The sequence below is a fragment of the Corvus kubaryi genome, unplaced genomic scaffold (assembly GCF_017639235.1).
Source record: "Corvus kubaryi isolate FWS band 111438036 unplaced genomic scaffold, C.kubaryi_AGA036_p1.0 68, whole genome shotgun sequence".
NCBI lineage: Eukaryota > Metazoa > Chordata > Aves > Passeriformes > Corvidae > Corvus > Corvus kubaryi.
In genome coordinates, this window is record NW_024582056.1 from 15,842,733 (window position 1) to 15,914,821 (window position 72,089).

Here is a 72,089-nt window from a genome sequence, read left to right on the forward strand (position 1 = left end):
CCCCCCCCACCCCCCGAGCAGGGCTGTGGGCAGCGAGAGCAGCTCGGCTCCCCCCTCCCCTCCACTGCGGCCAAGATTTCAGCGAAAGGGGCACTGCTGTCCGGCAGAGGTCAGGTGACCAACAGTGATAAACCACATTCCAGCTGCAAGGCCTGGGTGAGATTAACCCTTTTATTGCTGTGAAGAGCTGAAAACTTGAGGGAAGAGAAAGAGGAGATGCTTCAAGCTGAAATTCTGTTCTGAAGCTATGATGTATCAGAGTATCCCGCTGTAATTTCATGAAGGCATGGGGGGTGGAATGTTCAGTTCAACTTATGAAGCAAAAGCACCTGTGCTGAGATAGGCAGATGCTGACGCAGCTGTAATTTCATGAGAAGTTTGGACAGGGAGAGATGAACCAGATGAGGACTTTTGCTCCAAATGGGAAAGGAGAAAACCTCAGTTCTAGAGATGCTCCCAGAGATAGTCCTAAAGATGAAGATGAGGAAGACCCTTTGCTCCCAGGGAAGGAGAAGGTCCTCTGTTCTTAGAGATGAAATGCTCCCAGAAATGGGTGAAGAGAACTTCTGTTTCTGAACGGCTCAACCTTAAAATTATACCCCAAAAACCTTCAAGAGTGGACCCTCAAGAGCAGTTGCAGGAAAAGCTGCAAGTCGAGGGAAGGGACTCACATGGGAGCAGAGAGACTCCTCTTCCTAAATGGACTGAACAAAGTTATTTGGAAGTGGGCGGCTGTCTCCTTGTGATAATATTCTCATAGCATGGGCAAGAGAGACTCCTCTTCCTAAATGGACTGAACAAGGTTATTATGGAAGTGGTAAACAGACTGAACATCTCAAGGGTTGTCTTTTTACATTGTCAGTGGGAGAAGGGAGAAAGGGGGGGGAGGAGAAGAGTTCTGAAGGTGGTATAATTTTTTTTTTCTTCTTTTAGGTCTGTTAATAAACTTCTTTATATTCTTTCAAGATTGGTGCCTGCTTTGCGTTTCTCCTAATTCTTATCTCACAGAAGATAAACAGTAATGAGTATTTTAGACCAAACCACTACACTAAATTGGTGTTTCTGCCCAGTTACAAACCCAACCCGCTACAGTGGTTTATCTAGCACTTGAAGTGCTAGTTAGCATTTAGGGAAAAAAACCAAGTGAGATTGACAAACAACCACCAAAGTCAAGATGTCATCAAGCAGATGTCACATCTTGGCTGAATTCTGCATCTTCACCATTTGAGTTTTTTTCTTGCATTGAGAATTAATAGTGAGCAAAGTAAATAACATCCACAAATTGCCCACTAACAGTTAGAGACACTGCTGGCATTATTGACTTACTCAAATTTGTATCCCAGTTGCAATAAAAATACCACAGGCTTAATGTACAGGCAAATGCAAAATTACTAGAGAATTAAGAGTGTTATAGCACCAAAAGACTTGTTGTAACAAGCAGAGATGCGTGAGCTAATCCCTCTGAGCAATTTATTCAGTGCCTTCAACCCCTGTTCTGTTAATGAATTCAATGGGACATATTTATTTCTGTGAATTTATTCCTTAGAATTACTAATAAATTAATTATATAACCATGCTCAGTCTCCAGATTGCTTGCAAACTAATAGCCAACCCACCAAGATTTTATGTTCCTAAATCAGATTACTTATTCAGCTAATCCACATACTTTTCAGTCTACAAACCCACAGCATTTTCAAGGTGGTTACTACATTAAAGATTATGCAAATGAGTATCATGACATTTTTATCTTTCTCAGCTGAGCATTTCGGAAATCAAGAACTTGTTCACATGAATAACTGCAGAAAACATTCATCAGGCTCTGAATGCAAACTAAATAGGGAAATTCTTAACCCATTTTCACTTTCAAAGAGATAAGATTAAATTTAATATGATAAACTAATTCATAAATCTTCTGAGACAGTACCTAAATATGCTAAATATTGCATAATAATTAATTATCTGGGATATACAGAATACAGGATTCCATTAACTTGCACAATGGTCGGCTTCTTCCTTTCATACTGTATGCAACCAGAACAATGTTTAAAATCAAAGTCAAATATTACATGTACCTTTTTTTTTTTGCCAGCATAAAACTTTATTTTACCATAGCGAAATCTGTATTTAACAAAACCTTTTGGGTTGGATTTCCCTTGCCTACACAGTATTTTGGCAAAACCTGCCAGGCACAGCATGAATAAAATTTTTGGTCAGTAGTCCACACTTCAAGTAATAACACTGATAAGTGGCCAGTGTGCTACCAACATAACTTTACTTGACTTAGTAGCAAAACTTCAATTAAAGTACAACTAAACTGTAAACCGAACAGCACTTTGACTCTTATTGCTCATTTCTGATGTGTCAAATTTCTCACATTTTAAAATAAATTTTGAGAAGGAGAGGCTACTAGGAAAGTGACAAAAGGCATTTCTAAAGACCCTGCTTTTCTTTCTGTGTTACTAAGAATATAGAAATGACTTCAGGCAGATTGCATTGAATGTTAGATATTTGATGTGCACAGTAAAAAGGCCTTTAATATTACCAAAGTAGTCTCCTTAATCCACAGTTCAAATACCTATTTTAAAGGCATTTGGCATTATATTTAAACAAAGCTAGTGCAATGCCTGCAGCTGCAAATTGCAGGGAACAAATGCAAATCACAAGAGTTCACACTGCAGGCTCTGAAAAGTCATCAAAGCCTCCAAGTACTTTTAAAGAATAAGGTACAAAACACCACCAAGACCCCACAAGCTACCCTGCAGAAATCCACTGCCTTCTACCTGATACAGTACTGAATATAAGAACTTCAATCCTTCCCTTTTCCAGAGCCTCTATGAAAATTCAAATGACACCCAGTAGACATATACACAACCAAAAGGGGAAAAAACAGTTGTTGTTTTTGTTTTTAATACAACTTGAGTCTTTTTGAAGAGTTAAAACCTTACAAATTATAGCACAAATTGCACCTGTGCAACGCTGCTAAAAATGGCTAAATTAACAGAAAACTTGCCTGAGCGTGTTGGATACTGTTGCCACGAAATTGTAATGGTACAAATCACTATGTAACCATCACTAGGAGCTATTTCCTAACTGGCACAGCTTCCTAACTTCATTTCAACCTACTGTCCAGTAAAAGGTTATCCCCACTTTGTACATACAAAAAAACAACCAACCAACAACAACAACAACAACAAAAAAAGTAGACTAGGAGAAGGTTATGTAAGAATTCTAAACCCTTCATTTCAATTCAGTGATATAGAGAGGGATTATACATATTCTCTTGCACCATTTTAGCTACCTGATAATCTTACAAACTGCAATACAGCCAATGAGTAAAGCCATAGACAATTTCATTTTTAATCCACCTGTTTTTTTGCAGTACAGAAGTAAGAATAGTAGGAATACTGAAAGCTAAACAGCCAGGCAGGATGTAAGTTGGGTACTGAGAGAGATTTAAGTTCAAAGCTTGAAATAGAATAAATACACAGTTACAGATACTAGCCTTTTCCTTTTGATGGAGCAGAAGAATACCCATGCATTTGGACTGAAAGCATCCAACACATTTGCTCCCAGGCAACCTGAATGTGTCAGTCAGAAGGCCTCCCACCACAAGCAGCAACTCCACTGGGCCAGCTCATCGGTAGGAAGAGAGCTGGCACAGCTTTCTACTTGCTGGGGAGCTGCGCTTGGGGCTGGGGCAGGGAGCAGCTCTGACTCACACAGCTCCTGGGGACCTTGCTCTCTCCACTCTGTTTATCCTAACTCATGCTAAAGATATTTCTGCTGGCTTTCCAAACATTTTTTTTCTCCCAGCACTTTCTTCCTTCATGAAAAAGAATTAAATCTTAAGTCGTGAGGCACCCGCCACCCTTCACACATCTCAAAAAGCTTCCCTGTATTTGGGAAGCTACACTTGGTCCCCTCTGCATGATGAGAAAACTATCATGGTCAAATTTCATCCAACCAAAGGGTAAAAAACCCAAAACCCCAAACCAACAAAAAATCCAAGACCCCACCTCACAAACCTGGGATAAGAGCCTGAGATGTTCTTCCTTAATTCAGAAGATTCCTGCATTTTGCCCCAAATATTACTAAAAAACGTACCAGGGGCCTTTCCAGCTCCCTGAGACTATTATGAACAGGCATGTTGGTGACTATTCACATCAAAGAGCATGCAGAGTTGTTGCTGAGCTGTATTTAATTTTCTAATTAGCAAGGTAGCATATAAAAATATACCGGTAAGGGAAAGGCATTCAACTCAAGTCAGGTTCAAAATTAACAGCAGGAACAGCCTTATTGCACCAAGCCAGGTTAGCAATTGCAATTTGCAGTTCTTCAAATGAGCCCTCATCTGTATCACAAAGCGACTGCTTATTTAAGTGTGTAACAGGAACCCAGCAAGATACGTATGGCACTTATTCAGCAGGAAAACACCTCTTCACTTTCAGCAGGGGTGGTTGCAGACAGCCACTCAAGGAGCAAGGAGAAGGCACCATGCAACTCCACAGCCCTTCTCTCATTCCTAATTCTATTACTCATCCCCACAGGCACTGTCAGTGTTTACACTGTCATTGTCCCTATTTCTGTATGAGTTATGGGTCTTCCAGGATTGTAAGTGAGGTGGATTGAGAACTGGCTGAACAGCAGATCCCAGAGGGTCACAATCAGTGGCACAGGGTCCAACTGGTCATTAGTGGTGTCCCACAAGGTTCAATACTGGGCCCAACACTGTTTAACTTATTCATCAATGACTTGGATGAAGGGGCAGAGGCCTCCTCAACAAGTTCACTGACGACAGAAAGCTGTGAGGAGTGGCCAATACCCCAGAGGGCCGTGCAGCCCTTCAGAAGGACCTCGACAGGTTGCAGAGATGGGCAGAGAAGAACCTTCTGAAATTCAACAAAGGCAACTGCAGGGTCCTGCACCCGGGGAGGAATAACCCCAGGCACCAGTACAGGCTGGGGGCTGACCTACTGGAAAACAGCTCTGTGGAGAAGGACCTAGGGGTCCTGGTGGACAAGCTGACCATGAGCAAGTTCTCCATAAGCCATGACCAAGAAGGCCAGTAAGGTCCTGAGGTGCATTAGGAACGTGAGTAGGTCAAGAGAGGGAATCCTGCCCCTCTACTCAGCCCTACTGAGGCTGCATCTGAAGTGCTGTGTCCAGTTCTGGGCTCCTCAGGACAAGAGAAACCTGGAGCTCCTGGAGCAGGTCCAGGAGATGGCAACAGGGGTTGCAACATCTCTTATGAGAAAAGGCTGAGGGAACTTGGCCTGTCCAGCCTTGAGAAGAGACAACTGAGAGGGGTCCTCATCAATGTCTGTAAGTATTTGAACAAAGGGTGCCAAGAGGGTGGATCCAGGCTCTGCTCAGTGGTGTTGAGCAATGGGACAAGAGGCAACAGGCAGAAACTGACGCACAGGAAGTTCCACCTGGATGTGAGGAAAAGCTTCTTCACTGTGCAGGTGACCGAGCACTGGAACAGGTTTCCCAGAGAGGTTGTGGAGTCTCCCTCACCAGAGATACCCAAGAACTGTCTGGACACAATCCTGTGCCTTGTTTCTGGGATGACCCTGCTTGAGCAGGGAGGTTGGACAAGATGACCCACTGTGGTCCCTTCAACCTGACCCATTCTGGGATTCTGTAGTGCATTTGGTACTATGTAAAATTCCGTTGTACTTAATATTGCTGCAATACACATGGGCCTTGTGATTTTTTAGTAAACCAATTGATAAAAATGGGTACAGATAAGAAAATGCCTGGCTAAGCACTATTTAAAAACTTTCACTGATGCAGCATGTTAATTCTCTGCATGATTCACTTGCATTAAAGATGCTCCTCTCAGTAAAAACATCCCTGTGATAAGGTATGCTTCCTATTTAATTGGGCATGCCTGGGAGCTGAGCACGCAGCATGTGCATGGGAAAGGGATGGGACCCAGCCCTGGGAACAAGAAAAGGCTGACTAAGACAAGATCAACATTTTGAGCACACAACAAGGCAAATCTGGCTTTATCAAGGGACACAACTCCCCTTTGATTCCCAGTGCCCCTGCTAATTCCGCTCAGGCCACCATTTTGAGCATGCAAGGGGAGGCTGTCAATTGAAGCGAGAAGAAACATGAACTGCAGAGCACACACAAGCCTGAAACACTCACTAAGGGCAAATGCAATCCAGTTTACCAGTTGGCTTTGTGGTGCTGCTGGCAGCCTGCGTGCTCAGACAGAAAGACAGCAACTACAGTTGGGAAGGAAAATATGGGACTTGGATGTTTGTACAAGGCCCTGCTTATGCCCCTGGAAAGCAAATCTTGTCCTGCTTTTCTACTACATACACAGGTGCCTGGAACACAGCCTGGAAGCCCAGGCTTTTGTCTTCAACTCTCTTTCAGGCCACCTTCAAAGTTTTTGTTTTACACAGCACTGCCTGGCACCCCTACTGTGCCCAAGTTCAGTCCTCATTACAGCACCGTCTATAAACGTGACCTAATTTTTATGCCTGAATATCAACTTCTTGGACCTCTGCCTCTCCGCAAGGCATGTGCTGGGACAGGATCTCATGCAGCTGCAGCTGGAAACCTAGGAGACTGGCATTGCATAGAAATAGCTCAAACAAGCATGGCAGTAAGTTGCCTAGCATGTTGAATGCAGGTGAACACAAGCATAAAGCTCAGAACTTTTCTCAGTCATCGAGCAGCTTAAGAACTGTGCAACACCACATCCAGTTCTCTAGGGCATGGTGTGGAACAGCACAGACAGTAAGAGGACTGTGGAAACTCTTTAGACCACAGTCCAAATCCATCAAATCTATTCTGGTACGTTTCTTCAGTGTAAAACTGCTCCAGATTCCAAGAAGAGGAAAAATCACTAGACCAGGCCACTAGCCAGGCCAAAACATTGTGGAAGCAACCAAATCTTTAGCAGTATGAACTACCCAGACAGGCAATCAGTATCAGCTAGCTGGAGTTATAGTCTGAAATTTTTAATGTTAACTGTAATAACTTGCAACTTGCATATTGAAAGATTATACAGTTAGAATCACAGGCTTGTCAAAGTTGGAAGAGATCTTTAATATCATTAAGTCCCACCATTAACCAGGCACTATTCCTGTGACCCCTAAACCACATCACCTAGCACATGATTCAAGCACCTCTTAAACACCTCCACAGACGGTGACTCCACCACCTCCCTGGGGAGCCTATTCCAATGCCTGACCATCCAAACAGTGAATTTTTTTTTTTTTTCTAATATCTAATCTGAATCTCTGCTGTCTCATCTTAAGTCCACTTCCTCTGGTCCTCTCACTGCAGTCACGGTGGAAGAGACGGGTTCCATCTCACTGCAGCCTCCTTCCAGGGAGTTGCTGCAGCTCAGCATGGCCGGTCACACTGAGCGCTGGCTCGGCTTGTCAGAGCTCACCACCTGAGAGCTGAAGTGAGCAGTTAAACCCCTCTGCGTATTTTATTGAGACAACTGGAAAAAACCGACACATTTGAGACCCGCACACCATTCTCATCGTATGAAGGCCTTTCACATAAACTTTATCACCCCTTGGGCAGGCTTAAGACAGCGACTGCCCGCAAGCACAGCGCAGTGTTTACACGGAGCACACAGCGCTCCAGCGCTAGCACCAGGCACGGACAGGGCCCCATGTCACAGACTACACCCTGTGTTGAGGTGCTCCCGCACAGCTCCTTACTGCTCACCTCCCAAACGACTGCAAAGGCGTCTGTGCTATGGCTCAGACCCAGCGCCTTTTCCAGTCCCGCTCACCCCCTACGGTGAGAAACCCCACACCTCGACACACTTCACACTTTGCCACCTCCGACGCACAGCGGCTGCCCGGGGCCGAGTCTGCCACCGCAGGCAGGTCTCTGAGAAGGGGCCCGCGACACAGCAGAGCAACGAGGAGGCGGCAGAGCTGCTCCCTACGAGACTCCCCCCCAGACGCGGCTGCTCCGAGCTCGAAGCCTCACAAGCGCCACCCAAGCACCACCCAAGCCCGGCTCGCCCTCAGCGGCCCCGACCAGGCCTGGCCGGGAGTAGCGGGGCCGCGCCGGCAACACTGCGCATGCGCGGCCGCAGCGCCGCCACTGCGGCCGCGGAGGGGGAGCGCTGCGGGCCCGGGCGCGCAGCGGGGCGGCATGGCCAGCCTGGTCCCCGCCGCCGCCGCCTCGTCTCCCGCCGGCGCCGCGTCCCGCAGCAAGAAGCGCCCGGCGAGCCCGGGCACCGGTGGCGGCCCGACCAAGAAAAAGAAGGCGACGGCGCCTGGCGGCTCGCAGGTAATGGTGAGAGGGGGTCGGGCAGCCCGCATGCGCGGTAGTGACCTGCTTTTCCCCGCCCCTTCCCGCCGTGCTGGGAGCGTGTCCCGCACCCCCTCCTACCGGGACTGTCCCGGCTCCCGGGACCCACGGGTATCCCGGGACACGCCGCTGCCGCCCCACGCCCGCCCTTGCCTCCTTCTCTCCCGTCCTGCCCATGGCCGCGCTGGAAGCTGCCGAGCCCGCTGCGGTGTCCCTCGGGCCGGCGGGGCCCTTCAGGGGTCGGGACTCCGACTGTCGGGCCTTCCTTCATCCCGCTGTAGCGTGGAGTTTGTGTCCCCTCCCCTCCATGTGCTCAGCTGGACCGGTGGTGTCGTTCTTCCCGCTTCCCCGGCCGGGTGTGCGGCCGGATGAGGCAAAGCTTAACCAGGATGCCGTGGAAGCTGCGTCTGTGACCACCGAGATACCGTGTGTGGTGACACTTCCTGACCAAGCCGCCCCACAGTTCGCTGTTCCTTGCGCTCGCCTCCAGCAGCAGCTCTGTACTCGAGGTTGTGCCGCGCCTGAGCTCCGTGCGTACCCCCAGAGGCACAAACCTCTGATCCTGCGTGATGCCGACTTCAGTGTGAGGCAGCTGAGCTGTCGCGGAGGAGGCACTGATGCTGGACAGAGCACAATTCAACAGCTGCTAGATCTCCTGTGTGCAGAGCACATGGCCTTCTCTCAGCTGGACTAAGTGCATAGAAGACTTACATATGAAATGAAGATGTAGCCTCAGAGCCTGAGTTTTGGGGAACAGGGTCAATCAGAGAGACAGAAGGGCTATGAATGCGAGTTAGTCCTAAACTCCAACCCTCAATCCCAGCAGGTTGTTCAGCCTCAATTTCTGCATTGTGTGGCACCAGCACCCATCCTCAGTTGATGTCATCTGCCTCCTGATGATGATGTGTACATCACACCACTATACAAATAAGCAATCACTCAAAGCATTCTGTTTCTCATCAGCCTCTTGAGGATGAGGTAGCATCTCATGCTCCAAAATTAAGTCCTGGAAGATGTTCAGAGTCAGTGTGTACATGACATCTGTATAGACTTTAGATGCTGTTATGTCGTAGATTACTTCTTATAGAAAGATTTTGGTAGCTACAGTGGTGAAAAGAGGGTTGGAAAAAATGGCTGTCTCTTCCCTCTAAAAATGATTCTTCTAGTAATACTTCATGAACTATAACAGTAGCATAGCTACAAATGCTCTACTGCCGGTAAGGTTGCTTATTTTCACATGAGCTATCAGATCAGGGGATTATTTATGCATTTTTCAGCAGATCTTCTCTCCAGGCAAATAAAAGCCATTGTGCACACACGAGAGCACAGACACAAACTCTTCCTCATTTGAATGATGCTCTTGTTTTCACCCCATGGTGGTTACATGGTTTCTTTCCTGGCGGGCTTATCCCTAGGACAGGGAGTACACAGGATAGTGCCCAATGTCGCTAACAAACTGCACCGCAACTGTGAAAAATTACTGCCTGACATGATCATGTTTGACAGCTTTCTCAAGGTGTGATAGAGATAATGATCTGGATTTTCCAGCGTGGAGCAGTCTGCTCTGTGCATGTGTGTGTGTGTGTGTGTATGCAGATATAAAGCATTATATATTGATATATAACTTAAATGTGTATAAAATAATTTATATTTTAAAAACTTCCCCACACCCTTCAGCCTCTAAAACTGTTTTCCAAAGTTCACACCAAACTTAAGCTTGTGGACAGCTTCCAGTGTTATGAGGCAATCCATGATTTCTTACTCAAACTGTGTTTCAATAGTGTGTGATAAACAGTTTTTGTAATTCTTCTCACAAGTGATTTCAGTGGAGAAAGAAGTAATTTCTCAACACTACGTCCAAGTCATTGTACACATTCATTGACTTCAGCAGTGCAGACCAATCCCACAAGGGAAAGAAAAAAATGAGTCTCAGAAAATGTGTAATCTCAGGAATGGGTCAAGAAACAGCTCATTCTAGCTATCTCATTCAATGTTGCTGAGCAGCTCTGGAGCAAGGCAGTTCAAACAAATGAAATGAAGGCTTTGCATGTTTTGAGTTAAAAATGTTGATGATGCCATAGCTCAGCAAAATATATTGTGCCATAGCTCAGCATTAAATGGCTTCTAAACTGACGTTATTTCTTTGGTTAAGTAGCAAACTGCAGGTAAGAAAATCCCTACTGGGAGGTTTAAAACTACCTGCAGGAGTCAGCTTGGGATCTGGGGACCCTGCCTGTTGTATTAACTAGTAACTTCTGCTGAGAACCTTGTGCTAGCCTACATGAAAACACACTTCACATTGTGCCAACTGTGAACATCCCCACATCTCTGATTCCATCTTTGTGAAATTAAACAAAAAGGGATTTTTGTTAGTTCTGCAAAGTGTATACTTAGTTCTTCTTTCATATGCTCTATGTCAGAAGCAGCTGTCACAATGCTCACCCTGAAAATCATGCTGGTCTGGTAAAACTGTAAATTTCAAAAATGGGTTCATTTTTTATATAACAAATTTGGTTAAGCGTAGCAATGTAATCAACTAGTTTGAGTAACTGTGTATATCCTACAGGAAGGCAGAATTATCACAGAGCATACACATTTTTATAAACCCCGTTTTGATTTTGTTTCTCCAATATGTGAATTGCCACTTTCTCTAAAATACACCTTAGGAACATTACCAAAAAACATTCTTCATTTTTTTTTAGAGCATGGTGCTAATAACACCAAGGTCGCAGGTTCAATCTCCATATGGGCCATTCACTTGAGATCTGGAATTGATGATCCTTGTCTGTCCCTTCCAACCCAGAACATTCTGTGTGATTTGTGTGAGCTACCAACCCAAAGGTATTGAGTCATGTTTGTTTTGGAAGCACATTGCTCATAGGGCTTGTCAGCCATGTCTGTAGAAGGAGACACATGCTTTTTGGACATAATGCCTGTATTTACCAAACGTAGTATTAAAAGTGACTTTACAGGAAAGCGTGATTGCAGATTGATTACTTCACTTCCACTAACATTACGCAATTATTCCTCCCATGCTGTTGTGCCACTGAAAAATGCCTCAGCCTTTGTGGCAGCCATGTTGAGGATTATTATGTATATTAAATGGTAACATTAATGTGTCAAAACCAATGCTGTGTAGTGATTTACACAGCACCGTTCCCTCAGATGTCCCTGCCCAGTGGTTCCCAGGAGCTGCTGTGCTGATTCAGCTCCATCGCTGGCTGTTGTTCAGACTTGTTTCCAGGTCTCATGTCTCATTAATTACTATCACTTAACCTGGGATAGAATCTTTGATACTGATCTTAAAATGCCACCAGTTGCTCTACCTTAATGTTCACACCATTTTTTTTATAAATTATACCTCAACGGGAAGCTTTCAAAAGAGTATATTTTAGATCAGGGTGTAAGTAATGAAGTAAAATGCTTTTCCATGACAGCTAACAAGCTTTAAAGATAAAATTTGCAGTAAGATAGGAGAATGTTTTGGGAAAAATGTCTCTGATTTTGTCATAGGACAGTTAAAGAGAGAAAATATGCTAAATATTATGGTAAATCTAAATTTGCTTACATTATTTGTGAAATAACTTCAGACTTAACCTGGTGAAGTATTTATATTGATTTTATCTATAATTATTATTATTGCAGCAGTACTACTGGTATGTCGACTTAACGCTTTCTGTATTTCTCATTCTATGCTTAAAAGCAAAAACTATACAACGTTAAAAAATAAAATCAAAATGGTTTAAAGTTACCATTGCCTTAAACTCCTCTAATGCACAACATGAAAATAAATGGAATGACTCTGATACAGTTAGAGCTCCATTTTTATTTTAGATGTATCTATATTATGATGTTTTTATATCATAAACTGAAGATCATCAGATTTCACAGTTCTGATAGGCAGCTGTAAGTTCAACAGGTGGACCTAAATATATACATATTAACATGGTTACTGTTATGTACTCAAAAGCTGGCCACTAAAGGCAGGAAGCTTATACTAGTAAATAAACAGCACAGAATCTGACCCTAAACATCAGTAAATTTAATCAATTCTTTTTTTACGCTATTTTACCAAGCCTAGCACTCATAGTAGGAAACCATCAAATTAATTTAAAAATAACTTTGTTTTAAAGAGCCCATTTGATCTGGCTGTAATTTCTTGAAAATCAAGGTTAGGGTGGCTGAGTTTAACTACAGAATCAGCAAGCCCCACTACAGCTGCTGAGCTGAGCTGCTGCTGTCATCATGTTCTGGGTCAACATCCTAGAGGACCTCCTCCAGTGTGGTGCAGTGTAACAACTTTCTGAGCTGAATTAAAAATTACCTACTTACCACTTCAGACCGTGTTTACTCCAATCAGTATAATACCAAACTTATTCTAATTATTTTAATACCATTCTGTATTAGACTTTCTGCTACAGAAAGGCATGATTCTCCTTTGTCGTTAGAAATTTAAAAAACAAGTAGCGTTTCTCACCAATCCATCTGCCCTGCAAGACAGAAGGAACCTGACATGCCAGGATAGGAAGGCGATATAAGTACATATCTGTTTGCCAGATTATTAAAAAGCTATCATGTCATTATGCTCTAGACTACACTTTTAGTCTTAAAACTTCTCTCATCCTGTAAGATTATGACAGTAACTGAGAACATATGAATTTAACCAATGAAGCAGTTCCAGTCTGAAACTACTGCTTGCCTGGAATGGTATCTTTAAAAGATACAGTGTGTTCCCACGGGATGTTAATTCAAACCTAATTAAATTGATTTAAATGACACTTCCATTGGATAAAATATAGATACCATGATACACTGCAGGTGATTGCTGGTTACTGATAAAAACTGCTAAGGTGAGCTCTTTGAGTTCAGCCACTTGCACAATTGTACCAAACCCTACCCAAGAGTTTTGGCTCTTACAAAACCAGCAGCCAGTTCAAAACAGATTGTCGTGTCTTAACAAGAGTTTTAGCAGGTAGCATTTCAATTGGCAGCACTGTGCCACACATATTCACATACTCTGGCATCACAGTGCATGTCACCAGACCACAGAGGACTGAAAATCCTCCAGACCTGCAGTTCTCTGAATTAAGCTCTCAGAGGGTCACTGCTTACGTCTCCTAATCCTTTCAGACTCTGCACCACAAAGATACTTTCTGCAACAAAGCTGATAGTGAATAGCTGGAATACACTTCCCAAAATACATCTTGTTTTCAGGCAGTCATCTAAGGAGAATTGGGATTATCCTGAAGCGCCAGTTTTTGTCACTTGCACATTTGAAGTTAAATCTGTTAAAGAACCAGAATCCCTCCAGTCCCTGATGGGGAAAAATGGTAATTAAAAGACAATAAGCAGATTTTCTACAGAAATATGGCAAAATTTATGTGTGTTTTAAGCTCAGCTTTATTTTAAAAAGGGAATTGCTTTTATAAAGCAATCTAGGTTAAAATGGAAACTGTCAAAACAGAGCTAAGAATTAACTTTCCTTGACATTTATCACATTTTGAAGGCTTCAGATGATCTGTAATCGTAAAAGTATGTGAATTTCTAAAGCAGACTATGCCAATCTTAGAGAATTACCTACCTCCCCCAACCAAATGGGAATAGATTTTAGATTTATAGTAAACACAGATGTGTTATGTTGAAGAAAGGCAAAAGCATATGTCTGTTGGCTCTTACTATGGGCATTAGTATGCTGGTGTCATGGGGGTTTTACCCTTCTCCACTTATGCTAGCAGACAATTTTAATCTTTCCTTTAGCTAACAGAAAATGGAGTCTTACTGTGATCACACCTAATTTCAGGATTCATAATAAACATGCAGGAAATTTAGGAGATTTAATAAAGGTGGTTTGCCACTTCTATCATAAGGAGATAAAATAGGAAGGGTTATTTTTTTGAAAGAGAAAGAGCAATCTAAAACACCTCATACATGTACTTTAGCATGACATTTTTTCTGAGAGGTAGTACTCCTAAAAGGTGATCTCAGAATCCAGTTAGTGCTGTAAAAGATTCAGATTAACACAAGAAAATTTCCAATAACTTGACTGTCTAGATATTGCAGATTTGAAGAGTTGTCAGACTGTTTTTCACATTTTTCTAAAGTGCAATAATTGTATTTGGTAGTAAGTTCAATTCTTGCTGTAGCAAGGCATTGATAGTTATATCAATTATATATTATATCCATTTATAGCAATGTGTTCATTTTGGATTAGAAAGGCTAATAGAAATATTAATTTTTTAGCCAGGAAGGGTTGTGAACATATTTTTCAAACATTCCAAGAAAACAGGATGGAGAGATTGGCTGTTTATTTAAGCCTGCAGAAAGCCGTAAAAGCTGTGACGCTCCGTGTTATGAAGTATGCCAGGACCTGACACAAGAATCCGTGAGCAGCGTGTCTTGCCTCATTGCAAAGCACACCTGCAACTTTAAGAGGCTCAATTAGGCAAATGTATTAGTTTCTCATTATCAGAGTCTCAGTCTCCTCCTACCTTCTTCCCTCTTATCCGCCTCCACAAGTCTCAGCTGCATGCTCCTGCTGCCTGCATCATGCCAGCTTTGGCTCTCCCGAGACCTGTTCCCACTGATAGATGTCAGCAGTCAGGACTTGCCAAACTTCCCTCTCCTGGAAGCTGCATTGTCTCCTGCTGCTCTGGTGAACTGGACTGATTCACAGCAAAGTCTAACAGCTGTGGGGTGTAGCACAAGGAAGAGGCACTATCACGTGGCAAGAAAAACCACTTTTCCACTACGAGCAACCTATTTCATGAGCTTACATACACTTAATTCCAGATTTCATTAGTTGACTGTAACAGACTAAATGAAGTGCTCGATCCAGTGTTCCTGCCTGCAGGAAGGCCTGGAAAGTAACAGCTTCTGCCATCATATTGCTTTTCTGTCAGTCTCTAAGTCCCTTAGCTGATTCTACTAACTCTGAGATGCCACCAAAATAAGCTATCAAGAAATATGGACTAGTCCTAAATTTAGGCGTCTCCTACTTGGGATTCAGAACCATGAACATCTGCCTTTTTGAAAACAGATATTAAATCCTTCTTTTCAGAAGTAGAAGCACACTTACGCACTTACGCACTTGCTTTTTATATCATCTGTCCTTAAAATTGCTTAATCTGTCCTGCACTTGTAGTCACCTGTTCCTGCCACTGTCTGAGGGGATTCAAACCCTCTTTTTCCCAAGCACACCCTAACCACTGGGCTAAAAGCAATTCTGGTATGGTATAGGGAGTGTGGAAAGGTGTTCTCCTCTACAGCCAAGGATGGAGGTTTTCTCTCTGTTCCAAAGAGAAGAAATCCATAGTTTGGTAATGAACATGGTTATCAGAATGGTCTGCTTATGTATTTTAGGTATTTATTTCTGTTACATGTTTTGTCTTATGATAATTTTAATACACAGTTGTGCAAACAGGGATCAGAAATAATTTCCTTTCTAAACTCTAGACAAAAAGTGAAATAGTCATGCCACTTAATAACGTGTTTATGTTATAGTAAAAATGCAATACTGTTAATTCAAGAAACAAATTTGAAATGGATAGAAGGAAACTCTTTTGTGAGTAGTACATACTTATATGTAGCAGAGCCCATCGTTTTGGGAGGGGTGAATATCTGTGGCTACATGTCTTGTAATTGTCCTGCCCAAGGATGTAACTACTGGCTGACTCAGGAAGAAAAACTGTCCTTGCTGATTAAAAGACCCTGCTGTGGATAAGGAGTGTTTTTGAGAATTAAAAGAGAAAAATCCTTCTATAAAGCATTGCAGACTATTGCTGGGATTTACCACATGAAAAGAGACTTTTTAGTACTATATCTGCCTTTTTTTCATTTATTAAACAGAGAAATATGATTTGATCATATGTCCTTAATTTTCAGTAAACACAAAATTCCATGCTTCTGTGTACAACCTACCTAATATGTGTACTACATAAAATCTGATGTAATTAAAAAAGATAGCTCATTTTGCAAACATCCACAGGCCTAGAGGTGAAACCTTCTACAAAGTTTTAACCAACTTAAATGTTTGACTTTTCTGCCCTCGGAGTGTTGACATGCATGTAGCTTTACTTACCCTGGTGTTCATAAGGATGCAGTGTGCTTATCATGACCGCCTTATTTATTGCTTCCTCAGATTTATGCCTTTCTGAGGTAATGAAAGAACAAGAAGAAGGGCAGGAAAGGCTGAGACACCTATGATAGTTTCTGCATAAATTAGACAAGGTTGACAGGTATGGCTAGTGTCACTTAAGTGGTACAGCTGGAAAACTCAAATCAAATTTCAGGTATTTAAGTCTTTTTCCATATTTGAAAGTGAAACAGCAACTTCTCAAGCTAAATATAGAAGTACTGCTTAGAGTTTGGGTAGATATGAATCAAGTAGATCATATCTGAAGAAAAGGTTATTGGCATCTCAGGCGTATAGGGGATGTTCATCAAGCAAAGGAGAATGCGTTGTGAAAACACTCATCATTTAGGATAAAGGAGGAGGGAGTTAAAACCCTCTAGGAAACTGTTTGAAAGTTATGTGCCATAAAAAGTCTTTCTGTTGAGTCTGTGGTGTATTGGCATGCAGTCCATCCAGAAGCTTGTCTTAATTTTCCAGATAAACCAGGTACATTTAATAAAAGATGACTCCTCTGTCTAAAAACTTTGTTACATTTATGCCCTGAAACCATCAGGACTACAGCAAAATACTGCTGAATTGGAACATGCAGAAATTAGGGCAGTAATTAATGTGAGTTATATGACTGCTTATGACCAAAAGAGCTTTTTGTTAATAAAACCAGTATTTTCTATTTTGTAAGATATTGATTTCTAGCCAGGGAGACAAAGAGCTGCACAGAGAGCTGTGCAATCCTGCCCTTGGAAGTGTTTGGGGCCTGCAGGGGCAAAGCCCCAAGAATCTAGTCCAAGGTCAGTTTTGACCCTGCTTTGAGCAGGAGGTGAGCTGGTGGCCTCCTGAGACCCCTTCCAGCCTCAGTGATTGTGTTACTGTGTCAGCTTTCAGATGTCTGAATTGTGTGACTAAGATGGGTGTGTCCCCTAAACAAACAGTCCTACACTAATGTCATGGGCAGGTTCAAACATGAAAATTACCATGAAAATCAATGACTACATTTAGACAGTATTAGTTCTCCTTACACTGTAACAATGTTTATGTTTTAGTAGAACTGCTCTTCCCTTGAAAGGACAGGACAATGTTCTGAGCAAAATAAACTGTTGAAGTCAACAAACTGGAATAGCAGGGCATTTTTCCTTGATGCATGCACAGTGTGTTCAGGCTCCTGAAACCAAAGCAGTAATCTGGAAAGGCCTTTTTCTTTAAGTTGATTGTCTTTATTTACATAGTCTAGAACTAGAAGTGCTAGTTTGAGTCTCACATTAATGACCTTGAACTTTCTCAAGTCAGAAATTCCATTTTCACCTGAATTTTTGTTAAACCTATTTGTTGCAGCCAGATTTACCTTTTTTTTTACAGCTATAGAATTGTCCTTTTTATCCTTGTCCTTTTTTATCTGTCCAAAAGGTATTTTTTTATTAGCTGAATAATTCATTGTGGGAACTGTCTTAAAATAGGATCCTGTTAAACCCACCACAAAGTATTAAAATACTATGTTTCTCTCTCACCTACAGTTGTGGATGTGATACCAAAACATCACTAATTCTAATGTAGTGGAAAAGTCAAGTCTTTTAATAGTTCTGTTCTATTTAGAGTAAAAAAGGCAGTCGGGATAGAAGCATATTTGAACATGCTGAACTGTCTGGCGCTTTTCTGATCTTCTGCAGTTCCTCAACTTCAATATGTGGTATCAGGGTGAAGTGCCACAGAACTTGCATAGCTGAGTAAACAACCACCTACTTGTACAAATGTTTCTGCAGAAATATTTCAGAAATTTGCCTTGAAATTAGCTCTGCAATACAACTCTCTCTTCCCTTTTCCTCCTGAGCTGCCTCAAAATAGCCTACAAGAGATACTTGTATTACCTTATTTTCATCTAAATTAGAATCTGCCATATGTTTATTTTGGTTCAGTTGTCAGGCGTTTTGGTTCATTATCCAGCTAAATGTAGGTATCCATAGAATAATGCACCTACAATTTTGCTGAGTACGGGAGATTGGTGTGCTATTCAAAGCTGGAATGGTTGGTATTGAGTTTATTAGATAAAGGAAAGTGAATGCAGTATTCAGGGCATGTGCAACCAGATTTTTTTTAGTCCCATAATATGAGACAAACAATAAAAATGACAGATTTAGTTTGAAGAATTTTAAAATCTAAGGTATAGTTTCTTCTCTTGTCTTCTTTAAAAGACCTTTGGAGCATCTGATAAAATTACTCCTCTCTGATACATTATGCCTTTGGTAACTTTTTGAAGGTTTGTAGAAAGACTGTTTTTATTCTCAGTTCCTGTAGAAGTGCAATGTTTCATAGATCAGTGTACCTAACCTTTGTCTTTCTGACATGGTGTTTCAGTATGGCAGTCTTAAGTATCTGTACACAAATGGAAAAACTTTCTTCTAAGTAACTTTAGACTGCAATGCACCATGGCAAAAGTAGTGTGGTTAGCAGAAATGAAATAAAACTAGAATTTTTATCTACTTAAAGTGACAAGAAAGACAGAAGCAAGTGCTAAAAGTAAAGTTTCTTTTTCTGTATTGGTTTACCAGGTAGTCCATAACATTTTGAGGGTAAAATTTAGCTATTCTAATTCAAGTGTGTTTTTTCCTCAGCAAAATAGATAGGAGCTCTGAAAGAAAGATACACCCTGTTTTCAGTTGAAACTAATTAATTGCCTTTCCTTGAAGAAATGTTGTTCTGTTTTTCTTTGTTACTCAAGTGTTATTTCCCATCAGAATGGATAATGTTTGACAGAATAAACTACAAGCAGGAAGCAGAGTATATTTTTTTTGGTTTTTTTTAAATTAAATTGCTCTCCCATCAGTCATAGGAGCCGATAACTTTTTACTTCCCTTATCCTTGATTCAGTCACGTGTAGATGAATGGACTTGGATCCTTCTCCTACCTTGGCTGAAGGCTGTTACTCGGCACAGGGATTCTGGTATGCTCCCTGAGCAGCATTACACAATGTTAACGGCACATGAGCATATTGTAATCCTCCACTCTTTTCTCCAGAAGTACTTTGACCTTAACTGTTCTGTATCAAATGATGTATTTTAAACTTTTAATTTGCAGTTTAGCCAAAGTCCTTGACTGAACTGAATTTTTCTGATTAGAGGAAGGAACACACTGGCAGTTTTTTTATAAAAATTCAATTGTGATTTACTGTAGTCTTTCTTGCTAGTATGCTTCCATCCATTTTCAGTCTTAAAACCCATCAATTTAGGAGACTTTTTTTTCTCTAGAGGGATCAAAATATTCTGTTAGCTGAGCTCACTTTTACTCTTGATGAAAGTATGACCCAACACATGCTTTTGGGTTCTATCTGTACTGAAAGTTTTAGGTCTAGGGCCACTTCAGCAATGCCATTCAGCTTATGCTTATGAATTTGTCCAAGTTACAATTTTCTTAATAAAGAAAACTGTCAAACTTTATAAACAAGGAGTAGTCCCAATCCACCAAATGAAATCTAAAAGTGAGAGCTCCCTTGCAATTATTTAAGCCGAAGGGAGCTTTGTGGCAAATGCAAATTAAACCAAGCTTTTCTGGGACAGTGTGAAGCTATTCACAGTTGCGTCCCAATTACATTTTATTTGAGGCTTTTCCCCACAGGAAATAGTAATTTTTTTTCCCTTTAAATATCTGTAAGTTATAAAACTTTGCCTATCACAGTACTTGAAAGTTCTTAAATGGGAAAACATGTTTGGCATCTGAAATCCCTTGAGAATAAATCCAAGCTTTTTACTGAGGCTTGTTCATGTTTTTCTGTGTTTTGACTGTTTAATAATTTTGAAGAGAAGAAAGTAAACTTGAGTTTTTCTTGTTTTGTTTTGTGTTTTTTTTAAAGTGAGCAGTACCATTATGAAAGGAGATCTTGTGTCACGAATTTGCTATGTCTTTTTCCCCTAGGTTTTTAATGCTTGAGAGGTGGGGAAAGTAATTAAAATCTTATTCTCCCTTTGGTTGCATTTTTAATTTTGAATTCTAACCCACACACATCATAATAGAGCTTTGCATTAGGGTGTTTTATACCTCTATCAAAGTGACTAAAGTAATTAATATTTTATGCATTTTGGTAAGTATTTTGTCACTGGAACCACCAGTGCAGGTGAATGATAATGGTTTGAAGCTCAGGCACTGACAGGACCCTAAATGAGAATGTCGCCTTTTAATCAAGAGCACTTGGAGTCTATGGTATTGAAATGCCCTACAGAGAGCATAGGAAAGCCATCCATCACTTTGTGACAGTTCAATCTTTTAGTGCATGAGTAAAATTTTATTTAGCCTTTCTGAGGCAGTTGGAATGTGAGATGTTTAACTTGCCTCAGAACAGCAGAAGTTCGAAAGCATAATGTCCAGATTGCTATCTGGGCAGCTTGTGTGTCTTTGTGTATTACCTTTACTTATTTAAATTGCAATTGAACCATTTTCCATGTCTTGCTTCAAACACCTTTCCCCATACTCTTATATAATCAACAGCAGAGATTATATCTAAATTTTAGTCATATGTTTGGAGTTCATTTGCACAGTTGATTAACTCTTGATGCTCAGCAGAAATAACTAGCAAGTCAGAGGGAAAGAACCACTGCTTTAGGAAAGGCAGATTTTGTAAGTCTTGCACAGGTAAGCAGTTTGATACATGACTCAGAAATCCTCTGGGAAATGGTTAGAAGAAGAAGTGCATTTAGTGATACATGTACTTGGAATTAAAAACTATTATTATAATAGTCCAGCAATCTAATTTCAAGCTTTGTGTTGTTACGTTTGTTTTTAACAACCCTCTTTCAGCTTTCTTTATAAGTGAAAACAGCAGTAGCATCTGAGGACAGTGTGATAATTTAAGCAAAAATATTTTTGTTGTCAGGCCTTTGGGGTATTTACTTTTGATGTCAGTGGAAACAGAAACCTGTACCAGGACTCTTGTCTTTTAAGATGAGTTGACAATGATGAAACCCCCTGACTAAGATGGATTTACTCCCAATTTACACTGTGTACATGAATGACTTGCCAACCCTAGTAGCTGTTTGAAATCAAGGGAAATTATCTGCACTATACTTAATAGCTAGTTTCAGCTGAATACTACTTCAGGTTTGGGGTTTTTTTTAAGTAAATTCAGTTTTTCAGTGCCCTGTGGAACAAAATTTGCTGTGAATATGCAAGATTAGGGTAGGTTTTTTTTTTTTTTTCCCTTCCTGGCATTTGAACATTTTCAAACTGAACTATTTTTTGTCCTATGCCAAAATAAGGTAGGACCTTCTGTGAAGGGAGAATGTTATTAAAATACTAGCATTTACCAGAATGCTGAAAGAGAAAAGGCTGGGGAAATTGTACTGGGCTTCATTTTAGTAAGTGGAAAGGAAGAGGGGAAAAAGCTTTTCCTGCTGAATCCAAGAACTAGTAAAATGCAACCAGATGAGGAAGACATGTTTATACATCTTACTGAATAAGTCTTTCCAGCAAACCCTTCTGTCACAGACACGGATAGAGTTAATCTTGTTCCAGAGAGTGCTATTTCCTTCAGTCCTGCATTGTTACTGAGTCTTCAGTGAGTTTGCTTTCAGAAATATACTATGGTAATAATGTTGGCAATGAGAAATTTTTTAGCCATCATTTTTAACTTGAGTTTAAGCATGTCTAATTCTGACACCTTTCTCAGTGAATTATTCCCAGCAATGTAAAGAGCTGCATTTTTGTCTGCCACAGGGTACGTGTTCAAGTTTTAATGGCCCCTGTCATGTCATCATGCAAAGTTAAATGATTTAAATATTCAGAATGTGCAAGGGCCCAGGCCAGCCTTGTTATAGTGAGAGCTAATATATTAATCAAACAGCTTAATATATGTTCCAGTATGAGCAGTATTAGCTGGCACTGTGTTAAATAGCTGACGTTCAGGATCTACTCCCAATTTTAAAAAGTCTGCTCATATCATCGCTGCTGTCAGCTAGAAACATTCGTGCTCTGTTTCCACATGGCATTCTCACTCACTGTAATTGTCTGCTAGTGAAAATACAGGTATTATCCATCGATTTTATAAATTACCATTTTCTTCCCTGGCTGCATGCCACAGCTCTGTCAGGATATCACAGAACTTACACACAACTAAAAGCCAAGTAAGTTGCTACAAGTTGGATATTGCTGCTTTAGAAATAACCGACTACAGGAATAATTGGACACATGCCATTATTGAAGCTGATTTAAAGCAACATTGTAGTAGTATAGTGATTATGAAAATCAGCTACCAAAAGAAAGGAAAAGTAATTTAAACTATTTATTGAATTTCACATAGAGAGTTTGAAGACAAGTGGGTTCCTTGGTAAAGTGGGTGCTTGGGGCCAGACCCCTCTTATTACTTCTTCAATAGTGACATACAACACCCTCATCATTGCTGTTAGACAAAGCCAGCATTTCAGAAATACTGAATGCAGAAACCAAACCAAACCAAACCCCAACATGTGTAATCACCTTCATCTACAATTCCTGTACTCAATGTATTGTTAAAACGAACAAATTAATGATTTGCAGACTCAATGTTTTCAGTATTGGTTTTGCATTCTTAAACTAGAAACTCCGTTTCCAGTTCTCATAGAATTTATTTACACATTTAAGTTTTGATTTACCAACATGCTATTCAGTTACCTTCTAGCTTTAAATTTTGTTTTTAGCACGTAAAACTGTAACACCTAGTGAAACTGGCTACTGATGGTCGTAAAATACCTTCAGTGATGTGCAAATCCATTTTTTTTCCTAAGCCATGACATGCATGGTATGTGGTGACAGGATGCCAGAAATGCACGTATTTACGTCTTTTACTTTATGTTTCATGTTTTCATGGGTTTTTTAATACATTGTAAAATCCCATTAGTCTAAAATAATAAAAAAAATGTTATATAATATAACCTGAAAGTAAATAGAGAAGAAATTTTACTTCAGTATATATCAGCTATTCTGATATATACAGATGTTGAGCAGTTTTAATCCTTGCTGGGGGAGGAAAAAAAAAAGGAAACTATGAGTGAAACAAGCACTTTCATAATAAGCTAATTTCACCTGGTATTTAGTGCCATCACAGACACCCATCCCAAACCCCACAATGCTGATTCCACCTAGAAATAGCCAAAACAAAGAAATCAGCTTCCATGGTCTACGAGTTTTGCTTGTCCTCTCTAAATAGAACCAGACAGATGGCGCAGTCTTTGGAAATCATGTGCAAACATCTGCGGTAGGGAATTTGGAACAAAATATATACAAAAAATTAATAGATGTACCAAAACCTAATATTGAAAGTAGTATGTGAATAGGCAGCCTCCCAGTGTGTTTTCTCCCAGTATAGACAGCATATACAGCAGGGTCCAAACTAGGCTCATTCCTGGGGTTTGGCTTTACTCTAAAGAAACCAGTGTTAAGGTAGCAAAGCTTAGCTCAGGTCTCTTCCTCAGACTTGGCTTCTCCTAAAACAAACTTCCAAGTGTTTGCTGCAGGTTTTCAGTCTCTCTCAAATTATTGCTGTCTACCAAGTCCTCTGCCATCTTCCTTCCTTGGGCGACTATCACCCAGTCCTAGGACATAACAGGGAGGGCAGAGTCCCACCCAGCAGGCATGCTCTGAATACTCGATAGATGGTTGTGTGAAAAGAAACGCAAAATAAGTTGATCCCTTCACTATTTCTCTTGTCTTTCCTAGGAGGGATAGAGGTTGCCAACCTGCCATACTGTGGTTGTAGTTAAAATTCAGCTAAAGCACATAAACACAACTTTACAGAGGGAATAACATTGCACAAGTGCTCCTGTAGGAAGTATTTGACCTGCTGCCTATGACTTTTAATACGTGCCATTCCAGTCAAGGTTGCTCAGTGGCTGGGGGATACTGGGAGGAGGAGGAGAAGAACAGAGAGGGGTAACATGAGAAGAAGTGGCAACGTGGACTTCAGTGGAGATTAACAGGCACAGAAAGAGGTACTGGGAGAGGATGAACATAGTTACTGATGACTTAGCTGCAGTCCTTACTGCAGTGATTTTACCCTTATTTGAGGTAAAACTAGCATAAGCATGTTCGGCTGTGCTGAAATCACACCTTCGTTTTCCCATCCAGGTGTACCCTCTAAACGTAAAGCCACTCCACAGTCTTTGTTTGCTCTAATCTTCCACAGACTATGGAGAAAAACATACTGCTTAGTGACTAATGTAGCACAAATTCCCTGCAGCCCTAGTTACATAAACCACCATTTAAAAGACACAATTTAGTTACAAAGTGCACGTTGAAAGCTGCTCTCTCCTTGAAGTGTATATTGAATTCCCCATAAAGATTGTTTACAAGATCAGTTAAAAGGAAGCTTTAAAGAAGCTTTTGAGCATTTCAGCCCATGGTTGCACCTTCTTTTTAGCCCCACAGCAAAGCATTTGGGATTATCCCAGGAATCTGAGGGTGAGGGAGTTAGCTAAGAGAGCATCTTGGTAGGGAAAATGTGCTGGGGACGGGCTGTGGATTGGGCAGGAAGGGGAAGTTGCCCCACACGTGACTGTGGGTTACAGCACACATTGAGCAGAACATGTTCCCTGGTGACAGACACTTCCTCACTGTGCTCACAACACCACCATCACCTCACAGGACTACAAAGGGTATTTGAATTCTTCCTGTTTGTTTGTCCCAACATATGACAGTGAAGAATGAACTGTCTTCCAATCTAAACGACCAAGAAAACAAGCACATTTGGGAGAGATTTGTTCAACTGATGTTAAAAGTTAAAGATTACCTTTACTGTGCAGTAATTGTTCACTGAGGAATCTCTTTTCAGGCTGTGAATAATGGTTTGTACTATCACTATATTATTCACTTTCAGGAAACATGTATTTTGCAGAACGAAGGTAGATCCATATCACCTGCCTTTAAAAAACTTTCAGAAAACAAACCTGAAAAATTACATGATGTTTCCTATGCTTTAAATCCTTATGTTCAAAACATAGGCCAGAGAGATTTGTAGATTCTGGAGGCACTTGCAGTTTGTGGCTATAAAGCTGCAGAGGATATCAGCTGAGACTTCTGCAGGCTGCACAGGAAGAGCTTTTCAAAGCTCTGTACTGCCAGAGCTCATGCTTCTGTGCAATAGCACATTATTCTGGAAGCAGTGCTTCTGCTCAACTCTTTAATGTTTTTCCAGAAAGAAAGCCACATTAGCTGAGTGTCTCTCTGCCATGGTCCCACTGCTAAAAATCAGAGTTTTCATACAAGCAGTGCTGAGTGAGGGAACTGGCATGCCTCTAGAAAAAAATGTACGTCTTTATCTCAGTTGCCATCATTTAACTGGAATCACAGTACTCAGTCTTATTTGCTTCCCAGTCTGTCACAGGGCTCTGACAACATGGTATCAGCTGCATACCCCACTGGTATGAAAGCTGCTTTACAGCCCTGCACACCAGCCTGCACCCTTTGCCTTGGAGAGGAAGCCACTGCTCTCAAATTGTCCATGATAGATCCGGAGGCTACTGCTGGAATTATGTCTCACTGGCACTGGAGAATGACTTGGGCAATCCCATGAACCCAAACAGCAGCAGTTGCTGCTCCAGATCCTGCTGCCCCTGCCACCATGCAAGGGATACTGGCACCAACAAAATCAGCATCTGTCCTGTAATGAGAACTAGCCCAACTCCTAGCAGCTCAAGTACCTGAAATCCCTTAGGGGCTGGTATGGAAAAGAAATGACATGTAGTATTTACATTCAGGAATTGTCCTGCCAGGAACAATTCCTTACTTTCCTTCCCACTGCACCAGCAAGATTAGCACTGAATCCACAAAGAAAAAAAGCCACTGAAGACAGTGACTATAATATATAAGTATATCCAGCTGCAGAAATAACAGACTATATTTATAAGGAAGTCTCTTCCCCTTTACTATTTAACTATTTTTATTTGCTGAGTCTCAAAGTTATGGTTTTGAGATATTGTTGAAATGCTACTCAGAGCCTGTTTCACAGAAACCAGAATACTTAGGAGAAGATCACTGAAGGGGCAAAAGTGATAAAGTAATTATCTGTAGAACTGAATTTAAAACCAACCAGATGGTACCAAAGAAAAGGCAAGAATGCTTTGAAGAATAAGTCTGAGTGCTGATTCTTCCACTTAAGAGAATTTACACTGATAATGAGCAGTATTAGAGATAATGAATTCATGAAAAATAATCTTGTATCTCAAGCCTTGTCTTTCTCAAGACTGACTAATGTTTGCTGCTGAAATCTGAAATGCTGGCAGCGTGCATGTGCAAGAATATACTCTGAAACCTAGGAACTCTGTATTAAGCCACTTTACTCAGGATGGATGAAGATATTTTCTCTGCTCACTGCCACATAATGTACATGTTTCTAAACATCTATCTGCATTTCTTCTGTTTCTCTGACAGTCACTGCCTTTTAATGTCTGTCCTCAGTGGAAGAATCAAGTTTAAGCTACAAGCTTCAGTGTTGCCTCTTCTGATGTTATTATGCATTACCCCTGTAATATGAATTTACAGAGGACTGAGTGTTGTTTTGAAAATAGATTATTTCTATTAGTAGATTTGATTTTAGTAAGGCACTAGAAACATTGCTTTTTTACTTTATACTTCCAATATTTAAGACCTTTCTTTGCTATGTTGAAAACAGGCACCGTAGAATGACGGAAGTATTTCCCCTAAGAAGAGTTCAGCTTTCCCAGTCCCTAATCCTGTAATTACTTTTGCATGTATTAAGAGTAAAAACACTTCCCTTGTAGTCACATGGAGAAGGATATACTGAATCATGGCCTTTGCTATATAGTCTCAGTTCGTAGAGGTCCTCCCATAAGCCACAAATAATAACAAATTTCTCCTACTTGAATATGTATTGTATCAACACAAAAGTTTTTTACAGGAAAACGCTTTTTTTCCCCCTAAATATTATCTCTCTGAAGGTAACATAAAAGAACACTTTAACCATCCGCTCAGTAAATATTGACTTAGCTTTTAGCCAAGCTTTTAGTTCTCCAAGTAAAAAAAAAATCAAGGTGTGAATTCTTATTGACTAAACTGCCTATTGACTAAAATTTGCACTGGCTTCAGGGTAGATGACGATTTCAAAGAAACATTTATATATGTAGCATGGGCTAGTTCTGGTAACGCGGAGATTTATGGGCCACTAACAAATTTAAAAAAAACCCCATAAACTCAGCCATGTAGAATTATCAGAAATTGCTTAGACTGCCACACAACTTTTTTAGCTTTCCAGTCACACACATCTTCCCCAACTGCTCTTCCTGCTAAATAAATAAACAAACCATAAAGAAAACCTAGAAAACACCAACTAGCATCCATGAAGATTTTGTGAAGCTTGTGTATAAAAATAATATATAATTAAATACTTTTTCTCTCAGTCCTCACTCAAGCACAGCTGGCACCAAGGATGAAAAATAAAATGATTAATCAGTTTTTCCTTAGAAAGTTGATGAAAAACCTTCTTATAAATTTGATATATTCCTGTTAATACTTTATACAGAACATTCTAAATCAGATCCAGTATACCTTTTTTCTGTTTTGGGTTGCCCATGCTGTCTTGCACTTTATAAAGTGAGATGAGATGGCTTTCATTAAGACTGCAATAAACCCTATGTGGCTTTTACTCAGTGGGCTTTGGCCACTCTATTCCCCTCCTCCCTTTTGTGTGCGAGTTGTAAATTGATTGAGAAATACTCTGTTTCATGCTTCCCCATTCTCGGCATGCAACATCTTTAAAGATTCAAAAGAGAGAGGAGAGCAAAAAAGGCAACAGGTAGGTAATACAGCAGATGGCTCTGTCTCCAGTTAAACTTGCTCAGAGTAACAAGCAGTAAGACTGTATTTTTTCTGCAGGGTGCAGGTGGAGAGGCTGTGAATGAAAATAAATTTCTGAACACAGACTCCAGCACAGGATCAGTGGAAACTACTGCCAAGCCGTTACCATTTAAAGATCCAAACTTCATCGTAAGTGTATTATTTTAACAATTTGAAATTCCATACTTTTCCCATAAAATGCTTACTAGGATTCTATTTAACCATGTTCCTAGTGTAAATATTAAGAAAATCAACAGCCAGATAAAAGGTTGACAATTTTTAAGAAATTCACCTCAATCCCTATAACATCATGGTCCAAAGTGCAGACTGTATTATAGCATGAAAATGCCACTGGTCCAGAGGCAGAACTGTTATATTAAATTCTGGAACAGAGTGAGAAAACCTGTTAGGTGCAGGTAAGTGTGGCGGTTTTATGATATGGTATCTCACAAACTACCACAGCTAGAGAGGAGCAATTAATACTATGAATGTAGGAATCCCGTGTTTCACTTCCTAGTCAAGGCAGGCTGCAAAGCAATTGAGCTAGAAATTAGCTAGAGAGTCATTAGCAAATGGCATTTTGCACCTCTTCTGGTCCCTGAAACTCTTAACAGATTTGTGGTGTCTTCTTCCAATCATTGCTAGATTTAGAAGCAAAATGGTCCATGCTCCTGAGAAGTCTGGCCTGCTAGCATTCAGTCATGTAAACACTGACAGCTGATGAAATGCAGGCTCCTAAACACTCTGAGGGTTAGACTGGGAAAGAAGGTGAAGAAGATTAAGTTAGTAATGCTGGGTTTGTTTTTGATATCTTTTTATCTTGCTGTGCCAAGGCCAACTCATTGGCACACTTTACAAACGCTTTCTAGACAAGCAAACTTCTCAGACTGCTGGTCCTAAGCCAGTACTTAGAAAGAAGGATTTTATCCCAGATTTCTTTCTGTATGAACAAGATACAATATCCCACAGCACATAACGAGTAATTGGGCAATGCACAGCTCACTAAGCACAGGTTTGGCAGGGGGTATGAAATTAATCTCTGACATGTGAGTTGCTCTACATCTGCTTTGCAGACAACCTCAGCCATGAGAGGGGCATTCAAACAACCATATACTTTGCTCACTAATCCTCCAGCAAGCACCAGTGTCTTTGAGAAATGGAGCTTATTGCAAAAGCTCCTTTTGTGCCCAGAGGCATCCCATGTAGCTTCCACATGGGATTTAAATATCCATGAGGCCCTGAGATGATTGTTCAGTTCTTAGAGGGATGTTGCCATTTCCAAAGAGGCAATACTAATGTCTGCATGCTTGAAATAATAATGAATGTACAGGGTCTTTGCCAACTGCTGCAGAAATAATAGGCATTTATAATAAAAACCATGAAATTGTCCCCTCCAATACAGTAACTAATTTGAGAAGAAATGCATTGAGTGTTAATCAGCATTTCATTGGTATGACCTGGTAGTAACAATTTGGATGGATTTTTGCATCTTTTCAGCCTAATTTGCCTTAAAAGGAAGAAAATAAACCAAATAGTGTCTATCTCTGATACGTATGCCCAAGTTTGAACCATTAGCTCACTGCAGAGGATAGACTTAAGAGCAGAGAAGGAGGAAGAACTGACCTCTTCCTAAACTTTCTGATTGGAATTTACATCCCTTAGCAGTGGGGAAGGGGAAAAACACTTTCTGACAGCTGTGTAGAGCAATAGCTGCTGTAGAGCAGTAGCTCCACCTGTCCTAGCTGTAGCTTTCTCTGAATTTTGCTTGGTTCATTTGTGCTTGGCAGTCATTGCCTTTTTATTGTAGGTGTGTGAGGTGATGCTCAGCCCCATTCCTAGGAGGCATAAGTTCATATAAAAACAGAGGTTGCTTTTGAGATTACTGAACAAAAAGTCATTATGCAGTGATTTGGGGGAAAATTCATGCAATGAATTTGAATTAGTAGTGTGGTAGTACATGTAGTTTCATCTCGTGCTGTAGCAGTCACTATTATACAATGTTCTTTAGATGACTAAGGTGCTACCCCAAGAGCAAATATTTGCTTCTACATTTTAAATCAGATATCCATCACCAAAACCCAGTATATCATCAGCTCATGAATAACTTTTCTGAACATATGTCTACAAAAAAAAAGCTTTCTCATTGAATCCTTCCTCCTATCATCCTCATCAATTTAACAGGTTAATTTATAAACATTTAAAGCAGAAGTGTGTTTACAGAACTTTGCTGAGTTTCAATGAGACTCATGGGGCAAATAATAATGAACAGAAATAACAACTCCTCAATTGTAAGAACATTTTCTTTTCGTGAAGTTAAGTTGTAAATCTGTGTCCTTTGATCATTTAGAAGCAGTACAGTGCGTTGTGCAGCTTCTATCTCTGGAGGGACATAAATAAATTACTCTGTAGCAATCACATTTGATAACTGAGACTGCCATTATAGTACCTGTGGCAAGCCTTCCATTAGTGTACCTTTCAAAATGCAAAATTGTCTTGGCAGCCAACATTCTATTTATTATTCTTTTTCTATTATTCTGTCTCCTAGCCTTTGAAAGAAAAATAAAATTTCCAGAAAATTTCTCATAGTGTTCATTACATTTTCCAAGATCAGTTGTGTTTTCTACAGTCATGGATAATTTGTAAAAGAGCTAGAGCTGCACCTGTAATGTGCCATAAAAAGGAGAGAGAAAATTTAGCTGTATAATCACAATTTTAGGAACAACTTCATAGTAATAGTAATAAGTTCTAATATGATAGGAAGTACATACAGAATCCTGTAATCTCAAGCTAAGCCTAACCACACTGATTTTCTATTTCCATGTAAAAAGCAGATTTTAATTTCCTTCAGTTAATCGGAAACATAGAAGCTTTGACACAGTCCAAAAAGCTTTGTTTTTGCTTGCAGCCAAGATTAAAGTGTACAGTATAGTAGCCTGCTGATGAAATAAGTGAGAATAGCAAATGGTTCATGACAAGATGAGACATATCAGAAAGACGATGAAATAGAAGTGTCATGCTCTGAAATAGTGTTCTTCATTTATTTTTTCTCTAAACACCATATTTTTAATTCTAGCACTCCGGCATTGGTGGAGCAGCAGCTGGCAAGAAGAACAGAACTTGGAAGAACCTTAAACAAATTCTTGCTTCTGAAAGGGCATTGCCATGGCAACTAAATGATCCTAGCTGTAAGCTGCTTAGACGCTTTGCATGCATTTATAAATAATAGAATGTGCACAAATAACTTTCTTTAAAACTAACCTAAATTATTTCATCAGTGCATGCAGTATCCTGCTTGAACAGGGTCCAGTAGTACATTTAAGATTACTCCAGTCACACTCATTAGCCCTATGTCGAAAATAGGGGGAGACAAATAATTTGGAGTATTGTGGCAAAGTTCAAATACATTTGGGGAGAGAGTTTAATAAGGAGAAAGTATTTTTCCAAACCAGGTCAGAAGCCCTTATTCCCATGAGGTTTTTGTCACCCTTTCACTGGTTAGGAGCTGCCTCCTCCTCTGTGTACAGTTCAGAGGTCTTTTGGTGGGTGGCTGCTGCCTGATTAGCTATATTTAAGTAATTTTCAAATAGTTTCTGCTAAGCCACATACCTGCAGTGGCTTAGACCTCAGCTCAAGCTTCCTATCCAGCTCCTTATCCTAGATTCTTGGGAGATTTAAATCCTACATCCTCTCTTTAGTGCAGCACAGCTGAAACTACACTATTAGCAGTGCTGATTAGCAGTCCTAGCTGGTTACATCTACAGGAGCAGAGTTATAGCAGTGGTCTTCATCTAGATATTCTTCAAGTCTACTTGTAAAGCAGGATACTATTGAATGTAGCTGCCAGCAGAATGCAATCCTCAGATTTTATTTAAGCAAGTGGAGGCATTTCAAAACTGAGCATATGCATATACTTTTTGTCAGACTTGGTGCTTTATCCAAAAATAGCTTGCCATTTTTTGAAGTGTTTTAGACACAACTGTTACAGAAGAATGCAGACTACTGTGTGTTCCTGGCTATTGTAACTGACAGTCTGCTGATTTTGCTATTTCTACTATGCTCTGTTTGCAACCAGAAATTTACAGGATTTTTTATAAGAAAGAGGGAAAAGAAATTCAGTTTTGTATTTAAAACCAGCTGTCTGTGGCATTAGGATCTTTTGAATTATGAGATGATGAGTTAGAAATTTGATATGGATGGAGTGTTTGAACTGAACATATAATCTGAATGAGTTGCAAGGGAGATCAGGAAAGAGGAAAGAAATCAGTCAGGTACAAGATATTTTTATAAACATCCAAAATTGAGGATTTAACTACTTAAGCATACCAACTGTATCTTAAAAAATGTTTATGAATGATAATTGCTATTTAAAGGGCACCAAAGAACAGCAACTTCCAACCCTCAGTTTAAACATTCAGACCATTTTCTAGGTCATTGACTGGGCTTAAAGTGGTACATGCTTAAAGATTTAACTGATTTAAAAGATTACTTTGCTTTTCTGGATTATAGCATTTCAGAGCTGCAATCTTGAGCAATGTTTCATGGTCTGAACATACAACATGCATATGATAATGGCTATCTTTGCACGTGACTGACTGCAAGGAAATTCATTAAGACTTGGAAGAAATGGACATATTTCAAATGGCTCTCGCATTTTCCTTTTGGGAAGGGCAGTTCTGCTTGCTGAACTCTGTTAATAGGTGAGCAGGATCAGGCTGTGATTTACAGTGCTAGCAGGCTAAATGTTTTCAGAGGTAATTCTGCTTCATATTTCTTTGCCTTAGTGTTGCTAGCTAATAGAGACCTCAGAGAGTACGTTTATGTTGTAGAATATATATATAAGACACTGAGTTTATGCCTTTGTTTCTCTTTAGATTTTAATATTGATGCTCCTCCTTCCTTTAAGCCTGCTAAGAAATATTCAGACATTTCAGGACTTCCAGTAAGTAATTTTTTTTTCCCTTCAAAATTGGCATCTCACCTTTCACAGTGAAGTAGTGCTGGTGCCTTGTTTTGTAAAAGATCTATATGCTGATGTTCCTATTCAGACTTGGGCTTAATAATTATCTAGTGATTTAAGACCAAATCCCAAATACTGTCACTGCATCACAAAATCCTTAGGTTGTTAATAGATGCTGGGACAGACTAAATACCTTGTCCTGCCAAGCAGCTCCAATGACACAACTTTGTCACCTGTAGAATCTACATTGGTGCCCATAATTTCTAATTCTTAAGATAGGGGCAGGAAAAGCTGGTAGTCCACAGTGTCCATGACTGTTAACTTTGCAACGTATACCCACAATGACTGAAACTTTCCATGCTGTTTGCCTGAGGCTGATTTATGTCATTGTACCTTATAAGAGAAGTTTTAAAAAGATGGCTCAGCAATTTTCAATAATGAGATTAGGCAAAATTTTATTGTTTGGCCCAGGTTAAAAAAAAAACAAACCTTGTTATCATTGCTCTCAAACTTTGCCTCAAACAAATCAGCCTGAAACAGACACTTGGCATAGACTGTTGAGAATTTCAAATACCCCTATGCTTCAGAGCTGCAAGTTGGAGTTTGGCAGATGTATAGCCTGTGTGTCACAGATGGGCTCTTTTACTTGTTCTTGTTAAAGAAAAAGGAGAAAGGAAAAAAAAAATCCCAAACCACATTTGACTTAGATATGGTTTGCACATCCTCCAGAAGGTCTTGGTAGTTACAGTTTGGTGCCTGAATTCCCCAAGGATTCTGTTGGCACAAACCAGGAGTAAAGTCCTTGAATTCTGCCCAACAAACATTTTGTATCTGCTGCTGAAAGTGCTCCTATGTTACATGAATAATTTTACTTAAAACAGGTGTTAGTAACAGCATATCTTTTCACTTTTCACCTTCAAACACCAGTGATTTATTTTTCAGAAGCCTGTGCATTTATTACAATTGAAATCAATGGGAATGTTGTGTTTTGGAGTAAAAAAACGCTTAATTAATGGTTACACTAAGTAGCTACAATAATGAAAACTTTGTGATGTCAAAGAGCCTTGCACAGAATTTCTGTGTCACTTCCCCCAGTTTAATCTGTTTCTCACCCATAGGGCACTAGCCCACCTTCACAGGCTTGATATCACCTCCTGGTACATATTTATTATGCTGATGCAGGTTAGCATACCACCTTGCATTCTGTACACTGAATTAGGCAAAAAGTCCTCATTAGGACACAAAATGGGTGAGCACTTAACCAAGGGCTGCCTTATAGTGGATATTTAGTGTAAGGCATCAAAGAATAGCTGTAGCACCAGCTGTGTTCCTGCACATCCTACATTTGATCTTGATGTGGTAGCATGTTTTCTTAGACTTTATTTTTTAAGTAACACATTTAAATAAGGCACCTCGGGGGTGACATGTGTCCAGCCTGTGCCTCTGAATGTGGTTTGGAAAGGGAGTGAGTTGCTCAGATAAAGGCTGGTAACTCTTGGTGTTCAAGAGGGAGTAGGAAAGCAACATGTTCCTCACAGATGAACTGGCAGACAGCAAATGGAAGAGACTGCTTGCAAACCCAGGGAAGATAATTCCCTCCAGCCAGGCAGACCCTGCCCCATCTCCAAGGAACCAAATAATGCTTTCCAGCACTAACCTTTGATGTATTTCAAAACTAATCAGTCGTTGCACCTCTAGTGAGCTGATGATGCAGGGTATAGATGTGAGTGGAGGCCACATCCCTACCATTTCCATCAGTGATTTATGTACTATAACTATTTTAGCTCAGTATAGATACTCTCTATACAAATCCATATACAAATTCAGTACTGCTTTTGTTTTCTTTTCTTCTCTTTCCACTTTTTTTTTTGTTAATTTTACATCCTCTAATTGCATTGTGAATAGTTTCCTATTTTACCTGGCCTGCAAGGTTTCTCCAGACTATGAAAAAATTAACACGTTTAAAAAAACCCCTTTTTTATTAAAATAGCTGAGACAGTGTGTCCTTTAAATTGCTAGGCTAGAAATGTTTCATAAGAAGCACTAAATATGCTTTCAAGATCATTTCCTAGTAGGAGGATATGTGGGACAATAGAATATTGTAGAAATGTAGTATTAGAAAAATGTCCCTGTATTTTCTTTGTAAAATATAAAAGCATATGTGTAAGAATGTATTTTCTGTAGGAAAAGCTGGACTCCCCACGAGGGAAAAAAAAATAAATTTCTTAGCATTACCCATCTGGGGAAGAATTAAATTGTCTAGTAGGTACAAAAAGAGAAGTGTATTAAAACATTCTCAATCAGCATACTTGCTCTTATATTAGATGCCACAATTAAATTCTACTGATCCCCTTCTCTTTCTGTGTGTAACACAAATGGAATTAAATTTACCAATGGTCTCAGCAGAGCAGCCAATTTATATTTGTAAGGCAGCCTAGAATTCTAAAGCTATTATCTACTGTATTGACACTGCAAAATAAACCTATTATTTCCAAACTTGCAAGATGAATATTTAGATATTTTAATGTGCAAAAACAGAGTAATTTACCATAAAGCAGATTTAAAAAAAAACAAACCCAAACCTTCAAATGTTTATATTTCTCTTCCTTCTCTGAAAATGGATCAGCCCTGTTACTATAGAAACAGATTGAGATAGCTAGTTTATTGTATTTTAAGAGCATGTGTCTATGGTCTTTGATTTAGTTTTTAAACACGACAGAGTTTTTTCCTCGCAAAGTCATCTAATTCAATATTCTAATCTCTTTAATTGTTTCTGAAGTACTGGTAAAGTTTGTTTTCAGGCTGAAGCCATGGCATGAATGGCAGGTTACCATACATTAGTGTCTGCAAAGAGTACAGCCCAGTACATAACACCAGAATGGTGAAGAGCAGCCATAATATTTTAAACCTAGATCGGTGCACAATACAAATTGCAGATATTGCTTGGTTACTTTATTACAGAATCATGCACGTTTGAAAAGCAGTCTAATTGCTTAGCTTTTTCTTACATGAGGCCAGATGTAAAGAGTGAAATAAAAGTAAATTTGTACCTGCTGTAACCATGAAGTTACCACCAGGGATAAATTTACTCCTAATGTTCTAACTTTGCCGTTTGTTTGGAACTTAATTGATGGCTTGAACTGTTAGCTGACTACATTTAATTAACCTAGCGGTGTTTCTTTGTAAAGAAAACCGAGCTACAAATAACACTAAATTTTCTAAGCCATATCAGACCAAATGATTAGCTGGATTGTTACCATGGTTGAGAGGTGCTTTCCAACATAAAAATGTAGAGAGTTCTGCACTACAGCTGTGTGGTGTGGGGGAATACTCCAGCTCTTCCTGGCCTTTTCTACTTTTAGTAGCAGTGTCTTGAGGGATTTCAACTGCCTGTGCCTTGCAGCCTGCCACCATCTCGTGCTAAAGAAAGGCACAGAAGACACTTTTGGAGCCTTGGCAGGCACTTGGTAATCCAGTGCTGAACAGGCAGGGATTGCCCTGGAGGCTGAAGGTAGAGGGGCAATGCCCTGATGCCTGCCTGCTCCCAGTGCAGCCTCCTGGCCTACCCCTGAGCTCAGCCGAGCTCCAGGTTTCTGCAGCAACAAGGGGAGAGGATAGAAGGAAACTGGCACTGCTCCCAGGCACCCAGGGTCCAAATATAGCAGGGGATACAAGTATAGCCCAGGGTGAGCTGGCCAGGCTGCCATCCTGAAAGCTGGCAGCTGGAGCAAACCACAACACTGGGTTCAAATCTCTTACCAGTTCAGTCACAGAATCATAAGCTGAGACTCCCTAGCTTTAAAAACCACTTTAAAGTAAATTAAAAGCTAAGTTCTATGCAGCAAGAGAAAGGCAGTCCAAAGCTATCAGAGCACCCATAATTCAGCCTCTTTGTGGGTAATTTATTGGCAGCAGCCTGACTCTTTGGAGAGCTGCCTTGAGAGAGACTGCACAAGGCACAGAGTTTCTAGGGTGAGTTTAGAGAGCTGAGGAATTTATTTTGCTCTGTGTCTTATAGGAAACTTCTCTCAGCCCTCTGTTATGTTTAATGAATTTCTAATGTGATTTTATAGGGGTCTGTTAACTTCTCGTAAGTTCTGACATGAGGAGAAAGAAAAAAAGACTTGTGGCCATGTGGTAGAACAGCAGTGCTGTTACTAGGAAGAGAAACTCACTGTTTTTTGGTCTTGTAATTGAGATACTTCTTTTACTGTTATGGTTAGAAATTTTATTTGAATAGTGCCTCTAACACTGTTTCTTTTTCAGGCAAATTACACAGATCCACAGAGCAAGCTAAGATTTAGTACTATTGAAGAATTTGCCTATATTCGGATGCTCCCTTCAGATGTGGTTACAGGATACCTGGCTCTAAGGAAAGCAACAAGTATTGTTTCCTGAGCAGACTAAATATTGTTGTATATTGCTTGTGAACAGTGCTCATTTGGAGTGTCATGATGGAAACTGACTGTGGGACTGAGGTTCTTTAAAACTATCCATGGATTTTTACATCTGGAAGTAGTTGATGATACATGCATTTGAAGAACATATGGATTTAATTTTCATAAATGCTGATATTTGTTAGTTTGCCAGTTTGTTAGCAATTTGGTTTGGTGAACAGAATAACTTAGACCTTAAGGATGTGTATCTGGACCATAATGTCTCATTTGTATTAATTTCTGTAAAGACAGGATTTCATCTCCACCCTGTATATTTTATGTACTACCCTGGCTCAGCAGAAACTGTCATTTCAATTAAGGAAAAGGTAACAAGATATCCAAATATCTAAACCTGCCTTACCAGATGTGCTTGCCACTTGGCTGTGAAGTTTGTCCCATCTGTAAAATGAAGCTAAAATACCCAGCAAGTGCTGCTGTTGTGATGACTTTTTAGGGTACCGTGGCACTGTGGAAATGAAGACCTTCACACAAATGTTTGTATTGAATTAACTGCCAACATAAATAAAGTTGGACTCAAACTTGCTTGTAAAATACCCTGATGAACACGTGTAACAGGATCCAATCAAATCATCTTGATCATTGCACTTCTCAGTGTTTGAGTGCTTCATTTCACAACCTGACTATTCTTCTACCTCTCCTAGTTATTACAATATTAGTGCTAATTAGTATGAAAAAGTACCAATTTCCCAGACTTTTAAAAAAGATGCTAAAAAGTAGGAGTTCCACTGTCCATTGGCATTCTGACACCCAGATGGCCTTCAGCAAGGCAAGACCTTCTGCATTAGAACACTGAACTTAGCACCATGAGACACCAAAAGAATAATTGAGAGCAACTGAACATTGTCACACTTTAGAAGAAGGAGACTGAAAGAGAGTTTGGACTCTTGCTGGGGGATGGCTGACAGCTATATGCCAATGTGCCAATGTAACAATGACCCTGAAATTAGGGGCAAGGGGGCAGAGAGTTTTCTGCCCATTCTTTCTTTCTCTCCTCTTTCTTATGACAAGCTGCTGATTTGAGGTCTTCCCACTTCTGAGTCTTTGTCCCTTAAACTCTTGCTAGGTTGTAATCTGGACTCCAAGTTCAGGCTCAACTGTTCCTAGCTCCCAGTCACACAGCCTTCACTCCCACACTCCATCAGCTGTCCTGCAGTGGTGGCACTAGAATTGGCTGCTACACAAGTTACCACTTGCTGTGGGGATGCTCTTTTCCCATGTGCAAAACTACCAAGTGGAAGACTTGTGCCATAGTGTGTTAGTCCTGGGGAGGTGAGGTGCTGATTAGGAGACAGCAGTACTGACTCAGGAAGCTCCACCATGGACATCAGGATCTTGTGCAAGGCACACTCTTCTCTTTCCCAGCACAGGCAGCACACAGTAATGACTAGTTAGTGTCTAAGATGTCCTTTGAATGCACATTTCTATAGACATGATAATAATTAATTTTTTTCTGATTGAAAGAATAAATATGCAGAGTGTTATTAATGCTAGTTTAATTTCATCTCCAAAGCAGGAAAAACAATAATGGGATACTTTGTTTAATGAAAGTCGGTGGGACTCATTCCTCACTTTTTGTGATCTAATATTGCCAAAAACAAATTCTAAAAGTCTTTGACATGCTTACAATAGATCCTTCAAAGCTCTAGATATCTGATAATGCTACAACTGTATCACAGTACAAAAAAGAATAAGACAGGATATTTCTCTGCGTGCCAGCAAGCATCCAAGCCACATTCTCTTTGCACTGAGTTTTATAATGGATATTTTTAACTTACATTACATACTGAACACGTGTTTATAAGATAAGCTTAACACTGATATGAAAAGGAAACACATAGAACTGCTGTAAGATCATTTTTGTTTTAAATAAGCAGACAGCAGCTCAGAAAATCGATTTCACAAGCTTGTTCTCTCCCACAAATATTTTTAACATTCTTTGGGAATGACTGTGTAGGAGCCCAGGCTCCTCCACTGCCAGAAGTGTTCCATGCACTCCTGCACTCTATATTAAGATGTTGCTTCTCAACTAATTTCTCCCATGCAGCGTTTATGCATTTCGTTTTCAAAATCTGAGTCTTTCTGAATAAATCAGCATCAGAAAAGCAAATATATCTTAAACTTGGCTAAAACATTAGTGACTCCTCTCAGTGCTCTGTACCTGTATGATGGCTACTAGATTCCCTTTTCTTCTTTTCCTTGTTTCTTCCTTTGTTGGCTTTTTTTTTCCTAGTCAGTAGTACCTCCCTTTTACTCATTAGGTTGTGCAGTGGTCAAGCCAAGAGTGATGAATCAGCCACCAGCACCATTCAGCATTACATCAATCAACAAGTTTACTGTGTGAAACAATCAAACCAGATTTGTTTTAGCAGGAAGCTGAGGACAGAACAGATCAAGTGGCCAACATGTGCTGTGGTGTCCAGTCCTGCTGCACTCCTTCTGAAAGCAGCACGTGAACCTGCTGCTCTCATCAGTGCCTTCTATGAGAGAACTGAGCAGTACCTCCCTTCCTGTATATAAGAGAAAATATGGATGAGTGAAAAGCTTATCTGTGCCATAGAGCAGTTTTAAAATGTTTTATTGGTAGCTTTAGAAGAAGTGAAAATTGAGTAGTACATTTATATGTAACAGTACTTACAGGATATTATCTAGATAAACATACATAAGTTGAATTTAAATTGAAAAGAGGACAAAAGAAAAGCATTTGAAAAGAGAAGTGGCAATGAATGCCATTTCAGACTTGGGGAGAACGTGTTTTGGCTAATAGCACTGCCATACCTCTAAAGCAGAAAGCCAGCAGTCTGTTAAGAGTACAACCATTACGGGGAAGTATCACCTGAGTGCAGTACTTCACACAGACCATGGATGGCTTCAGCCTCACATGCATTTGCACTGCGTTGTTCCCCTGTCATCCCCCTCTGAGGGCTTACAGCACACCAGTTGCTGAGCGCCCACAGAAATCCCACTGACATTAATGAGAAGTGAGCTTGTCCAGCAACTCTCTAGGTGTGATCCAACTGGCAAAGTTTTAGCCTTAGTCTTTTTGGCAGGTGGGAATCACATTTTGCATGCCTCATTTGCCCTATTGCAGAGGCCAAGCTCCTGTTTTCCTGTGCAGCTACCTGCCCAACACACACCACTGGTCCAGCAGACACTGGAGATGGGGGGTTGTCTCCAGCCTACTATGGAGTTTTCTGTTTTTATTTAAGACTGCAGTGGCTTGTATTTACTCTATACTTTGGGTGGATCTGCTTGCTCCCAAAGGCCAGGACAAAGCAGGCAGCCATTGCCACGGCAGCAGAACCAGTGCAGCTGCACTGCCTGGTGTGCCCTAAACCCTGGTGCTGTGAGGACACTGTGCTGAGCTGGGGCAGGGGCTGGGCCATGTGGGGCCACCTGGGGTCACGGACTGTAGAGGCAGCTGCTCCCAAGGGAAGTGGTCTGCTGGGAGCCATGAGAGGAATGAAGCAACCAACAGCCACAGCTGCTGCCACGCTCTTTAGGGGATGGAAAAGCAGGGCACTGGGGTTCCAGGGTTCTTCCCGTGATTATTCACTGCTGTTTCAAACAGCAGGTGTGTGCCCATGGAAACTTCCTGCCCCAGCCCTTCCCTCTGCTCCATCTGAAGTAGGAATGACCTTGGCCCCACATCCTGGAAAGCTGCAAAATTCAATTGACAGAGGCCTTGGGCCAGCTCATTTTGGAGCCTCTCCATTTCACTGTCCTGTATTTCCTGGCTTGCTCCCATCACAGCGTTCTAGATCCCTATGGAATTGCTATGTATGGGCTTCTGTAGAGGACAGGAGTAGCAGTCATACTCGAGGAGATGTGCCTTAATCTCCTTTGACAGAGGAAAATGAAGGTAAGCAAAGGGGAGGGCTTTTTACTGGTGAAAAACATCAAACTAAAAATTAACTAGTATAAGCTTAGAAAGGTTTTTCCAAGTCCACCCTGTTAAGAAAAAAAGCTTGAAAAGCGTGATTACAATAATTTTCCCAAAGGGCTAAGTAATCTTTAATAAATTCATACAACAATAATTTCTTACTAGAAAACTTACCAATGGATTTTAAGGTCTCTTACAATCTCTAACAATGTGGCTTACTTTCTCAAATGGCACATAGCTTTTCTTTCTGAATCACTTCAAGGAAGAAGACTTTCACAGACTTGGTGTCAGGTTCTAGGAGGAAAACCCTGACTTAGTGCTCTTTTAAACAAGAGTCAAGTGGTACCTGTATTGTTACTGAGCATTCAGTCACACTATGATGGTCATACCACTATTACAAGTCACAGAAATTCCTTCATAATTCTCTTTTTTTAGTAAGTGTCCCCCAATGAAAGACCACTTTGTCTGTTGGCAAGTGGATGGGTGGAACATAATTAATACCTCTTCAGGCAAGAAAAACATTTTGTTTAAGTCCATTTGGTATCTGTAAGTATTGCTTGACTCGTTTTTGTATGACCTGAGAAGCTTAACAAACCCAGTATTTTCAGGTGATTACACTACTGTAAATCACAGTGTACAGACAGCAATAGCATTAAGCTCTTGGGAGAGGTAAAAACAACAACTAACAAACACTGTTTAAAGTACTGTGGCAATTTAGTACTGCCTGTGTAATTGCACATGGTTTATGACTTACGAGGTCATGTGTACAGACCATTACTGTCTCTTGACACTGTAGCCTAAAATCAATAATCTCTACACAAAAACCATCGTACTAGTGAACTAGACAGTGAGCTGGGGCTGGCTGTGGTTTCTGTTTACCAGCACGTTCTCCTCTGGGCAAGGGCTCCCCTCAGTTATTGCATGCTGACTGCTGTGGCTGTGCCACTTGACTCCAGTGCATGCAGCACTGCGCCCCAGAAAACTGCATCTGGCTGGTGTACTACCTGGAGCCTTCTCCAACATCCCCAGTCTGGGATGGAAAAACTACTCTTCCCTCAAGTGAAGAAATCGTTTACAAGTCAGAGCCCATGTAAATAGTGTCCCTTTGCTCTGCAAGTCTTGAATCCGCAGCACAGTTTATGGTAAAGGAGAAAAGGTGCCCCTCGCTTGGGTTCTTCTGTTTCAGCACAGATCACACACAAGCAAGTTCTCAGCATCAGGTTTTGGAATTTCTGAAGACAGCTGCCTACCCGTGCATGGGAAGAAAGTGTTTCCTGCCTCATCTTATTGAAATAATGGCATATGTGTGCATTCAGTGCCACTGTATAGATCTGATAAATGTACAGCAACAAACCCTTGTGAGCAGAGAGGCAGGCCTGGTCTGCTTGGCTGGTACCTGGGCGTGAGTTGGGCACTGAGCAAGCAAGGGTAATGGGAGTTTTTGAATTTTTGCTGTGATCCCACTTATATCCTGGGGGACAGCAGCTTCTCTTGATTCTCTTCTCCCAGGAGGAGGAGATGCTTCTAAAACGGCACCATGATAAACATACACACATTGCCTACATACTGTGTGTCTATTCATTAGTTCCATGACTAATGGATGAAGACGATGCAGAGGGGACAGAATTAAGGATCTTTTAATAAATTGTCTGTGGGCCCAAAACTTGTTCTTGCAACAGAGGCAGTGTGGGATCTGATAATAACCTTAATAAAGAAGAATCTCAGGAATTTCTGCAAGAGCTGGACTTAGACTAAGGTGGAAGGACAGGAAGTGGGACTGTAGATGCAATTGACCTGACAATATGAGGCTATGTTGAAGAGAAATAGTTTATAAAACACTCTGTGGTGTGATCCACAATCCTCTGAAGTAATACATGTGGCACTATGGTGGCCTTATATTTGAAATAAAGAATATAAATAGAGCTTAAATGACTACTTCAAACTGTGCCTTTCAAGAAGGTGTATATATGTCCTAGCTGGTGATGGGGAGTCAATGGCTGCCATCAGTCTCATGTACACAAGTGACAGCAGCTAATAGGCTCAAGCCTTGTTCTCCTCCAAATAAAGAAGCCTATGTTACTGAAACTGGTGGTGAAGCACAATCAACCAAACATTTCTGGCCTCTAACAACAAAACAAAAAGAATTTGTTTGTTATGCTTCCTCTCTTCTACCAGGCTGTACAAAATCAGAGAGCTAAGAAGTGCCAGCAACTCCTTTCCAGTGTTATGTGAGCCCTTCCCATGAGCTTTGTAAACTGAGGAACTATTACCACCATTTCGGTGAGGTACAAGTTGTTCCGTGTCCACGGGTTTGGCCCATGCTTTCTGAACCCTTGGGTAACAGCACATCGATCCCCACTGTGAACACAGCCCTGCAACAGTTTATTTCAGTAGCTTTCTCCACATGGATATAATTTACCTAATAATGAATTGGAAGCCAAATTCTCTATGGACCTTGAAATGTCCTTCTGAAGCATCACACTGGGACAGAGAGTGCAAATGCCATTCTTGCTGTACATTTCCTGTATACAATGCCACTGGGACACACAGACCTCTCCAGAGCCTTTAGGCAGTGACTGTTATCCCAAGGTCTGTTTATATCTTTCATAAAGAGTAGGCATAAGCCACAGGGATGATTTCTGGCAGAAGCAGTGGAATCCTGCTCTTCCACCTTTCACACACATGCCTTGCTTACTGCACTTAATAGATTCTTGATTAATCCCTCCAACTCTATGAATCAGGATTGCACCCACTGCAAAACAGTTACACACAACCCTGGAAGTTCAGACATTTGCCAGAGACTGGGAGAGCTTCTTTGAATCTGTTAGCTGGAAGAAGAGACTGAGCCCATATGAGAGGACCAGGCTGGGTGCAGGGAAGCATCCTCACCCTGGGTGGTGGGATAAGGAGAACAGGAACTGCAGCAGCTGCAGCAGCATCCCTGCTGTACTTCAAACAAAGACAATAGCCTACAACAGCCTTTTGCAGATGCAATCTGGAAGAGCTGCATCTGCTGCTGGGGGACAGACCTGGCACTGAGCTGCTCAGTTCTGCTGAGGCTGACAGGGCTCTGGGCACACTCAAAGGCATAGCTTCAGATGTCTTGGTAGCCACCCAGGATCCAGTCAGCAGCTGTGTGAGCACAGAGGAATAGAGATTTGGGCACAGACTGTCTAAACTCAGCCCAGATCCCTATTGGGGATCTGCAGCTCTCTGAAGACTCAGGAATGAATCTTACGAATTTGGTGGATTTCGACTCAACACCTTTATCACCTGACCAGCTCACACAACACACACTTCTTGTCACCAGGAGGCACCTGGTATTGCTCCCAGCACCAGATCTGAAGGGGTGAAAACATGAGCTTTAGGGGACTAAAGAAAATAATCAAGGTCAGACAGCATTCATTCTCCCAGAATGTCTCTGCATTTGAGGCCTTGTCCCCATTACTTTCATGATCTGGGCTGCACTACCCTCTACCTCCAGCTTTTGCCAACTTGAATGAGACGTGGACAAGGTTAAAAATCCTGTCCTACGACGTACATTTCTAAGGAGTTCTCAAAAGACAACCAGAATCCAGGAGTAAGTGGTGTCCTAAAAGTACTCCTTTGCATCTCTGTATTGCTGTAGGTGGCAAAGTTTTGGTAAGAGGGGGCTGCAGGCGTGGCAGCTGTGGGAAGGGGTTCAGGGGCTGTTAGGACACATTAGAATTACAGATGCAGTTTCCTGAACCCCTACTAATGAATATTTGAAGTAACAGCTGGCTTTTTGGGTCATACAGAAAGAGAGGCTTTCTTTTGTCCTAAATAGCACATATGAGTTTGATCAAGCACTAATTAATTAGCCATGAACTAATAATCTCCAAGGCATAATTAGTAACAGCGCCTTCCCTGGGAGATGTGGTTCCCTCCACCTCTCAATTCTCCTCCCTCCTCCAAAAAACCCAACAAGCAAGCAATCAAAACCCTTCACAAACCACCACAACTGTGATGTTCATCTTAAGAATGAGGACTGAAAAATACATGACCAATTTAATAACAGGAAGGTGTTTATAGAGAATGAGTAGAATTCACCTGCAGATCTGCAGAAACTGCTTGCTGAAAAGAGAAAAGAACCATTAGAAGAAGAACACTCCCAGGTGAAAAGCAAGGAGAATAGCTGAAACCACAAGAGGAAAGTTAATGGCCCATGTTGCCAAAAAAGATGGACTTCTACAGAGGATAAACAAAATGCCAGGGTGGGCCAAAACCAGAAGTTTCACCTGAAAATAAAAAAATGGCTTGCCATGGGGCCAGCCCACTGTCCTAATATAGGGCAAGCATACTTCAGCAAGTGTACTTCTGCTGCCCAAGGCTTGCAGTTACCACTTGAGAAACTTAAACCAACTTAAATAAATAAAAAGAAGGACACGCACACACTGAAACCCTCCAGACTTCACTTAAGAAGGCACATGAGCACTTACTCTGTTCTTTTACTGTCTCTTTCCTGCCAGCTTGTCTAGGTAGGGATATTTGTCACACCATAACTGTATCTACAAACCCCGAGTGTAAATGTATGTACAAATCCTGAGTGTAAATATATGCATTGTAAAGATTTTGCCAGGAACTTAATAGTGCATGAGCACTTCAGGCTTATCTCTAGGTAAGGACTTTCATTGGATTCTGCTAAAACTAATTCTCATCTGGACCAGCCCACGCCCAGAGCTGTGCAGCCAGCAGGTACCAACCTCCAGCCTTGCCAGCTGGGGAAGGCACGGTGATCACAGTTACAAGAGTGCCAGGGTTTACTGGGAGATTTCTTTTTTTTGGCTCCAACTTTATGCACATCTCCATACAGAACCCCTCCCCACACAATATTTTTAATGGTTCCTGTTATATAAACAACATGACTGGAAAAAGCATCTGCATGACATAGGGTTGCACCTTATAAATAATTTATTGTAGTTAAGCAAAAAGCTAGGGGATAAACTTTTGTTTGCTAAAACATAATACCTGAAGTTACTAATAAGCCACTAAGAACTATTCAAGAGACTGTCTGTTACAAGAAATCTTGCCAGGAGCAGGACACTCAAGCAGTTTATGGCCATCTCGATTATCTGGGGAAAGGTGAAATGGGTCTAATGTTTTTGAAGTTTTGTGGGGTTTAGAGAAATCCACACATGTATTTTAGTATTTGGAAAATCCTGAGATCAGCAAGACTATTGTCTGCAGGATTTAACCACAACTTGGACCTACCTCTTAGCAAGTCTAAAAGTCTTAATATTGCTGTAAAAAAACCTGACAAAAAATCCCCCCACCAAATAACCCCAACCAAGCAAACTAAAAAACCCAAAACAAAACACAATCTTTCTCTTTAATATGAACACATAATGATGGGGTCTGTGCTGTAAAACATTTATCTTTAAATGACAGAGTAGAACATAATTCATGCCCTTTTCGTAACCAATCTAACTGGATGTGTCTCAGTGACTGATTTAAGTAACTTGCAGCTTTTGGCCCACTTGTCTGCAATGTGTGAGAGAGGTGAGAGTACCTCAAAACTTTGCAAGACTCACAGGCTCAAAAAGCTCCCCTCCTGCCTTCTGGATGGTCCTGTCACCCAGCTACCATCACATCTACCTCTCTTGGTGATAGTTTAAACGTGAGTTACATGGTTTAACGAGGAGTGCACCAGTGCTTTTAGCTGACAGGCAGTTTTCAGAACTTAGCATTTCCTCTCTTGCTACTTGTCCTTCCATATTTGAAATTCAGGAAAGATGGGAATGCAGGCCCAACTCTTCACAACATTTGAGATTTTTAATTGAGTGGGACATTGAAGCTGCTCCAACACTGCCAGCCAGGACTTCCAACTAAAAACATAGTAACACAATGACTTCCCTTTCTATGTAAGAATCAATCATGTCAAGCACTCAGATTTACACATCCCTTTCTTACATACTAATCTACATGGCCATAACTGCTTTACACATTTCTAGTATTTACTTTGGCTTCCTACATCCTCTGTTAACCAAGTCTTATTTTTCCATGACACAGGCAGCTTTCTGAACTTTTCCAGAAGCTGATATGACACATTCTCCTTTGGAAACTACAATAAAGCATAGATGCACAGCTAATGCAATAGCTACAGTAGAGTCACTGGTCATTAAAAAGTGTAAATAGGTGGATTGTGCTGTGTGGTGCAGCAGTGCTGTGGCAGCAATACAGCACTGCTCCATAAATGACAGAAAAACCTGAAAATGTTAAAGCCATTTATGGCACTTATCTCCAGCAAAGATAACTAATTTCAGGTATTTGGAACAAAGAACACAGCGTACTTTACTCTTTTTTCATTTTTCTGCTTCTAGACTAGGCAAATTAACATTGTTTTCTTACCACAAACCTCTGGAGACATCATGGTTTAAGAATGTTTTTCTGAACTCTCACGCTAAAAAGCAATAAAGCAGCTACTGAGCTTTGCAAGAAGGGGGTGGCATCTCTGTTCATAAATCCACCTTAAAACAAGTTATCCTGCAGGGAGCCAGGCTGGGTTAACTGAGGCTAGGCAGAAGCACTGCAAAATCCTTTCCCTTCCATGCAGAGCCAGCGTAGCTCACTAAAGCCATTATTTCACACGCACCGTACTGATGAGCTTGGATTAAAAGACACACACATTTTTACAATGTGCCTTATCATTATCTAAATCAGCAGCTATATGCTGACGAGAAAAATAGAGAGGTGTGTTGTCCCTCTCCCCTCCCTCTCCATACAGGGGGAATGCTTTATCCCAGAAAGCTGGCCTGCTGTCCTAGCCCAGCCCCAGCACAGCACCGTGTGACGGAGGTTGCCTAAAACTGCAGTGATGGGAACCTTACCACAGAAGAAATGTATATGCAAGGCTAACAAGGAGAAACACAGAAAAAGGAAAGGAACATGACTGTCATCCAATTTGCAACCTATTTCTCTAGAGAAAAGCCATTTTGTTATATTAACCATTGTATTTTACATATTCTTCTTCTTTTTTTTTTTTTCCCCAAGGTCGCCAAATTTTAGTGGAGCAAAGCTTCAGGTAGTTTCTGAGAAACGAACCAGAGGTTTGCTGCCTTGGCAGGGGGTGTGGAAGGGGGAAGAACTGAGAAAATACCCTTTTAACTTTTCCGGTAGGCTCACGCAGGACTATCCGCCAAAGCCACCCCAAGCCAAGCAGCTGCGGAGCGCAGGGGCTGATTCAGCGGTGTAGCACGTCTATCTGAACCTCCCAGAACACACGGATGCTGGGCTCGCTATCTGGCAGACAGATACGGTTGCGGGGAAGAGCCGTCCCTTGCCCCGCTCCGCCGGGCCCGGAGCGCAGCCGCAGCGCCGAGCGCCCGGCAGCAGCGCCGCAGCCGCGCCTCCCGCTCCCCGCTCCCGCCGGGGACTCCAGGAAGCCAGCTGTTTGGCTTGGACACGGGCACAGTGACACACGCACAGGTGGCTCCATCGCTTGCGACGCAGGGTCAGACTTGCCGCAAAGGCTGCATCAGACTGACGCAGGGTCAGACTTGCCGCAAAGGCTGCTACTGTCCCCAGTTGTTTCCCTAGGGATCAGGAGACAGGGTGAAAAGCAGACCCCTTGCTGGAATTAAATTCTAGTGAAGCTCACTCTGTAAGTACCCGTGCAGCTCCCTGGCATTTCTTGATAAATCAGCCCAGGCTCCCAACAACATGTTTTTGTAGCAAAATCTCATTTCTGTACCACATTTGGGGAAAATTACAACCCAGACTTGGAAGCCTCTTTGTGGCTGACATGTATTTCCACTGCAGGCTTGGCCAAAATCCCACTCCCTGCTGACTCCTGTTGCAGGACATTTGGGTCTGGCATGGAGCAGGACAGGTATCTGTGCCCTGAAGCAGGAACTCCCTGACTGAAAGACATACTTGCTAAGATATGGGGCACCTCTGTATGTGTGCAGCTTTGATTTTGAACTCTTCTTTCTCAGCTGTTTTTCACCTTTTCTTGATTTTTGGTGTAACACCAATTTCAACGTGTTTGCTGCCATCTTTCACCTGGTGACATTTTCCCTTGGTGGGAGAAAGTGTCAATGTTTTAAATGTATTTGAGGGAAAAACAGAAACTGAGAATTAAACTCTCAGTCAGCAACAGGAGCTCTTTCCTTTTCTGGATGGTCCACACATGCTTCATTGCTGTAATTTTATTCTGAATGAAATTAAACGGAGACCCCTATCTGCCAGGCCTGAGGCAAGCAATTCACGGCTTGAACTGGGCAGCACGTCAGACATCACTCATAATACTGATTCTGCTTTGCCAGCACCGTTTGCTTAGGATGCAGGAGGGAGATGCTCCAATTAATGATGGCAAATGCTGTATGAGAAGGCATATTTCAGAAAGGGAAACAAAGCACAGTTCTTCCAAGTGGGGGCCAGGGAAAGTAAGGCTGCAGAGCTCAGCCTCAGTGGTCGCTTCCCTCCTATTTCTGTCTGCAGACTCTTTGGCCAACACAAGAGGCGATTCACGACCTGCAACTTGTGTCCCCCTCACCCTCTGTCTCTTTTTCATCACTGCTCTGGCAGAGGAAAGGCTTCCCACATGATCCTTGAGCCAAATCCTGCTAGAACTGCAGTTGTCTCATGGTGGTTTCATCCCAAATAGCTTAGCTGCTATGCTGGCTTCTGTAGTTAGGAACTGCTCAAATTTTCTGTTTTCTTAATAGAATGTAATTCTTGGTAGGCACAGTGAATCTGGGACTGGGAGCAGGACTATGGCATGAGGAACAAAAAGTCCAGTATTGCACAACTGGTTCAAATCTCTTCTAAAGATTTCATTTGTAATGCTCTCCTGGAGTTAAAGCAAATTCACTGCCAAGTACAGTAACTGAAGTATTCAGTACGTGTAATTTGTTGTACTTGATACTTCTGACCACAAATGGATAATGTTTTTTACAGTCTTTTCTTATAAACATGTGGTGAAGAGATTCAATAAAAGCATTTTTTGCCTATGGGTTACTGAATGGTACCAATATCTCCAAGCATTTTTGTTCAGGATTCAAATATGCTGTGTGACCGGTCACCTGTGTTAAACAGTATGGTTTCTATTCCCTACCCAAATTATTACAGAGGCCAGGACTATCTGGAAAATTTAAAAAGGCATTGAAAGGAGATATAGGGAGAGAGTCAATTTTAGAAAATTCAGCAGTCTTCCCTCCTCTTGCAAAAGAAAGATCCTCATATAACACTGGACATGTGCAGTTCAGACTTGAAAATACCCACGTTCTTTCTGTGCTTGCAGATATACCTGCTGAGATGATGCTTTACTCAAGACATCTACTCCAAGTCCTGCCTTGTACATGTATACCTCAAGTTCTTTATTGCAAAAGGTACAAACAGATGAATTTACTGCTTTGAAATATAAATGCCAACTTGAAAGTTCACAGAGATGCTTACTTTCATATGGCACATACTTCATACTATACTTATTTACTGGTTCTGTGAGTGGGGTTGTCTGCTTTATACCATGGTGTGGCTGGCTAAGTACAGCACTTCGGGTGTGTAAGGGGCGTAGGAGGGTCCAGGAGCCCAAGGGCCTTCTCAGTTCCTGGGAACTTCTGGCCTCACCTAGCTCAAAGTTCTCTCATTCACTTTTTTGCCACCTCAAAGACCCATGATGAGATGGAAGCAATTGAGGCCCTTTGATGTGGTGCCCAGAGAGAAGTCTCCAAATTGGTGAGGAAGTCAAAAAGGGGCAGACTGTTGTCTCCTGAGAGGTCTGTCTTCTGTGTTTTGCTACTAAAGAATGTGTATTTAATGCTTGAAGGAGAGGAGATGTAGCACGTGCTTTTGGGCAGAGGACCTCTCTTTCTCTTCTACCACCCATCCTTTTATCCTGCTTTTGTACACCCTGGTATTCAGGCTAACAAGTTTAAAAACACATCCTAAGATGTATCCATTAGATAACAAGATTAATGCCCAAAGTCGAGCAAGAGCAAAGTCAATGAACTAAACTGTCAGCCTGTCCCAAAAACCTTATCAAAACAAACTGTTTTCTGTCTGTGGTTTCAGGCAACTTTGTATTTCATTTTGTAATGCAAGTTCTGTGACTTCTCCTGCTAGAGACTGCCTAGGATAGTAAAACTCACAGCTTCCATTAGTGTAAGTGTTATTTCTAAATCTACCAGTCAATTTAACAAAAAAACCCCAAAAAACCAAACTCAAAACCAATCAAAAAGACACATATCTTTTGATTGTTAAGGCCTGTAGTCTGCATTTATGACTGGTGAACTTGTTTGTTAACCTTGAAGCAGTAACTACTTTGCTTTCAAGCAATTTCATAGAATCATTATTGTTGGAAAAGATCTCCAGGATCATCAAGTCCAACCTTCGACTGAATGCCACCATGCCCATTAAACTATATCTCAAAGTGCCACATCTACTTGTTTTTTGAATACCTCCAGGGACTCTACCATTTCCCTGGGGAGCCTGTTCCAATACTTAACTGCTCTTTCAGTGAGGAAATTTTTTCCAGCTGGAACGTTGCCTGGTATAAAAAGATTTGAACATTTCTGCAGTGTGTACACAAGCAGCCAGCACTGTTGTATAGGATAGTTTTCTGTAACTTCACAGAACACATAAGGAGCAGTTCCTTTCGATAAAACCTCTAGAAACACAGTATTTTGTTATTGGTCTTTAAATGGCAGCTGGCTCTGAGTGCTGACTATCTAGAGCAACACTGCATCAAGCTCTGTGAATATGGATAAAGTTTAGAAGTCCATGTTTCATTTTTTTAAAATTGCATAAGCATACTTCACATATAAGCCACTCTTCACTTTGTATTTTTTATCGTGAAAACATATTTATGCTTCAAAGAAATATCTTCCTCAAACTGTACAGGCTGCTGCAGAACTTCAGCTGCAAGGATGATACATACAAGCCGTCAAAAAGTGAGGCAAATAACAAATGGGAAATATGCAGTGCCGAGAGTCAAGTACTGAAAAATATAACCTCGATAAACCTTACTTTACATAACCAGCTGTTGGAAAAGCATTTCATATGTTGAAAAGAAATTGAATAACAAAAGCTGAATCATGTCTGTCTTTGCTACTTATACAGGTAATCTTCTGGGGGCTCAGACAACTTAAATACTGTGTTATATAAATGAAAGTGGAGGCTTAAACACCCTACATGGGTTTCACAACCTCTGCAGTGTTCTAAATGCTTTCTCAGATAAATCATTTGGTCAACCTAGAATATTATATAATCAAAAATTACATATTTTAAATGAGGATTTGGTTAAAAACCCAAACAAAATCTCCTCTGAATATCAGGTAATAATACATAAATTAAACTCTCTGAAAATTGTGAAAGAAGGAGAAACTAGTAAGCATGCATATTACCTGTGCCATAAATTCAATGACAATACAAAGTGTGGTATGAATGGAACCTATTATCAAAATGCATTTACTGGGCACCAAAGCAGAAAATATGTTATCATTTGCTGGAAGCAGCCTAAATAAGTATCTGCCAAAGATTTAAATTATCTACAAGGGGACCTTCCTGTGTCTAATGGGACTATGTGTTTAACAATTTTTCTTTCTTCATATTGTTACTTGAACTGGGTCACATACATTCCTCTTAAGGTGACAGTTTAGAACCTATTTATAGACATTCATCCTGTCTACCACATCTTGTTTCAATTAAAATTTGATCTTGAAACAGGCAGAAGGATGGAAGTGGGGGAACACTGTTGTACCATCTACTCATGATCTATTAAAAGTTTATTCTGCCCTTTGAATGGAAGGGAATGCTTACAGGAAAACACCAGCACGAAAACACTGCCCTGAAAACCTGCAAAGCCTCCCTCTGTGGCAGGAGGACAGTCCCAGACGCCTCCTCCCCTTCCACTGGCACCACATGCCACCCTGAGCCTTTTTTGAAGTCAGTCTTTGCTCTGCAGGCCCTGTAGCTCACATGCCTTTTGCCTTTTTCTGCAGTGCTTTTTGCCCCACTTCTCTGGGTTTTTTAGTGTGAGACTACTGTCTCGTTTAGAACAAGCTTTTGCATTTCAGACTTTTATTTACCAAAGGTTTTTGTGGTCTTTCTGTTTCAAACGTACTTCTGGGACACAGGTAGGCTCTTCAGAGTGTCCCTGATCTCAGGAATCCTAACTAGTTTGCGATATTTAATCAACTTCTGCATCCCTCCTTTCTACCCCAGCAACTCCAGTTTATCTCTCCCACTCACAGTGAACTCAACTTCCCAGTATTTACTGCCACTTCTCCTTTCCACAGTTCTCCTCCCTGATGTGTTACCTCTGGCTGACTCCCAAGTCCCCTGAGTCCCCTTTGAGGAGGACTGAGATGTCCACATTTCTGTCTGTCTGAGACTGACACATGGGGACATGGGCAGGGGCAGGGATGAGGTAACACAGGAGGAGAAAAAATTGATAGAAACATCAAAAGGCCTAAAAAGATAATCTGTACATTTATAGCTGTGGCACCCCCTTTGCAAGAGAAAGCACCTTACTTCAGGCTGCATATGGTGCTGTTCACCCTTCAAAATAGTTGTGCTCTTTTGAAAAAGGCAGAGGGATCTGCCTTGGGGCATCTGGAAACTCCCTCTGATCGAACTCCATTTCCACACAAGCAGAGAGTACTTTAATACCTAGTGACCCTCTGCCCTCCCAAGTGAGGCTGAAATCAGCCAGCTGGTTCAAAACCCACTGGAGAAATGGTAGAGAAAACTTGCACAGCACAAATGTAAAATAAAACCCTCAATGCTGCAGCTCCAGTGCCTTCACCAAACATTGTCAGTGGGAAGCAAGAGGATTTGGGAGCACTGCCCTGAGGTGCCGAGCACAAGCCCGGTCTCAAAACCACAGCTGCACCTCATGACAACAGGCACTCAGAGCTGCCAAAACACATAACATACATTTCATACCTGGCCTGAAGAATGGAGAAACACTTGGGCACCTCCACCCTCACTCCTGGGACTCCTGCTGCCCCAGGCCTCACATGTCTCCTTGCTTCGTGCTTCCCTCCAAGGTCACAGCAGGCCCCAGCTGACCTCCCAGCTGCTGCATCCCACAGGTGTGGGGTCTCACCATCCTGACCCTCCTTGGCAATTGCGCCCATCCCATGCTGACCCAAGTGCTCTTGTCTCCTTCTCCTGCCTCTTACATTACCTCAGACTGCGGTACTCCCTCCTCCATGCACACACACACACTCTCACATTTCCTTCCTCCATTCTTCTGTCTCTGAAGTTAGACAATTTTAATGTTTTTATGCTAATTGCTTTTGAATAACAGCCTTTCTGGAAAACAAAAGGTTTCCCAGAGTACTGGTTTCTTTGGAAACGTTCCCGTGGCCAACTACAAGCTGAAATAATAACAGTAATAGGAAAATTTCCACATAAATATATAAGACTTTTCTTCAACAACTGGTGAAAAAAGTTGTGGAGTTCTTTTTGGTTGTTTGGGGTTTGGGATTGGTTTGTTTTTTGACATTTTCAAGCAAGTTTTCCCCTCTAGCCTCCCAGTCTCCCACTTCTGCCAGGAGAAGTGCACAAAGCAGAGTCTTGTTGCAGTTTGCTTCAAGACAGGGAGAGGCAGTGACCTTGTTTACCGAGAGCAACCTCAGTGTGTATGGGCAAGGAGCTGTGTGGAAAGGCTGCCTGCCTTGGCTGGCATTCCTCTGTTGTTAAAGAGCACAGGAAATGATGGACATTTCTAAACCGGAAAAAATTGCAAGCAAGCTTGGGCTAACCACAAGAAAATAAAGCACAAGGCTCATGGCAGAAGAGGAAAAGCTGACAACTTCTGATTCATGTGCTGTTAAAGGTTATGATGCTGCCATCTAACATTATGGAAATGAAGCCACTGTTTTGAATACTAAGCAGGTAGCTGCTTCAGCAAAAAAATGCAAGGTTTGCTCTTTTTCATGTATTTGTATGTGAGTTGGTGGTGAAGTTGGGCTGGTCTCAGAGACAGTGACACGGGGTGGAGAAGGCCAACTCGTATGCAGAGTGCTACAAGCCCTTGCTTGCTCGCCTGGAGCCAAACCATTTGGAGAACAAGCCTGCTGAAGTCTGCCTTAGTCTGGCTTCCATCTCTGTGAGCTTCTGGAGCTGTTCAATGTCCCCTTCCACCTTTAGAAAGTGAGGGTCCAATAGGCAGGAGCACAGAGCCAGCAGTCCCATTACAGTCAATGTGAGTGGGTGAAAGATGAACGACCACGTGGATGCAATCCTACCTTTTTGCCTTTTGCTCTGATAGCCACAAACTTGAAGGTTTTCCTTTCAGTTGGTTCTTCTCAGCTTGTCCTGTCTTCCTCTGTTATGCTCCAGTTCTACAGACTTCTTAAAAAAAAAAAAAAGAAAAATAATTTAAAAGGTTTTGTAAAGGAAGGCATGCATTACGCACTAACTCACTTCCATGTAGGATTTTTCTCACAGCACACACATAATGCTTGTTAACTACTAAAATATCACAAAGAGTACCACCATCTCATATGCTGTGTTGGCAGAAAGAGAGGAGAAGCATTTCAAATCTTAGCTTCCACCAGTGACTGGCACACTTTGGGGCTTGGCAAGGAAAGGCCCTACTGAACGACCTTCTCCCAGTGCAGGGATTTCCCCTGAGTTGGCACTGGCATGGCTGTGCTGGGGGTTGTCAGCACATGGGGCTGCCAGCAAAGAGGGGAGAAATCACAGAATCACAGAAGGAAAGGACCCTTAAGATTATCTCATTCCATCCCCCTGCCATGGGCAGAGACAGCTTCCACTAGACCAGGTCGCTCAGAAGGAAGAAGGTTTTGCTCGTGGGCCCACCTTTGTACCAATGACCCCATGGCATGCACAGGATGGAGGAAGATAAGGGAGAGAAGCACAGTGGTACTTGGTGCTTTACAAATCTTTACCATCTGACAGGGCTGAAGGTCTTCACGAAGGTTTCCCAGCGCACTGGCACATATGGGTGCTGGAAAGAGAGGTTCTGGGTCCTCCACCAAACTTTTCCCATGACCAATTCTCTTAAATCACAGGGGGCATGAAAACGAAAGAAGAAAGGAGCCCAAAGGGGAAAAAAAGGAAAGAAATAGCTGCAAGATGAGAGAGAGAGCACACTGGCAAGCAGCAGGTGTTACCAAATCAGCCCAAAAGCCTGCAGTTACTTGTTTTTCTCTAGGTTTAGAGCAACAGCTTGCGGGAAGGCTGCTGGAGCTTTGCAGGGGGCCAAAGAGCCAGGCAGGGACCGTCAGCTATTTTCAGTGTAGAATATCTACACAAGCACAAAAACCAGAAGATATCATATGATTTGGGTTGGAAAAGACCTTAAAGATATCTAGTTCCTACTCCCTAGCCATGGGCATAAACACCTTTCACTAGATCAGGCTGCTCAGGGCTTCATCAACATGGCCTTGAACACTTCCAGAGATGGGGCATCTACAGCTTCTCAGGGCAGCCTGTTCCAGTGCCTTGCTTCACGGTGTTTTCACTCCTTTCCAAAAGTATTTTCTGGGTTCAGTGACAGCCTTGGTCTGCCTGCTAAGTAAAACATTCATGAGGTTTGTGAAGCTGCCTATCTTGATTCACTCTACAGTGAAAATGCAGACTTCCCTATGAGCCAGGTGAAAATATGGTTTCTACAATGGGGATCCATACAAACAGTATTTTGAGACAGCTGTTAGAAAGGAGTTTCCATTTCCTTAGGCATCCAGTGTTTGCCTCCATGTTAAAAAGGAGACAAACAGATTGAGGTTGTCATGAGGCCGCAATGCTTGTTTGACACCCACTGCCTATGTGTGCATCCAGATTTGAGTGCTGACAGAATGGTAAGGCACAGGAAGATCCCCTGTGTCTTACCAGCACCTGCTGCTGGAAATTGTGTTAGAACAGCATCCAAAAAGCCCTCAGTAAAAAATTCCTTTCCCATAACTACTGACCTATGTAGTGTCCGCTTATTCCGGTACAAACTGGGCATGGATAGACAGAGAGAGATGCCACAGACCCTGGTACTTTTTTTACAGCAGGCTATTTACACAGACGTCAGGGTCTATATTCCCAAAGGTACTCAGGCATCTTGTACACACTGCAGTCACAAGGGTCAGCTTCCCATCTGCTACAGGTCCCTATTCCCACAGTTGTTTTCTCCTTTCAGATCCCAAAAAACAGGGAGCTGATATCAATGCATATCTTACATTTTATGCCTCTGAGTATCATTTACAATAAAGGTAGATCCTCAAGATATGAAACAGGTAGGTGAAAGTTGGAGGGAAGAGTCAACTGAAATGACAAATATTTGTGAGCCTGAGGTTATGAGCATAGAGCTGCTGAGGAAAAAAGCTTTATTCATTCAGAGGTGGAAAAAATAAACAGAAAAATCAATACACTGTCCCTCTATGCTGCACATACCCAGATTAAAATAATTAAAATGCATCTCTCTGCCTCCTGTGCAAATTTAACAAAGCGTAAATGAACTGTGCTCTTCTGCTACTCTGGAGGCATGGAGGAGGGATGAATTAGTGTCAGACACCGAAATGGGTGAAGTAGCCACTTCAGCTTTGCAAGCGAGCAGGAAGCAGTGTGAGACAACCACCAGCCATGTGTGGGCATCACTGCAGAGCACAGGCTACCCCCTATTCCCATGCTCCAGCATGCAGAGAGCACAGAGGGACAGGCTGCTGCTGCTGCTGCTGCAGATGGATCTGCACAACAGAGATGCACACTCACTGCAAGGCAGGGAAGTGCTGGTCGTGCCTGGAGATGTGGAGGGATCGAGAGCGGAGAGGGACTTCAGTGTAACAATCTTCACCACTGCGGGATTTTGCCCTTAATCTCTCCCACTTGCCAAGAGAAGCTACAGCCAACTCAAGTTATTTCAGTTGGGGCTTTCTACGTGCTGTCAGCAAACTGTTTGAAGTTCTTGCAATTGAGGGATAGGCAGCTTTTATGCAGAAAAACCTGGCACTCCAAAATTTTAAAAATTCAGACATCACACAAGGAAGTCTTTAAAAGCTGCCACTGATAGAGATTTTGTGTAAAGAACAGGTGCTTTTCCCTCAAACAGCATGGAGGTTAAGAAATGGCACTCTCCCCTCCTAGTGTGCTGAAAGCAGCTATGGGTTAAACCTGTCAATTTAAAACAGAAACTGAATGTAAATGCAAAAATCCAAAAATGTGTTTGGTGGCATACATATAAAAAAAAAGGTTGTCAATAATTTCTACTAATTACTATTGTATATGGCAAGTAATGAATGAATGCTCAGCCCTCTGAGACTGAGTTACTGAATTGTCTCAGCTTTGGACATCCACACAAGAGTGTGTTATTAACTAATGGTTACAGGCAGCTTGAAGAGTGCCACAGGACAGATAACCCTCACCACCTCTCCTGCATGCTCTCAAACACATTAGAAGTAAGCAGTGTCTGCTGTCTGCCTTTACCTTACTAGAAATCAGTCCTTTACTAGTCTGGGGAAAGCCCAAACCCTTTCAAGGACACACACGATTCATGTTCCACCTGTGTGCTATATATCTATTCTGCTGTTCAATTTACTGCACTTTCACTTAATATCAATTGTAGTCACATATTGCAAACAGGAAAACTGAGTCAGGAAGTTTGGGAACTTCTTTTATGTCACGAATTAAAAAAAGAATACTTAAAACAGCACATCAGTTACTGTATTGAACAATAGACTAATAAATTCTAGTATTGCATATGCTATATAGTAAAATTTAACAATCCCTTATTCTTTAGATTAAGTGTCTCCTCACACAAAGCACACCCTGAAGCGCTCAGCAACAATATTTTTATCATCTATCCAGGTACTTATATGGCTCCCATCACTGCAGCACCTGCTTTTATGGTAGCTGTGAAATACAGAGCAGGAGAATCTAATATGGAATCAGAACCAGGAAACATTGTTTGTCCAACTACTATATAAGCCAACAAAGGAAACTAAACTAGAATTCCAATGAACTCCGAGCTCTTTTTATGATGCTGGATCAGTTGACTTTTACTTAATTGATCACAAATTGCTATTGTTAAGATTAAGTATGAAAATCATCTGGAAGAAAATTACCATTTCTTGAGAGACTGTGATGTGATCTGCAGAGGAGGGAAGAGTGTGATTCCCATTCCTTCTCCTACAAAACCCTCAAAACAGAGAATATTTGTCTTGCTGTCAACCATCAATTGGTATGAGTCACTCCTAACTTTGCTTCTGCAAAAAAACAGGAAAGGAGAAATGAGAAGCGCACACAAGAAAGTAAGTGCACGTACATCCCATCTGTTATGACCTGCCTCTCAGAATAAAATAGTATTATCTCCTCAGGGAAGGACCAATTCGTTTTGCTCCCACGGTCATTAACATCTTCACAAAGTAAATACAAGAGACAGCATTGGGCATTGTTTTGTACTCGGCAGGGATATGATTGATGGTACAAGACTGTGGAAGAATCAAGACTGTGAGAACATAAAGCTTTCATATGCCCCTTTCTCTTGTGAATGTGGTGCACTTTTAGTAATGAACATGCTCAGGTATTCTGATCTCAGACAGAAACAGGAGTTCTACTTCTGAGGAATCATTCATGTGAACAGGATTAAGCAGCCAATGTGTGGGGCTGAGACAGTGACCTCTGCCTGCAGCTGCAGCACAGCAGACAGGGACCCGCTTCTGAGCATGGAGGTGCACAGGGATCGTGTGGAAAGTACTCTCAGAGCTGAGAACAAAGTGGATGAGTGGTAGAGGGGGGTGGTGGTGTCCCTTTGGCAATAGGGAGGTGTAGGGAGCAGTATGTGCAAGAGGGGAGGGATGCTGGGAGTAAAATAGACATGATATAATATCAGCTTGGGAACACTGATTGCCTAGAGAAGAACAGCTGCCATGCATATGGAGATGCATTAAGACTTCCCCTAGGAAATGTTCCCCAGGAATCTCTACAGCAGATAGGCTGCAGCAGTCAACCATCTGACCAGTAGGTCAATGGAGACACAGAAACTTCCCCTCCTAGATTCACCTCACTCAGCCATGGACAGTTCCCACAAGCAACATTACTTTGTCAAGGATCTGTCTCGGCTTTCAGACAAACTCTTAGTCTGAAAAACACAGGAAGTCTAGACAGCAAGACAGAGAAAGAGCCACCCACCAGAGCAAACGTGAGGTCTGGGCAGAGAGGTGTTTAGCAGGCAACATTATGACAGGTCAGAAAACAAACAGAAGCAAACTTGGGGCTTGAGACAGAAACAGTGTTTGTGCAGCAAGTGCTGGATTTTGGTCTCTATTTCAGACAAGACATCTCTCGTGTGCTGTACTGAGCTCTAGGGCAACCAGCCTGTACATGAAATCTGTATTACTTGAATAAAATAGAGGCCAGAATCTTCTTAGTTCATCCACTGAAATGTCAAGGAGCAAGTGGAAAAAGAGGTGTTCCTTCACAGGAAAGATATATCTCTAACAGTGTCACTTCACAAAGATGTCAAAATGAGACAGGGAAAACACCTGCAGTGGTGTCTGTTCTCTCTTTCTGAGTGAGGGGAGAGAGGAAGAGAAAGGGCTGACAGATGCCATTTTGAAAGCAGCTTTTCTGTGTCTGAGTTACCAGGCCACCCGTGGATTTAGGTGATGCCCATGCTGACAGACATTGGTTCTGCAGCACCCAGGATCACCCAGAATCAAGCACTGAGGGTGGGAGAGCATGACAGAAGTCCAGACCCACTGTGACTGTCAGACTTCCCTTGTCTAGGGAATTAGGTATTTAATATTTAAGTATTCTTAAAACCCACCTCTGCTCCAGGGCTACGGAGGGTTACACTTAGAAACAACCCTGCACAGGCAAGGGGCCAATCCACACAGTTTACATAGGCCCAAAATTTAACACTTTCTGCTCCTTAGCTTGTTTTTGAGGCTTTATTGAGGCACCCTAAGGCTTCCTCTAAGACCCTGGTGCTCACCCTGTCTACCCCCAGTTCTGATGCAGCACCTTTTGGTTGGGTGCTTTGGGGTGGGAGAAGCCGGGGAATTACATCTCCACTGCAAGGTGACTGCCTGGAGAGGAAGAAAGGCATGGGAGTGAGGGTCATGGGACATCAGGGACTCTGATACTTGTATGATTTGGGTCACTGCTCCTAGACAAGAGCCTAGAAGCAGTTTCAGAAGCAGTGACATGACCTCTCTCCTGCCCTTCACTGGGTCTGGTCACTGTCTCAGCCACACCAACTGGAAACAGTCTTTTTCTGACCTCAGGTCTCAGCCTAAGTGGAGGACATCAAGTGATAGAAGTTCCTATTTCTTCCAGAGCTCGGCTCAAAAGGAAAAAAAAAAAAAATTAGAATCCCTAGGTGTCTCTCCTATCCTCTGATGCTGGCACCTCTCCTCCCTGGAGAATTCAGGGAGGAAAAAAGAAGATCAAAACAGTCTGGCCAAGCCTGTGTGTCTTTCTACCGCAAACACCTTCTGTTCTGGCCTATGCAGTTGCTTTCACAGCTGGAAAGGGAATATTTTTCTGCCTTAAATAAAAAGTAAAAAATGGCTGGACTGTTTTCAGTGTGCTCTAGGGAGCTTCAGGAAGCCACATGAAACTAAAATGCTCTCCATCACACCTCTGGCACCTCTCTACAGCTCCCTGGGTGTCACTGTGAATTAAGTTATGTTGGCTACACTTACAATTTTTTGCAGGACATAATTCATTGAAGGTAAACACATGGAAAACCTCTGGCTTTGGTAGTAATTAACGGAGACATCTTGATGGCAAAACCACATGTTCCCTCAGGCCTGGCCCGAGGCATTCTGCCCTAGTGTGCCTGCACCATGCTCCAAAATTTGAGGTGACCCTCAAAAGACACTTTCTACTTCCTACCTCAAAGGCTGGATGAGCAGGTCTAAGGGGAAGCTGAAATATGTTACAGCAGAGGTTCTGCTTTCAGCGCAGGGGATGTCAGGTTCAGAGCCTTACATGGACACAGGCAGGAGGGAACAGAAAGCGTGTGCCCACTCTCTATAAACCACTCCTCAGGTACCAAGCATCTCCTGTGATGTTCTCCCACCAGAACAGCCAATCTCTCCAGTAAGATGGGTGACCAGTGTGGTCCTTCCAGCCAGCTTCTCCTCACTGGCTCTTCCCGTGCAGAGCCCAGCTCCTCAGTCTGCCTTCCTTCAGAGGCACCCTGCAGCGTCCAGAGAAGATTCTTTGGGTTTTGTTTCCTTTCCTTGCTGGCCTCCCTGCATGGAAGTGGCTTGGGCTGTAAGCCATCCCAGCCCCAGTAGCAGCCTGCATGGGAACACAGACAAGACTCTTGCAAGGACTACTGAAACCAAGGGCTCTGAAGAATTTATGTGGCTTATTCCTGAGGAAAGGTGAGGTGGGGAGAGATGTGGCCACGGCTGCTCTCCTTCTGTGTAGTTATTCAAAGAGAAAGTTTCCTTCCCCATGCAGATGTGTGGAGAGGGGTGGTTAACATGGCTTTCATTAAGACAGGGCTGGGTGACTGAGCACTTTACTTTCCTCCCTCTACAAATTACATGATTTTTAAGAGACAGTGTTTAACACACTGGGACTGACCCTGACCTTATACCAGTACAACTTGGACTTCGCTGATGTGTACTTCTATTTATACTGGAAGAAGAAAAAACAGAATCACTTTCTACTCGTAGCAGCACTACAAAGATGAGAAGAAAAAGGACTGTGAGTGCTCTAAGACTAAGTTGTCATAGCAGCATAATTACATTTGAGTCTACTTTGTACAAAAGCAGACTGCCAGAGCCTTATTTTGGAGGGAGAATTGCTGTCAGGAGAAAAACGGAGGGCTGTGCTGCTCTGACTAAATTGTGATAGACAGCAAACAGCAAACTGGATCTGCATCTCCCTACAAATGAACCTCCTTGTATGAAACCTAGCAGGCCATTTTCATCTGTTGTGAATTTAGAAAGAGATCACATGAAACACTTCTTCATGGAGTTTGAGGGAAGTATATCAAATTTTAAACTACAGAGCATAACAATCTATTAATTATAGATGCAAGCAGTGTTTTCCAGAGGTTACATTGTCACTGAATTAAAATTTAAACAATGATGAATTGATGAGATAAGTAACTGTTGAATAAGTAATTTCAGTAATCATGCAAATTATGACTTCCCTGACCATCAGCATACAATCCCTTTTTTAGATGCTATGATTGTGTAAAAAAACCCCAAACAGAATATCCAGAAAAAGATAAATCAAAACAAATTGTACCCTAATTGCTTATTCTCTGGTGTGCATATAGGCTGGCTGCTCAGTTGAGGTTTTCATGGCATACCTCAAAGCAAGATTTCTCATGGATGCCAGCTCTGGAAATTTTGTACACCTCTTTGCATCTTGGCAAACTCTCCTAAGGAGAGACATTTTCCCACTATTAACATGGCCATATTCACACCACATGTGCAGTGTTTCTTGGAGGTTAGGAGACTAACTTTGCTCCACACACCTAAAACGAGCATCTCAAAACCCTCTGGCAGTGGCTGCTGGGGTGGAGGTGGCAGTCCCCTTTTCTTCTAAGTGCCTCACACCCTCCTGCACTAGTAACCCTGAGTCAGCAGAGCAGGACAATGGATACTTAGTGCTGTCAGGGCAATTTCTTCCAACAACTTTAAGATCATAGAATCACAGAATGAGAATCATAGAATTGTTTGGGTAGGAAGGTGCCTTAAAGATCAACTAGTTCCAACCCCATGACAGTGGGTAGGGATGCCACCCACTAGACCAGGTTGCTCAAAATCCCATCCAACTTGGCCTTGAACACTTTCAGGAATGGTGCATTGACAGCTTCTCTAGGAAACCTGTTCCAGTGTCTAGCCATGCTCACAGTAAAGAATTTCTTCCCAATATCCGATCTAAACCAACTCCCCTTCAGTTTGAAGCCATTCCCCCTTGTCCTAGCACTGCATGACCATGCTAAAAATTCCTCTCCATCTCTCTTTATACCCCCCTTTAGGTGCTGGAAGATGCTATAGGGTCTCAACAGAACCTTCTTTTCTCCAGACAGAACAACCCCAACTCTCCTGGTGTGTCTGCATAGGAGAGGTGCTCCTGCCCAATGATCATCATCTTGGCCCTCCTCTGGACTCGCTCAGAGTTTATGTTTTGTATGACTAACTTGCAAATTGTCTTTTTTTATAAGGAAACAGAGAAGAGACATAAAACAAAAACCAAAACATGCTCCAGATGGCACAGGATTACTAACCAGAAATAAGCAGACACACAAATTCTACAATAACGTGGAGCAGAAGAAAGAAAAACTATACAGACAAAGTCTGAAGTTGAAGGTCAGAGAAGTAAAATAGGAGAGGCAGTGTCAGCAGTAAAGCAGAAAGAATATATTTGCTAGCAGAGAAATTATTATAGCTAACCAAAACTTTCATCCAGAGTAAAATAAAACTCCTCAGTAAACTTTTTTCTTTCATTTGACACCATTATTTCTTTTTCAGAGCATTAAGACTTTTTTTGGTTGATGGTTAGTGTAACCTTTATGCTTTGCTTGTGAGGAAAATCTTTATCGTGAAAAAAGGTGTAATTGATGTGGTGTCTGAAAACAGCACCTATCATATGCTGAAATAATATTTCTGAATCATAAGCAGCTTCATTCATCTCCAGAAGACAGTTGTGCTGAAGCTTCACTGTGACCATCTGAATGTCAACATCATTAAAAATTTTGCAGCCACTCACAGCTCACTTTTAAGAATGGAGACGTGTCTTACCAATCTTTCTTCTTATATTGATGGCTGCATCTGTATTTCTGAAGAGTCAGTATTGTCTGTGCTATATTTTATTTCTTTGGTAAGCAATAGATAAAACGAAAATGCTATTAGTTTTGTCTTGAAATTTGCCAGTCTGGGAAAATACCCTGACTTACTTTCCAGATAGACATTCACATTAAAATGCATCTTATGGGCTCCTACATTGTTACTCTTGTCATTTTACAGTTGTTAACATTAACTACCTCTGAGTTAACCTTCTTTTTTCTTAGGAGTGACATTCAAAAAAAGCTTTAAAAGTTTTGTTTGGTTGATTGGTTTGGGTTTTGGTTGGTGGGTTGGTTGGTTTTTTACAAGACATGAAGCTAGAGCTTCCTGATTGTTAGGTTGGATGTTGTGCTGGAGTGGAATGGGCTGATATTAAGAGGACAACACCAGCACCCAGTACAGCTATCAAAAGAAGGCTAATTTTCAGCCATTAGGTTCCTTTTTCAAAAATGCTGCAAGCCCAAGTTCCTTGCTGATGGAAACCTTGGGATGCCCTTGGAGAACCAAGACTGTGAGGAGACCCACACCTGCTGCCCAGTGCTGCCCCACAGAGCCCTGGGGGCAGAGGCCAGGTGGTGGAACCATATCAGACCTTGATGGCAGACAAAAACTCCTCTCTCAGTCAAAGCATTTGCTCCCATCTGTAGCAAAGATTGTTCCTATACCTTCCTTATGTTTTCTAAACCTTCATCTGATCATGTTCGCTCTCCTTCTCTCCCATCTGTTTTGCAGCATAAGAAAACACACTGAAACCAACAGCTGTGTGCCAAGCAAGGAACAGCACCTCCCCATCACATCCTGGGGACAGCAGAAAAGCCACTGTCTGAACACAGCTGGGAGCCACAGGATGCATCCCCCCCTTGCAGGAGTCCTAATACATCCAGTTCCCCAATCCCACAGCTGCAATTCTCAGGCCATGACAGGGAGACAAGATGTTATTTAGAGCTCTTAATTGACATCACCACCTCCCTGTTTGTATCCAGAGTTGTTCTGAAGACCTGGTGTCCGAGCATGTAGGTATTTATTACTGGGTCTCTCAAAGAGATCTGTGTCTGCTTACAGAGCTGCTGCAGGAGAGTCCCCTCTCGTCCTGGGATGAGCCAGAGCTGTCGCAATGCCCTACTTTCCCTGCAGCCTAGATCTGCCTACAGCTCCAAGGACACAGCTCAACCCACATGTCTTCAGGATCACTTTGTCCTTTTCTCTAATGATCTCATTCTTGCCCCTGTCCTGTGTTCTGCCTCTAGCTGCACTTTCTCAGCAGGTCAGCACATCAGATTAGGAAACTGTTTCAGCTGGGAGGAAAAAGCGCTATGTTTCCCTGTTTATTCTTCAGCTGGATCAGTTTCCCAGCATGGTCCACTGGATGGACACAGAAATACTTCTACTAGCATGAGCATGGGGCTACTCTGGGGTCAGGAACAAGCAGCTGGGGGCCAGGGATATGTTTTGAGACAGATCAGCTCCTTGAACCAGATCTCAAGATGCATCAGTGCCTACCCAGTGGAAGAAGCAGGAATAAGGGGCAGGGGAAGAGGGGTCTGGCCAAGCACCTTGGGCTTAATTAAACCAATTTCAATTACTAACGGAAAATAAAAAAAAGAGACTTACCAGTTGCTTACATTTATTCTATTTTCCAGGAAAATCACTTAAAAGGATTGGGTAGTTGGATACCCTCCAATGATCATGACCTTGTAAATCTTTGGGGGTTTTTTTTACTGCTGCTTTGGCAGACTTGATTAACATCCCAAGGCTTATCTATCTTTCCCATTTATATCACCAGATGTAACAGAAGAGGCTACACCTTTAAGCAAGGGTGGTCTCTGTGTTAGTATTCACACTGATGAAGAACACAGTGAGCCCAGTTGTTCCTGTGGGCAGAGGGGCAGCTCCTGGCTTAAGGAATTAGGACCTAAATAGACTGTGAGGGAAGAGGTCAGGAAAATTATTTGGATATCAAATTCCAGAGAACAGCAATAGAAATTGAAGTCATAGCTCAAAAATGGCCAGAGTCCCATCCAAAGGTGTAACTGCTCGTATTTTGACCAAATTAATGACGGGGGTTTGACAGACCAATCACTGTGTCAGGGCTACCTGAGGTGTGCTACTGCTGCAGTGACCCTTGGAGCTTGGCACTGGCAGAGAGCAAGCACCCTAACCCTAATCCTAACCCAAACAAAGCAGCCTCCCAAACATTGCTCTTTAGTGGATTTCAAACAGGGAGAAATGAATGGAGCAATGGCCAGAGCTTTCTTAGAGACTGAGAGAAAACTGATCCTGGTTTGTTGCAATCTTGAATTGGATCTTGAAGTGATTAAAATCCACACAGTTTACCAAATGACCTCAATTAGTGTAGCTATTCTGAGCCTCATGGGCTTTTCCAAGTCAAGCACACTCCAACATCTGCTTGCAATAAAATCAAATGACAGTGGTTCTACACGTACAGCGGAAGCTGCCTCCCCCTTAAAATAGGAGCCCCCCCATCCATTAAACAGAATGTAACTTTTGATTTGCTTCCTCCAGACATCAGCGGATGTAACTTAGCGGTTTTTAGATCTGAAACAAAGGAGGCTAAAGATGATCTTTTAATATCCCATCCTATTATAAGCGGGGATCTTGGCTACAATGTCTGAGTACTCAGGTACTCAGGTGGGTAAAACATGGGTAAAAGTGCATGGAAAAACGTGCCCTGCTCCACAGCAGACAAACCCACCCACACAGCGGTGAGGAAGGGTTTGCCATGAGTGGAGCATGGTTATTACCAGCCAGCTTGAGCCTGCCTGATGCTGAGTTAACATGCCATTTTCCCTGGGCTGTCAAAGCCTTTGTCACAGTAATAGCCTGTTTCCTCTTTTTGTTAATATCTCTGTCAAGAGAATGAAGCAGCAGAATTGAAAGTGCCATGGTGTGTGATAGCACCGTTCTGCTCAGGCTGCGCTGGCAGCCTGCTGTGTTTTGATTAACTGGATGTTCCTCTAAAATTTGTATGAAATTATTTTTCCATGGAAGTGCAGGGTGATGAAAGGAAGAAGTGGAGGGAGGTGGAGGCTGGTTGTCTGGTCCCTCAGGAGCAGGCAGGGCTGATCAGGCTGCGCCTGCCTTCATCTGCTCCTGTGCCTTGTGCGTGACCGGGGGTCTGGTGAGGAGAAACTACTCTTGTCCTCATAAGTCACTTCCAGTTTCTACTCAGCTCTCCCAAGAAGAGTCTGTCAATAAATGCAAATTGTGACCTGAGATACATGGAAGGTAATTTGGAATGAAACCCTTGAAGCCTTGAAGTACAAAATCTTTAGATATCTGGCAAGCAAAGTCAGTATATCAGCCTGTATGTACAGACACTGTCGTCCCCACCACACATAAACACCACAGTACAGGGGGGAGGATGTGCTGACTTTCAGTTCTGCAAATTTCTCAGTGACCCCAGATCTTGCTGAGGCCCCACAACACAATGCTGCTGGCATCGCATGCCTCTCCTCTGCCCCTCCAGCCAGTAAAACCAGAGAAAGGATTTTGCTACTGCGGGGCTTAGATTTCCTTGCATGTCTGGTTGGGCTTTGCGGCACACAGCAAAAGAAACCCACTTCACTTTGCCTTCTCTTGGCCCCTGTAACTGAATGGGACAAAAATGATGAACAGGGAGTTCCAATTTTATTTCCTAGGGCACCTCACCGCTCTGGAAACAGAGATCCAGAATCTGGGATCCCATTTCTAAGATTAAGCACAATTCACAGGCAAGGTACAATGAATCTGAAATTCTGGTGTAGAAACTGCTAGTGTATAACACAATGTGTTACTTGCTGAAGCTCTGAGAAATGGACAGAATAATCCAAACTGACAAATTTTCATTCTGATTTAGCACCAGTGCAAATGACACAGGATGTAAGATAGCCAGGACTCAGACATTCCTTTTGTTGATCTCTGGTTTTACTGCCTAACTGAAGTTGTGGAGGGCTTTTGTGTTACAGTCTGATTTCTTTTCTGCTCAGAATTCACGACTAAAACAGTTCTGACCTGTGCAACGCCCGTATAATTTTTTTTGACTTGCATCTACAGACTTTGCAACACCATTGCTCTGCAATCAATTGAAAATTGGTATGAAATTAACTTTCCCACCACTTACAAATTCCATCTCATGTTTCACAAAATATTTCAGTTTTTCTAATACATTGGTTTGACTTTTCAATCTGCACACTTATTATTAATTTATCAGAATATTTTATGTATTTTATGTATTAATAAAAATATTATTCCAAATAAAAATTGGGAATGTATTTGTGATTATGCCTCTCTCACTCTTCTTCCCCCTCTCCCCTTACTTAGTACACATGCTTGATGTACTCTCTCTACTCCAGCAGCTTTGTAACACATAAGAAGTTTGAGACGTGGGTTTTGTTTTGGTAACTTAAAGAACTATATAAAAAAAAGTTAAAATTGAGAGGATTGGGAAACACCAGTGAAACCTGATGTCTGATTACCTCAAGAGAGTGTGCCACTCCGCACAGGCAACTTCCAGTTCTCTTGTCTATGGCCAGTCCTCCCACACCCCTCCCCATGCAGAGGACTGAACATGGCTTAGACCTCTGCAACTCACCATAATAGGACAAATTATTTTAGCCAATAATTCCCATTCCATTGCCTAACTCAATTCAAAGGAGAGCACACCTGGAAAAAACTTCGTATCCTACCTATAACAGACATTGCAAACTGTTGCTTTGTATGAGGTTTGACTACTGCTAACTTGCAACAAGCTCACTGACAGCTGGTTTTGATTTTCTTTGGGGCTTTTTTTTGTGTTGTTATTTTGGTTTTTCTATTTTTTTTATAATGGACAACAAATATTGGCATGGGATGGAAAAGCAGGATGCCATTTATATGACACATCGTACTATAAAGACTTTTACCAGAATATTGAGACATAAGCCTGATGAAAGAACATGCCTGGAAATCCAACCATTTCCAAGTCAGATAATACTGTGCATTTAAGCTTAGTTGTTACTGTAATGCTTGCAAACCACTGTCTCTTACTAAAAAAGTGGGCAAAGATAGAAATGAAAAAGGTATTGAACAAGATAATAGCACAAATAGCTCATGGCTCTGCAAGACACATGAACTACAGGTGTGTCAGAAATTAAGTATGACAAATAAAATGTAGGAAAAGAGGACTTACAAATATCAAATCCAACAGAGGTGCACCAGAAGAGAAAAAAAAGAAATGTTTACAAGTAATGGGCTGGTTTTGCGTTTCAAAACACCGGATAATTGTGCTGGATAAGAGGAAACCAAAAAAAAAGTATGGGAAAGATGTGGGAAAATGACAAAGGAAGTTTTGCAAGAGGAAACTGCCTTGGCAGGGAATGTGGATGGGATAATGTGCGTCTGTGGAATATAATAGTTAACTGCCATAAAGCATTCACCGCTCGTAGCCAAAAGCAGCAAACCTGCATGGCTGGGCTAGAGCACGAGGAGGTATTTTGAGTCACAGCAGGAAACACCACACACTGTATTTTGTTAGGCTGCTGCAGTGTTTTGCAAACATGGAGAGGAGGGGGGATTGTAGATATGAAAAGGCAAGGCAGGTTGTTTCATTTGTTTACATTAAAAATAAACAGCTTTTGAAAATATGACCGAGTCAGTGAAGAGTATGAAACACAATCCTCTATTTGTTATGATTTAGCAAGGAGGAAGCAGAGAGAGGTAAAATCTATGCAACAAATGCACACAATAGCTTTCAAAATTCCCCTCCGTCCACAGAAATTCTTCCAAGAGATCACGCCAGTATTGTTCTAAGACCAGCTTGCTTCAAAGTCCAGCAAAAATAGGCAGGTTTTTATAAAAGAAACAACAGCTCCTGCCCAAGACCAGACACAGCACACACCCCAGGAAGAAACACTGCATAGCATGATGCCAAAGGAGTTCACTGGTAGAAAGCCTCTGGCAGTGCATTGTGACACTAAACGAAACCAGAGCACCCTGAGGGACTACAAAGCCCTGTCAACCACCCACTCCCTGGCCTTAAGCTTTGTGTTGGTTTAAGAACGTAATTTTCAGGTTATTTCCTCTGATATCACTGTAGCTTTGCCTAATCTCAGAAAGTTACTCTGTCTGACCTCCAAGTGGCAGAGCTGTGATAATCTCAGGATATAAGTGAGGTAAAACTCATAGAGATAATATCTTCTATTAGTCTAACCGGCTGAAGAAACCTGCCAAGTGTGGACAGAGCCTACATTCATTAGAAGCAGATACAGTGCTTTCCAGCTTTGTGTGCTGCAGGAATGCTGAGACTGCAGTTTATATGGGTCACAGGCAAGCAGGCCAGTTCAAGCATCACACCCAACCTCGCTAATTCCTTGTGGAGCCTCTGCAGCCAAAGTTTGAATGGCAAGATCACTGCAGATCCTAGGCTGGGTGGGTTAAGCCTAAGCTGTGTGCTCTGCATTCTGTGCATGGATACTTGGGCGCTCTTGTCACAGAAGAGCAGCAACAGCCTTATGCAGTGACGGGGTCCAGCCTGGCCCAGCCTCCCCCTGCACCTGACCCACCTCGAGACTGGGGCAAGGGTTCATTTTAGCAGGGCTGTTTCTCTAAACTCATTCAGCTGCTTCATTTATTTCTTCATTTCATTTGCACACCCTTCAAAAGCACTGTAAATGTACTCGTCTCATTTCAGAACACCCAGCATTTGGGAACACAATGAGTCTGGAAGCTCAGGTTGCAGTGATCTCTGTTCCCGGAGGATGAGCATGGTGGAGGTTCTCTAACAGTTACCTCTTAAGATAAAACGATGAAGAAATTAGAACTTACTAGATGAATAAAAAGCTACAAC

The 72,089-nt window shown here is 41.8% G+C and overlaps 1 protein-coding gene across 1 annotated transcript; it reads left to right on the plus strand.

Annotated features, from left to right (window-relative positions):
• The first annotated feature begins 7,719 nt into the window (after nucleotides 1-7,719).
• Nucleotides 7,720-38,232, plus strand: INO80C (INO80 complex subunit C). The gene is given in 7 exon segments (XM_042048889.1): nucleotides 7,720-8,046; nucleotides 8,049-8,126; nucleotides 8,128-8,280; nucleotides 28,274-28,384; nucleotides 31,308-31,419; nucleotides 33,106-33,173; nucleotides 37,458-38,232. Coding segments are annotated over 7 exon segments (966 nt in total). The 5' UTR covers nucleotides 7,720-7,734; the 3' UTR covers nucleotides 37,590-38,232.
• The last annotated feature ends 33,857 nt before the right edge of the window (nucleotides 38,233-72,089 follow it).